We start from the raw sequence: 72,089 nt of genomic DNA on the forward strand, positions 1-72,089 counted from the left end.
CACCGGAGTGTGGCGAATTTCGTCTTAACGACAGAGTATCCAGTACTCGACTCGATCTATACTTAGTTACTTTAATCTTATTATTTCTTTGGTTGTCGTGATTCGGGTCAACATCAGTTGCATAGAAGAAAATATTCAACAAATAATTCCATCATTTTGTGCAAAACCATCAAGCTCTACAAGAAACTGATTCAAGGTCATGTTGGCGGTTTTATAATCACTGGGGTTACGGCTCCTTCCAATTACATCTATCTCATCAATGAAAATAATACATGGAGACCGCTTCTTTGCTGCAGCAAATAGTTCCCTCACTCTCTTTGCTCCCACACCAACTAGCATCTCGTCAAACTCACTCCCGCTTTTGGTAAAGAATGGTACTTGGGCTTCTTAATGGCTCTTGCTAACATGGTTTTACCTGTTAGCAAAATCCCCTTACCAACAAGCAAAATCCCCTTAGGGAGCTTATCTCTTAGATCATCTCCAATGCTAGGGGTGAAGGTAATCATAGGTGGAGGTCCTATTAATACCTTTTTGTTGTGGGTTATTCCTATGTGGCTAAAAGAAAGTTAAAGTTATACTTTCTACCTAAAATTTCATCTTCAATGACAAGATATTATTACCATAGAACTTAGAGTAAAATTAATTTTGGAATAAAGAATTGATGAATATGTGTCAAAAGACCTTGGGTCATGGAGAAAGTAAAGATATGACTTTCTCCTTTACCCTTTCCTATGAGATGGCAGCCATGTCATGCTTTTATCTTTACCTTGACCTTGGCATTGGAGATAAATTTTTGGTTACAAAAGTGTTAAATCCTAGGTGTCATGTCATTTTAAGACCTTCATCTTGATACCATAGGAATCATCTTGATACTCCTCTTCTTTAACTGGTACAAAGAATGTCCGTCGGCAACGACAAGACTCTATTTACCACTGGAGAATACTCGTAACTGCATTAGCCTTGAGGCAAACAACCATCAGAAACTAAACACCAAACTCAGAGAACAAATCCAAAGAAAGGGTCACAAGACCAAAAGAAAAGATTTAGCTTAGACTTAAAACTAGTTCTATCAACCTAAATACAAATTGATCTAGTTGAAAATAGATCTGAAAGAAACCCTAATTGAAAAACCAGGGGATATCCAAAGCTGATGAAGTACGCCGATGTAACCAAAGCCTCCGGAGTTGATGTTGAAACTACACTTTTCCTGTAGATCGGTGTTTAAATGGATGCTAATTGACGGTCCCTTTTTTTCATCAAAACCCCAATCATAGATGCACAAACAACCCATAACCCAAAGGAACAAAATCAAAATAGTAATACAGCAAAAACAAAACTATGAATAGAAATTAAAACAATACATAACTGAAAAATAAAACTATTATCAACCTATAAACAAGACAGGCGACTAACAGGGAAGGAAGGCTTCTTAGATCTGCTCCAAAGAAGCCGATCTGAGCAGGCAACGACAAGAACGGTAGGGTTTTCGTTTCGAGGAGAAAGGGAAGAGAGGAAAGAGAGGAAGGGTTTTCGTTTAGGAAAGATAAACACTAAATTTGGAGATAAACACTAAATTTCACTTGCATTCATTGTTGTCATAGTATTGAGATAAACACTAAATTTGGTTCGCCCTTTTCCTTGAGTTTGGAGTGCTTCTACTCGAGGAAGAAAGATCGTTGTATCATGGGAGACGTTTCGCAAGTAAGATCCATTAGCACCGGAGTGTGGCGAATTTCGTCTTAACGACAGAGTATCCAGTACTCGACTCGATCTATACTTAGTTACTTTAATCTTATTATTTCTTTGGTTGTCGTGATTCGGGTCAACATCAGTTGCATAGAAGAAAATATGCAACAAATAATTCCATCATTTTGTGCAAAACCATCAATCTCTACAAGAAACTGATTCAAGGTCATGTTGGCGGTTTTATAATCACTGGGGTTACGGCTCCTTCCAATTATATCTATCTCATCAATGAAAATAATACATGGAGACCGCTTCTTTGCTGCAGCAAATAGTTCCCTCACTCTCTTTGCTCCCACACCAACTAGCATCTCGTCAAACTCACTCCCGCTTTTGGTAAAGAATGGTACTTGGGCTTCTTAATGGCTCTTGCTAACATGGTTTTACCTGTTAGCAAAATCCCCTTACCAACAAGCAAAATCCCCTTAGGGAGCTTATCTCTTAGATCATCTCCAATGCTAGGGGTGAAGGTAATCCTAGGTGGAGGTCCTATTAATACCTTTTTGTTGTGGGTTATTCCTATGTGGCTAAAAGAAAGTTAAAGTTATACTTTCTACCTAAAATTTCATCTTCAATGACAAGATATTATTACCATAGAACTTAGAGTAAAATTAATTTTGGAATAAAGAATTGATGAATATGTGTCAAAAGACCTTGGGTCATGGAGAAAGTAAAGATATGACTTTCTCCTTTACCCTTTCCTATGAGATGGCAGCCATGTCATGCTTTTATCTTTACCTTGACCTTGGCATTGGAGATAAATTTTTGGTTACAAAAGTGTTAAATCCTAGGTGTCATGTCATTTTAAGACCTTCATCTTGATACCATAGGAATCATCTTGATACTCCTCTTCTTTAACTGGTACAAAGAATGTCCGTCGGCAACGACAAGACTCTATTTACCACTGGAGAATACTCGTAACTGCATTAGCCTTGAGGCAAACAACCATCAGAAACTAAACACCAAACTCAGAGAACAAATCCAAAGAAAGGGTCACAAGACCAAAAGAAAAGATTTAGCTTAGACTTAAAACTAGTTCTAACAACCTAAATACAAATTGATCTAGTTGAAAATAGATCTGAAAGAAACCCTAATTGAAAAACCAGGGGATATCCAAAGCTGATGAAGTACGCCGATGTAACCAAATCCTACGGAGTTGATGTTGAAACTACACTTTTCCTGTAGATCGGTGTTTGAATGGATGCTAATTGACGGTCACTTTTTTTCATCAAAACCCCAATCATAGATGCACAAACAACCCATAACCCAAAGGAACAAAATCAAAATAGTAATACAGCAAAAACAAAACTATGAATAGAAATTAAAACAATACATAACTGAAAAATAAAACTATTATCAACCTATAAACAAGACAGGCGACTAACAGGGAAGGAAGGCTTCTTAGATCTGCTCCAAAGAAGCCGATCTGAGCAGGCAACGACAAGAACGGTAGGGTTTTCGTTTCGAGGAGAAAGGGAAGAGAGGAAAGAGAGGAAGGGTTTTCGTTTAGGAAAGATAAACACTAAATTTGAAGATAAACACTAAATTTCACTTGCATTCATTGTTGTCATAGTATTGAGATAAACACTAAATTTGGTTCGCCCTTTTCCTTGAGTTTGGAGTGCTTCTACTCGAGGAAGAAAGATCGTTGTATCATGGGAGACGTTTCGCAAGTAAGATCCATTAGCACCGGAGTGTGGCGAATTTCGTCTTAACGACAGAGTATCCAGTACTCGACTCGATCTATACTTAGTTACTTTAATCTTATTATTTCTTTGGTTGTCGTGATTCGGGTCAACATCAGTTGCATAGAAGAAAATATGCAACAAATAATTCCATCATTTTGTGCAAAACCATCAATCTCTACAAGAAACTGATTCAAGGTCATGTTGGCGGTTTTATAATCACTGGGGTTACGGCTCCTTCCAATTATATCTATCTCATCAATGAAAATAATACATGGATACCGCTTCTTTGCTGCAGCAAATAGTTCCCTCACTCTCTTTGCTCCCACACCAACTAGCATCTCGTCAAACTCACTCCCGCTTTTGGTAAAGAATGGTACTTGGGCTTCTTAATGGCTCTTGCTAACATGGTTTTACCTGTTAGCAAAATCCCCTTACCAACAAGCAAAATCCCCTTAGGGAGCTTACCTCTTAGAGCATCTCCAATGCTAGGGGTGAAGGTAATCCTAGGTGGAGGTCCTATTAATACCTTTTTGTTGTGGGTTATTCCTATGTGGCTAAAAGAAAGTTAATGTTATACTTTCTACCTAAAATTTCATCTTCAATGACAAGATATTATTACCCTAGAACTTAGAGTAAAATTAATTTTGGAATAAAGAATTGATGAATATGTGTCAAAATACCTTAGGTCATGGAGAAAGTAAAGATATGACTTTCTCCTTTACCCTTTCCTATGAGATGGCAGCCATGTCATGCTTTTATCTTTACCTTGACCTTGCCATTGGAGATAAATTTTTGGTTACAAAAGTGTTAAATCCTAGGTGTCATGTCATTTTAAGACCTTCATCACTAGCATTGGAGATGCTCTTAGACTTGTAAACCGCTGATCTATAAAAAGATTACTACTGTTAAAGACTGGACATATAAGATTCAATGGGGTAAGTTTCAATTAATATAGTTCAGTGCATGCAAGAAAAATTCAAAAATATAATCTATCATACAATAAAAGTTAGGCGAAGTTTCCAAATTTTTTTTACTGCGAACGAAGTGTGAACACGTAAATCACAAAGGCATCTATATGTTCACAAACAATGTTCGTACTCTAGGTACAGACTCGCACTGATGATACATTTGCATTGATTCCTTGGCTCAAAACCCTCGGGTTTATCACAGCCTCGTCTAATAACATCGCGAGAGGCGTTTACGCAGGGGAAGATAAAGAAAACGAAGTATAAAAGTAAGACTCATGGAGCGTTAAGAGAATATAAAGTGATGAAATGTAAATAATACTGGGATTTACATGGTTCAGCACTAAGGCCTACATCCACAGGGTTGTTGTTTCACTATGTACTTGGTGATTACAGAGATAGTCGAGTGACTTTGGAGTTTACATAGGTCTGTATATTGTAAAGGACAAACTTACACTCACAATCTTTCTCTCTCCCCTTCTCTCCCTGGTTTTTCCGATCCCCTCACTCTTGGTGGAGAGGGGGTATTTATAGGGTTAGAGTGTGGGACCCATTTCTGAGGGCCGTTGGAACCTTATCATCTTGTGTTTTGTGTCCATCACGCGGAGGTCTTCGTTCTTTACTTGATCACGCAGAGCCATCCTCGTTCGTTCCACGGGTTGATCGACACGTATACTGCTCGGAGTGTTTAATGCGGGTAGTTGAGGCGTATGCTCGTGTCAGACAAGTGTCTTCTGCCCCTGTCACGTCCATGTCAGTTAACCTTCTCTTCACCGTTTGATCCTGGCTTCTTTTGGGGATGAGGTAAAGTAACTCTTCGGGAGTTATTTGGTGCTCCGCGGTACATCGTGTTTTCGGTACATCTTTTAACTTCTGCCCTTAGATTGGTTCGGGCAAAGATCCGACGTCGCCGGGATAGGCTTCTTGGCTATGGGTGTGTGTCATCGTGTTTTAATGACTTTGTCTGCATGCTCTCCACGTATCTTCCTATATACACGTGTTTGATGATGAAATATGTACACACAATTTGACCCTTTTCTTCGGGCTTGAGTGTCTAGTGGGAGCATTAAAGAAAACAGACGTCACATATTCTTCCTCTCTCCTAATAACTTCTCCTAGATACTTGGGCATGTTTCTTATTCGTGCATTAACTGCTCATTTAATGGGCACATTTCCCATTCCTCCATTAACTTCCTTCTCTTTCTTTCGAGTATATTAAGGAGAGAAGAAGAATTAATTTCATTCTCCTTAAAAATTAATTTCATTCTCCCTGTCAGTCTTCATTCTTTGTTCTTCAACCATTAAATTCTCTCTGCCTTAGCATTAATCACGCTCGCTTCTTCCTTGTTTCTGGTTTGTTGTCTTCTTTATGCTGCTGTTTGTGGTGGTAAAGTTTCTTTTCTTTGTTTCTGTTGTTTTAAGCTGTGTTGATTGTAAATTTTCTGCCGTTGATCGTATCGGAGCCTCCCATTTCTGCTGCTGTCGTCCCTTGTTTGTGATGAAGAACATCTTTAATGCATGTATGCTAGTTTGCCCCTGTTCTTCGTCTCAAGTCGAGGAGGCCACTGTTTTACTTGTATTGATTGAACTTTTAAGTTTAGGGTTTTAGGGTTTAGGGGAATTCAAGCATGTATGCTAGGTTTAGGGTTTCTGTGCTGTGTTGAGATGGACTGCTAATTTTTTGGTTTTTTGATCTTTGGTGATGTCCTCGTGTTTGGTTCTAACTTGTTTATGTTGTACCTCTTCGCAGCCATGTCTGACCGTCCGCGGCTTCCTTATCAAACTCCGGTTTCCAGTCTACCGATATCCCCTCCGCGCAGAGAGTCTGATACATATACACCTGGGGGAGATCTCTCTAGACCGTCTCAAATGGATCCCCGTGGTATTAAAGTTTCTTCTTCTGGGACGAAGGCCTCTCCTCCTAGGAGAGGGGATCCCTCGAAAAATCCTTCCGGGTCTCGATACGCTGCCGATCGTGTGGTTTCTCGTCCTCGTGATGACTCTAGGTGTACGCAGACACCTCCTCGTGGTGACGCCTTCGATGTTCCTCCTCTTCGTTATGTGGTGCCCGTGCAACATCCTCTGCCGCCGCCTCCAGTACTTTCTTTCAAAGAGAAGAACTCCAAAGGTGGTGTCCCAAGAGCTGAATCGTCTAAGAATCCTTCTTTGAAAAGAAGAGTTTCCGAGGCTTTTGTTGGTTCGTACGATCCCACGGAAGAGGATGAGGCTTCCCCGGTGATACGCAACGTTTCGGTCAGCAAGAAGAAAGTTACGTTCAAGCATATTGACCTTGAAGTTTTCAAGGAAAAGCATGAACTTCAAGCCTTCGATGTTCGTTTCTATGCCCCTAAGGATGATATTACTTACGAGCTCATCTCGAAGTATCATTTTGATGAGTTTCACCTGTTGACTACGGTTGGAGCCTTCGAGGCGGGTCTTATGCTGCCGTTGTACAAGTCTGGTGATTCCTTCTATTATGATGTGCTGGCTGGTCGTGAAGGCTCTTCCACCAATACTCACAGTCGTTCCGTGTCGCAATTATCGGGGAATTATCTCCGTGCACTGAGGTAATGTTATCTGCGGAGTAAGGGGGAGACGACGATGACGTGTTACGTTCCAAATCCCGCTGAGAGGGAATGGTATACTCCTGAAAACTTCAACAACTCCTTTGGTGATTATGTTAATAGTAGGAACCGTAAACTGTGGAGTGTTAGCCTTCGGAACCTCGCTGCTCCTCGCGGTGAAATTCGTCTGTTAAGTGAGGTGAGCGATGCCAAACTGAAGTATGTTCCAGGCACCGAGGGGTCTAGTCAGCGGAAACTTTTTCCCGCGCGTGAAAGGATCAAGCGTGACCATGATTATGAGTGGCACGCCACTGTTATTGTAATTGTTGGTCCTTGGGCTTACGGTTGGATTCCCGGTCCGCGCGGTTGGCGTCCTTCCGAGAGTAGCAGGCCACGTGAATCTCCTCCTGCTCGTTATGGAGATTTCTGTCCCTGACGTTTAAATTTTGAAGGCATGAACTTTCCTTATGCCCTCGACGTCGTTGAAGGAGACGAGGAGAAAGGTTCTGGTGCTATACTTCCACCGAAGGGTGTCACTACTGCCAAGTGGTTATTGCATATTTTGGACGCGCCCCTCCTTGTTTGAAAATCAAACTTATGCAAAAATAACTCTTTTTGTGGAACATGTGTTGGTTTGCAGGTGTCGAAGAAGAAAAAGATTGGGCCGAAGCAGTCTTCTACCATTGTGACGGGTGAGGCTGAGATTCATGAAGAAGTTACCAGTCCGGTGAACGAAGAGTTTGCCGAGGATGAGGAAATGTCTGATGGGGAAGAACGCACTGATACTTCCCCTCCTAATGTCGAGGAAGAGATTGGTGCGGGTTGTGATGGTGTTGAAGGGATAAATAATATCGCGGTGGCTGAAGGCAGTGTTATCGCTGATATGTCTGCTCCTGCTGGTGAGGCTTCGGAAACTCTCCCCACCATTTCTCAAGAGTTCTCCTTTAACAGGATTTATTCCGCAGGGGAACTCTTTGACGATGCTCTCGATTTTCCTGAAGACTTCTCTTTGCCTTTCCCCCAATGATTATTGGGATGTGCTCGGGGGTTCTGGTAAGGAAGACGCTGTTGTTCAGGATGAGGGCGCGGACGACCGCCATGCGCATGTTGATGCCGAAACTTGTTCCGATGGGGCAATATCAGCAAAGGGGAAGTCTGTGGTTGACTCGCCTTCCAAAGATTTCCCTCATTCGCTGACGTTTGAGGGTGAGGATGCCATAATGGATTGGCTCAAGAAAAAGGGTTTGCTGTTTGTCCCCCATCCTGCCCCGGTGGTTGCTGGTGAGAAGGATTCCGATGCTTATACCCGTCAGATGATGGAACTATCTTCAGAGGCGCGCGTTTCTGAGATGTGGGGGAAAATCTTGAGTGTTCCCGAAGCCACCCTCGTATCGGAGCCTCCCACTTCTGTTGCGGACATGATGGCCATAGCCGATGGGTACCAATATGGTTTTCCCCAGCAGTGTGTCTTGGAGGTAAGTCTTTGTATATATCTCTTCGTGACAATTGAATCCTTCGGTGTAATAATTTTTGTCGTTTGATGTGTAGATGATGAGGAGTGAGCATTGTAACCATGTGTTGTATCAATTATTTAAAGCGAAATCTTTGAAGCTGGAGGCTAAGCTTCGTCACAGAGAAAAGGAATTATCTGCGGCTGAGGTGGAAATAGAAGAACTGAAGAAAAGCCTTAAAGAGAAAGAAAGTATGGGTGAAGCGGAGGCTGGTCTTCGTTCAGAGCTTGCTGCCGTTCGCGCTGAGTTAGAGCAAACTCGCGGCCAAGTTTCAGCTTACACAGGTTTGGTTCTTTTTCCTCTTTTACCCTCGCAGTTCGTCGTAATTCCTATATACTACTTAGTTGTTCTGTCTGAGTCTCCCCACCCTATCTCCAGTGGGTGGCGTCCCCGAGCTGATATGGCTTCGAAATGAAAGGGCACGGCAAAAATCTCGTATCAAAGAGCTGGTCGAGAAAATTAAGAGTGAAGCCAAAAAATGGGACGCTCGGGCTAGGGGATGGCGCGCAAGGCATGTTCAAATGGTTGATATGCAGAATCTGTATAACCATGACCGTACTTTGTTCAATGGTACGCAGCTGTGGACACGTGAGAATCTGCGGGAATCCCGTGAGCGTACTTCATTGTTGGAGTCTAGAGTACATCTTCTAGAAGAGGAATTACGAAAGGCTCGCTCCCTACCTTTTCCGGGAGTTAAGGAGAGCATGTTGTGTCTTACCAGAGAAAGGGACGATGCCAGAGACGAAGTTGGGGCTCTCATCAAATCCCTTGCTGCGTCTCGCGCCGAAATAGCCCATCAGGCTGAGTCTGAGAGGAATCTCGAAGTATGTATGTACAGACTTAGCAAAGGGGTAACAGAGATAAACAACAAAGTCAACCACCTTCATCACATGGATTCGATGAAGCAGGTAGAATTAGATGCAAGTCAATTTACTCTCACCAACCTTCAACTAGATTATAAGAAATTATCCGAGGAATATGACCATCTTGATGAAGCGCGAGACGTGGTTGTTAATGAGTATGAAGAGGCTTTGGCTTGTGTCGAAGGTATAACTTCATTTCGTCGAGTGTGCTTGTGTCTTTTCTGAGCTCCCTTGTGTTGTCTTTTTCAGAGCTCGAGGGACAACTCCGCGCTGCAAATGAAAAGTTTTAAAAGGCTCAATCTTCCTTAGCGGAGCAGGAAGGACAGACTAATTATTTTAAGAGTCTGGAGGCATCCCGCGAGGAGGCCGTAGGCGCTGCTTCTAAAGAAGTGAATCGTCTATCCTCGTTGTTATCTCAAGCTCACCAGCGAACAGCGGTTATTATGCATAAGGCTCGTTGTCAATTGGCAGAGGAGACAAACAAGATGCTGGAGAAGATTGAGCTTGGCCTTAAGACCGAGCATGGCCTCGTCAAGAGCTATCCGCGTCGTCCTGTACCTACCTCTTTTCCTGGCTCTTCGGGACCTTCTTCTGGTGGGAGTGTCCCTTCAACTCTTCGGAACAACCCTGCTGATGGGGCGGCATCTTCCAAGTAGACACCACGGCATTAGCCTTTAGTTAAATTTTGGTAGTATTTTGTAAAAAGAATATTTTTGATGTGTATTCTTCCTTGAATTGGCCTTGCCACTTTTTGTAATCAACCTTTTATGAAATGGATCCTTCTCTTGATATATCTTCAATGTTAGTTTGTTTTTATTTTAAACATTGTGAGGAAGGACATTAAAAACAAAAGAAGTGTTTTAAGTGTTTGGGTTCGATACTGAAGGGAGGTACCTTCGTGATCGTTTTGAGATCTGTCACCCCGCTGGCGAACCCTGGGCCAGAGGATTCCCAGACTGTGGGGGCCGAGGCAACGTTCTAGGATATGGGGTTAAAATATTTACATACACCCATTCCGTCGACCCGTTGCCTTAAGATTGGTTGGGTATATCTTTCTGCTGGGTGCCTTCCCCCTGGTCTTACACTTATAGAAACTGATGGGGGAGCCCTGAGAGATTGTAGATTAACTACTTTCCCCAATATTGTTGATAGGTTTTGTTTACTTGATTTTTAGAAAGCTTGTTTGATTGATAGGTTGAGGCCTGCAATTCCTCGTCCAGAGATAGAAACATGTAGACCGGTCACGCTGCCTTCTTCTTCTGGTACTCTTCACGCAGATGCAAAGTTGCGTTGCTCCTATGGGAAGTATGGTTTAAGCCACTTAGCATTCCAAGGATGCCGGAGGACCTCGCCTTTCAGATTGCGAAGGTAGTAGGAACCGCTTCCCGCAATGTCGTGTATTATAAAAGGTCCACCCCACGTAGGTCCTAACTTTCCCCATCTTTTTTCTCGTTGATACTGTGGGATTGTTCTCAACACATACTGCCCCTCTACAAAATTTCGAAGCTTTACCTTTTTGTTGTACTCCCTTGCTAGTCTTCGTTGATAATTTTCCATCTTCTGTAATGTTGCTTCCCTTCTTCCTTCTAAGTTGTCCAATCTCTCTAACATCATGTCTGTTGTGATATTTTTTCCCAAGCTTCGGTCTTTGTGGTTGGCATGAGGATCTCTGTTGGGATGACTGCTTCAGCTCCATAAGTGATGAGAAACGGGGATTCCCCAGTGGCAGATCTTCGTGTTGTCCTGTATGCCCATAACACATTGTGCAACTGTTCACACCATCGCCCCTTATGTTCGTCTAGTTGTTTTTTGAGGATAAGGGCGAGGGTCTTGTTAGTGGCTTCCGCTTGTCCATTGCTTTGAGGGTATATGGGGGTGGATTTGTTCTTCCTTATTTTGAAAGTATCGAAAAGAATGTCTATGTTTTTCCCCTGTAATTGCTTACCATTATCAGACACAATTTCCGCTGGTATGCCGAACCTGCAAATGATGTTCTGGAATATGAAAGTAAACACATCCACGTCTCTGATCCTGGCTAAGGCTTTAGCCTCCACCCATTTACTGAAGTAGTCCGTGGCTACTATCAAAAATCGTCTTTTCCCTGATCCTTCGACGAAAGGCCCGACGATATCTATGCCCCATTTTGCGAATGGCCACGGACTATCTACAGAATTTAACATTGTTGCCGGCGCGTGTATCTTTTTGGCGAAGCGCTGACATTCTTCACACCGTCGGGACATTCTTGCGGCATCCTGTATCATTGTGGGCCAGTAATATCCTTGCGTTTTTTCTTTGTCGGCTAGTGATCTCATGCCGCTATGATTCCCTGCGTCGCCATAATGGATGTCGTTTAGAATTTGATGCCCCTCTTTCCGGGATAAGCAACGTAGTAACGGTCCGAGGAAGGATTTATTGTACAGTACCCCATCCCGAAGATCATATATTCCTACTTTGGAGAGTATTTTCCTAGCTTGTTTATGGTCCGCAGGTAAGCTTCCCTTTTCGAGAAACGCATGGATCACCATTCTCCAATCATCTTCGTTGCTGAAGTCTTCGTCTTGATTTGCTCTTGACAGGATATCTTCTTCGTCAAAATCGTTATGGATATCTTCTCCTACCTAGTCTTCGATATTTTCTTCCACTGTATCTTGATTGGTAGCGAAGGAGAATTGAGATGCAATCGAAGGCTCGTATACCCTTGTTATTTTAATAGCTGCGACGCTTTTGTCCTTCAGCATGGATGATATATATGCTAGGGCATCCGCGTGCCTGAGATCCCTTCTGCATAAGTGTCGGAACTTGATGTTCGGAATTTGTGATGCCAATGTTTGGACCAAGGCCATATAAGCTGAGAGGGTGTCATCGTATACATTGTACTCGAGCCCTATTTGCCGTATGACAAGCTGTGAATCACTTGTCAGTATTACATCGGTTACCCACATCTCTATTATTACACGGAGGGCATGTACAACTGCCTCGTATTCGACGATGTTGTTGGTATGCTCTTTGAATTCTAACCTGAGTGCCTGTACAATCCTTTCTCCGGTTGGGGTGGTGATGACAATGCTTATTCCTGCTCCTTCCTTATTTTTGGAACCATCAACGAAGACTTCCCATTTTCTTTGACTCGCGGGTTCGAGGATATTCATTGGATCCTTGCTTTCTTCCTCGGCTTCTGGTATTCCCTTAATCTCTTCGTCGTTGTCCAGGGGGAGGTCTGCTAAGAAATCCGCCAAAACTTGGGATTTTCGAGAATGTTGAATTTCATGAATGATGTTGAATTGGTCCAGGTGGGTGTTCCACTTGGCTATTCTGCCCACTTTTCCCGCGCTTTTGAGGACTGCTTCCAGTGGTGCTTTGTATGGGACCCGGACGAAGTGAGTTAGGAAGTAGGTTCTCAGCTTTTGAGTAGCCCATACCAATTCTAGGATAAGTTGTTCGATCTTTGTGTAGTTCCTTTCCGCAGAATTGAGGGTCTTACTGACGTAATAGATAGGCTGTTCTATCTTCGTATTGGTTTTGACCAACACTGCGCTAACTGCGTCTTCTGTTGTTGCTATGTATAATTCCAAAACCTCATCAGGATCCGGCTTCTGCAGGATCGGAATTGAAGCTAGGTGTTCTTTGATTTTTTGGAAGGCTTCTTCGCATTCTGCGGTCCATTCAAACTTACTCCCTTTTTTGAGAATATTGAAGAAATGCTTGCATTTATCCGAGGATCGGGCAATAAATCTGCCCAAGGCTGCTATGGACCCATTGAGCTTCTGCACTTCTTTTAAATTCTTCGGGGATGGCATTTCTACTATGTCCTGAATCTTCACTAGGTCTACCTCAATGCCCCTTTTTTTTACCAGATATCCGAGGAATTTCCCCGAGGTGACACCGAAAGTACATTTCTCTGGATTCACTTTCATGCGATGTTTCCTCATTGCTTCGAAGATGTCTCTCAGATCCTGGTGGTGATCTTTGCGCAGCTTACTTTTGACGAGCATATCGTCAACGTAGACTTCTAAGGTACTACCAATCCATGGCCTGAAGATAGCATCGACCATTTTATGGTATGTTGCCCCTGCGTTTCGAAGTCCGAAGGGAATTCTAGTGTAGCAATAAAGGCCATGTGGGGTGTAGAACGCTGTGTGCGGCTGATCTTCTTCTGCCAGGGCTACTTGGTTGTAGCCAGAATGTCCATGCATGAATGACAGTTCTTCATATCCTTCTACTGCTTCTACCAGCTGATCTATGCTTGGCAGAGGATAGCTGTCCTTTGGACATGCCTTGTTGAGGTTAGTAAAATCGATGCATATTCTAACCCCTCCATTTTTCTTAGGAACGACGACCATGTTGGAGATCCATGTAGGGTACTTGACTTCCTTGATGAAACCTGCGTCTAGTAGTTTCCGAAGTTCTTTTTCCACTGCCTTATGATACTCCGGTGCAACTTTTCTAATTTTCCTCCTGAACGGGGGCGTGCCTGGTTTGATGCGTAGCTCGTGTTGGATTACTTTCGGGTCAATCCCCGGCATATCTCCTAGTTTCCAGGAGAATACATCCGCGTATTCTTTAAGTAATTTGGTCAGGGAATCTTCTCTTCTTTCGTCCATTATGGTCCCTACTTTGATCATCTTCGGGTTTTCTTCCGTTCCTTTGTTGATTTCTTTTACGGGATCTACTGGCGTGAACACCGGCTTCGGGTCCCCGAGGATTGGGACGTTCTTTGATTGCCATTTGGTATGTTTCTGTCCTTCGTTGGCTGCTGAAGTACTTGTCTCTGTGCTTAGGACATTATCATCTTTTGCCAAACCCCTTCCTGCAGTTTCCTTGAGGAACAGGTCTATGGCCTTTTCTTTCGCGGCTTCTTTATTTTTAATTCTTCGGGTTTTTTGATGTTCTTCTTGTTCGTTGTTGATACGATCCTGAGTGGCTTGGCACTCTCTTGCAGAGACCCGATCCCCCTTGATTTCCATTACTCCCTCAGGTGTATGGAATCTGAGATATTGGTAGTACGTTGCCGCCACTCCCTTAATTTATGTAACCATTTTCGTCCAATAATGGCGTTGTAGGGGGATGGGGCGTCTACCACGCTGAATCGTGTTTCTAATTTCATGGGTCAGGCGTCAACCTGCAACACGATGTCTCCCAATGGCTTCTTGGGTGCTCCATTGAATCCGTAGATGGTGTAATAAGAGGTCATTAGCTGTTCTTCATGGAGCTTCATTCGTTTGAATGCGTCGTATAATAGAACGTTCACTGAGCTTCCCCCGTCTATGAGGATCTTTTTAAGGTTACATCCATCCACTGGTAGTGTGAGGACCAGGGGGTCGTTATGGTCTTCCATATCTTCTTCGATATCTTCAGCATCAAAGATAATAGGTGAGTCCATCCACTCTTCGTGCTCTTCCACCTCTATCTCATCGATCTTATACAATTCGCAGCGGTCCTCGAACTGCTTCTGTAACCTCTTTCCTATCTGTGCTGTAAGTGAGGGCCCTGCGGTTTCAGAACACGAGATGGTGTTAATTGTGCGGTTCCCTTCTGGAAGTTGGACTGGCTTGGTTCGTTTGGATCTATCCTCGGTGACATCCTTTCGTATGTAATGTTTGAGCTCGCCAGCATCAATCAATTTTTGGATCATTATTTTGAGGTTTTTACATTTTTCGGTCTGGTGTCCGTTGAAGCAGTGATATTCACAGTAATCTTTAGACTTCTCGGTTCTTGGGGGCTGTTTTCCCTTAGACCATGGCCACTCCATATTTTCCCTTCCTTTGATCTCTCGCAGGATCCGAGCATAGCTAGCATTGAGCTTCGTGTAAACTTGATCTTCGAATTTTCGATCGTCTTTTTGTCGTTCGTCCCTTCGTTCCTTCCTGTCTTCGTGAGGCCGTTCCACTGAGCAATTCCTCTTGGCCCCATTGGTTTGTTCTACAGAATTGGTACGCTGAGACCTCTGCTGGTACGCCCTCGGGTTTTCACGCTGGATTTCTTCAAGACGAGCGTGCTTTTCAATAATTATTCGAAGATCTCCCTCTGTCTTAGGCACGCTTCCATGAATCTCAACAAATAATGGACTCATTCGGTCTAATCCCCACTTGTAGCACTTGATACTTACCACTGGGTCCACACTTCCTATGGCTTGGCAGATCTTGTGCCATCTGTTAGTGTATTCCCTTGTGGTTTCCTTGTAGCCAATTTCCAGTGAAAATAGCTTATCCATTCCGGTGTTAACAGCCTTGTTGTACATGTAAGTTCTTAAGAACTTTTCTGCGAGTTGGTCGTAGGAGTGGATGGAGTCTTGATAGACGCATTTATGTGTCTATTTTGTTCTCAATATTCTGTATTGTTAGACTCGATTAAGTACTTATTGTGTTATTTTGTGTTTTTGTAGATGTTTTTAGAGAAATAAGCCTTTGCGGCGAAATGAGCTCAAAAAAGTGATGATTTACACCCCGGAGAAAAGTACTAAAGGCACCCCAGAAATGCACCGGAAGCGTCCCAGAAATGTACCGGAGGAACCCAGAAAAATTACTATTTCCACCCCAATTGCTAAAGGGACACCCGTACAGGATTAGGGGGAGGACACTTTTCTTCTCATAATTCAAATTTCATTTTTGGCGGGAAAATATATTCTCTCTCTGGCAGATTTTCAATCAACAAAATGAAGGTGTTGTGGTGCGATTCAATGGCTAAAAATTGGTAGGAAGATGTGATATAGCTTAAGGAATACAGTATGGGTGTCAGAATCGATCGAATTTGGCTAGAATCGGCTAAACAAGTCATCATCAGAGAACATGGCAGTCACGGGTTTGAGAGGATTTTTTGAGGGATTCGGACGTGTTATGATGATGCATGGAGGACTCTAGCACACTTTTGGACCGTGTAGAAGCTAAATAAGGGAGTATCAGAGGCTGTTTACGCGTGGAGAATCATTTCAGGGAAGAAAATATTCGGAAAATATTTTCTTTAAACACCGAGTAATGAAGATTATATGGAGTAATTGAGGGAGATTCAACGAGCTGTAGGTGTATAAATATGTTCCCTGGGAGTACTAGAGAGGCTGTCGAGAGTTGGGAGAAGAGAGGAGAGCCACAGACGCAGAAATCAAGAGTTGATCAAACTCTGCTGCTTCTGCTGCTGCTGCTGCTGCTGCTGATGAAGAACACCAAGAACACGAAGAACGGACTCGCAGAAGCAGTCGTTTATCAACAGTGAAAATGACTCACATCGTGGGTCGTACGTGTGGGTCGTAGCAGTTCAGCGACAACAACACCTCAGCTTTGTCGTTCTAGTTGGACGCCTTCTGTTGGTCGCAGAATCCTGTTTTAGAACATTTACTCATCTTTCTCTTTATTGTAAACATCAATTGAGCTTAATAAAATATTTTGAGAGGTTTTCCAACATGATGAGTTAATTCCCTCGTAACCAAGGCAATGGAGGAATCTATTCACGCAACATAAATGGGTAACTATTTCATTTAATTATATAATTCACCTAATCGCTGCTTTTGCAGAGTTTTAAATTGTTTGAATGATTGTCTTATTTATTTGTTATTCAGTTTGATAGGTTATGCTTGGTTTAATCTCTTGATAATCTATGCTTAAGGTTTACAAATAATGTTTGAGAATTTGTATGATTGATAGTGAATTAAAGATAAAAGAGGACTTAAGAATTGAATAGAGTTTTGAAATATTTATCATTCAATCTTGCGTAGTAGTGGAATCTAGTGTCTTGGTTACCTCTCGCCCAAAATTGTTAATATTTTGTATATATATTTTTATAAGTCTAAAAAAATCCTTTACCTTCACAAGTCTTAGAGTTCGAACCTTTATTACTACAACCCCCATTAAATCATTAATCAAGTCTGACGGCAGATTATCAAACCAAGACAATGTCGATCCCTTCAGGCTTGACGGGAAGTATCTACAGAGTACGACGTCGTTCTGACTCCATCTATCTAAGACACAGTTATAATACCGAATCTGTGCAGCAGGATCACTGGATCCGTCATAGCATTCGATCGTCGGGACAGGGCACTTCAGCAGAATAGGGGTGTTGGCCAGGCGATGAGTTAGGGGCGTGGAGTTAGCCTCTCTCATGACCTCTTCTAACCTTCCCCCGCCTTGTCTACTTTTTAATTGCCTGATCTCGGCCATCATCTCATCACGTAGCTCTTCCATTGCACGGTGATGCCCTACGCTCTTCTGCTCGTGATAGTCTGACTCTCCGTCATTATAATATGGGTCGGATGCTCTACTTCCCCTAGCCGCGTCTCCATTGGATGATATGATGACTCTTTGGTCTCGATTTGGTTCTGGTGCCTTTGAATTTGCCTCATCAAGTTGCTGGCTGGTCTTCGTGCTTAGGGCAATTCGGTCTTTTAAATCTTTTTTTCTCTGGCCAGCATAGCTACATCATCTGCGTAAACCTGCTGGCTCTTCTTCAATTCTTCAAGCTCAGCCATCAGTCGATGTGATTGGTTTGACCCCTGATTGGGAGTCCCAGCTCGTGCTACTACGGCCATGGTGCCGCCTTCCTCTATGGTTTGTACTAAAGGTGGTGGAGGTTCAGCTTCGACTGTTGCCATATCCAAATCGGGCGGAGTGCCCACCGGCACAGTTTTATTTTGTTCGTTTGTTGATGGCATTCAGAGGGTTGGCGGGTGCGCGGGTTGATGTTTTCTGGATTCATCCACCCTTTCTTTTGGTTGGTGAAATTGATTTGTAGCAAAAGTTTTGCTGGCTTCCGCAGGCTTTGGGGCTGCCGCTGTCGTACTGTACTTTGTTACCGCTGCTCTGAGGGCCGCGGCTGCTACGGAGTTAGCGTTCATAGGCGAAGTGATTTCCGCAGTATCCTGCCTCTGACTAGTCATTTTGGCTTTGTCTCCTTTCTGCTTGCTCCGTGTGATGACCGGGGTTGTCCTTGGTGCTTCCTTTGACGAGGCTTTTGGATTTTCCCGCTTCCTACATCTTTTCCATCGTGCGGTCCTTTTCTTGCTTCCTTTGACAGGTCCTTTTATCGTTCTCTTTCTGCACAAGGGAATTTCAAACAGCGAGAAACAGAAACGTCCGTGCGGATCGGGTTAGTTCACTAAATTCCTTACACCAAGACAGGGAAAAACTGCCCGAGGGCCACAGAGAACTTTTTTTTTAAATGCGGGTTTATTGAATGTACGTGGAAATATGAAAGGATCCCTTTGAAAATGCACGTAGATTTTTTTTTGAAAATTTTCGAAAAGCAATATAAATCCATGGATCTAAAAAATATACATCCATGGATCTTAAGCAATAAATCTTTTAACCAGTTTAAATTGCTTCGATAGATACTGCCAGAGCTAATGAAGTAGAGCAATCATATGCCAATTTAATATGAAATCACAGGATAAGATAAATCTTTTACCGGGACAAAGTCCCTGTTTCTAGCGCCAAATTGTGAACATGTAAATCACGAAGGCATCTATATGTTCACAAACAATGTTCGTACTCTAGGTACAGACTCGCATTGATAATACATTTGCATTGATTCCTTGGCTCAAAACCCTCGGGTTTATCACAGCCTCGTCTAATAACATCGCGAGAGGCGTTTACGCAGGGGAAGATAAAGAAAACGAAGTATAAAAGTAAGACTCATGGAGCGTTAAGCGAATATAAAGTGCTGAAATGTAAATAAGACTGGGATTTACGTGGTTCAGCACTAAGGCCTACATCCACGGGGTTGTTGTTTCACTATGTACTTGGTGATTATAGAGATAGTCGAGTGACTTTGGAGTTTACATAGGTGTGTATATTGTAAAGGACAAACTTACACTCACAATCTTTCTCTCTCCCCTTCTCTCCCTGGTTTTTCCGATCCCCTCACTCTTGGTGGAGAGGGGGTATTTATAGGGTTAGAGTGTGGGACCCATTTCTGAGGGTCGTTGGAACCTTATCTTCTTGTGTTTTGTGTCCATCACGCGGAGGTCTTCGTTCCTTAATTGATCACGCAGAGCCATCCTCGTTCGTTCCACGGGTTGATCGACACGTATACTGCTCAGAGTGTTTAATGCGGGTAGTTGAGGCGTCTGCTCGTGTCAGACAAGTGTCTTCTGCCCCTGTCACGTCCATGTCAGTTAACCTTCTCTTCACCGTTGATCCTGGCTTCTTTTGGGAATGAGGTAAAGTAACTCTTCGGGAGTTATTTGGTGCTCCGCGGTACATCGTGTTTCCGGTACATCTTTTAACTTCTGCCCTTAAATTGGTTCGGGCAAAGATCCGACGTCGCCGGGATAGGCTTCTTGGCTATGGATGTGTGTCATCGTGTTTTGATGACTTTGTCTGCATGCTCTCCACGTATCTTCCTATATACACGTGTTTGATGATGAAATATATACACACAAGAAGGATCAGACAATCATGTTGTCCGTAACATTTTTGGAAATTTAGGTGTAACATGTGCAACTCTCTCAGCATGCATGCCGAGATGAGAAACATGATCCATGTTCCAATATCATAACTGGAGCAACAGTTGACAATGGAACCTATAATGAGAATTCACGCTTTATAATGTTATATGTATTGCGTTTAGGACCTTAGGATCACAAAGATAATGGACAATTTCCTCTAGCTCAGCTTTGGCCTCATCAACTCCCTTCATCACTAAATTTTCACTACAACAAAAAGTGCTATAGATCACATGCTAAAGATCGAAATTTATGAACACTTATGGTCTTTTTAGGGCCAAAACTTAAAGATCATTCGTATTATAGTGTTTGTGATCTTAGATATAGAGACCTTACAATGCATCTCTTACATTTTAAAAAGTGTGATCTTCTATTTAGACCACTATTAACATTTTTTTGTGATAAAAAATCTGTCTATTTAAAAAATTATGCGCCCAGCGTGGGTCGAACACGCGACCTTCGGGTGTTTACATTTTCCATCAGGGGAAATAAAGTCTTTTGACCAGGTCCACTAATTCGAATAGTCAACAGGATAAATCAAAAAATTTGGTTCATTCTCTTTTTTCGTTCTCACTCCTATCTTCTCTCAGCCGAAACTCCCATGAGCGAAATGAAGCCCTAGGTTATAATTTCGCAATTTTGATCCAAACCAAGAAAAGTTTCTCCCTAAACTTTCGATTTTGGTCTTCAATACTGTGATTCATCCGTTTTAACAGTAGTAATCGTGTTTATACTTTCAGATTTCATGGAGAAATCTGATTTTTGGAGTTCATTTAGAATGTCGAAGGGTTAGGGTTTCGAAATTAGATCATCATCGAAGGTGAAGTTTCTTAGGAATATTCTTAAATACATCTCATAATCCTCCAATTTCATTGTGATTGCTTAACATAACGATCAAAATTTAAGGTTTTGATTTTCTGTGTAGGTCGGCAATTTGTGAAAATGTGTTTACAAAGACGGAGGAAGTACCAAAATTGTTGTATATTGTTGTATTCAAAGAATTTGACAAAGAAGAAGAATCAGAAAGCGGGGAAAACAACTGATAATCTGTTTCGATATACAAGGGTTGTGTTACAGAGTACTCTATAACTCATGGGTTGCGAAGCTGGACATGCTTCTAAGGTAATTAAAATACTACTCGTGGATTTTTTTAGTTTCATAGTTTCAGTTGATTGAATTTCAGTTAATTACTTTTGATTGAAGAAGAAAGATTGAATGAATTTCATCGTGTTCAATTTGTTTCCAAGTGCTTTTTTGTTTTCAAATTTGTGAAGACTGAAGTATGTTTAAGACTCCTAATTGTCTAGTTCTCAGTGTTGCACTTATCCTTGTGAAGCAAAGATGTTATTTGGTCTCTAGGAATAACAAATTGTTCCTCCTGAAACATATGAGATTTGGTAATTTTAGGAGTACCTTAGTCTCTAGGAAAATTCATCACAGAGACGCGTTCAGTTGTGCACTGACCTAGCTAACCAAGTGACAGTGTTGCTTGAATATTTTCAAAATAACATTTCTGGACAGGTATTTGTTGTCCATGTGACTTTGAGTAATGTTGAGCTGTCTTCTATTATGTTTCCAGGAAGACACACATATTTTGACAATCATATGGATTTTAAAAATTATATAGTGCTTATACTCGTAAATTATAAGAAACCTTTACTTTCTTTCTGCCTCTCTCACTTTTTTCTTTTCCAAGTTGCAGACTTGTCAAACTCCGATTCGTCCAATTACACCTAGCAGTCTTTTAATTCAATCTGCTGGTCAATATCTGAGCCAACTTCATCTGCTTATATCTTCACAGACTCTTCTGGAACGAAAGATTTTAATGAACAACACACCTCCATGTTCTTTGATGCAAGAGCATAAGGAAAGGAATCAGAAACTACATTTGAGCATTTCTCTCCTCCTCTAAGAGAAAGGTACCATCTTTGGTAATTCTAGAGGTGAGCTTCTCGAACTTTTACACTTGATACATTATGTTTGTGTCTTCAGAAGGAAAAAATAGCTTTCTGGAGTTTCTTCCATATCAATTCATATATACATTAGTAATTGAACAATATTTTCTTTTCCAGAAAATAATAGCAGCTTTGAAGAACCAATCTGGACCTCGAGGTTTATCCAAAAATACATTCTTTAAGGTAGTGGGAGATCATGGTCAAACCTTAAATGGCGATCATGAAGGAGGGACCATAGAAGAGGTTTAATACTTTATTTGGTTTCTCTAAAAGCTTTACTAGTTAGTAGTTACACTCCACCTTTGGCATGAATTTTCTTTGAATCTAGTCCCCTCCTCGTGCTCCTTAATTTTAAATATATATGGCACGATGAAACCATACTATGTTTTATTATGTTAACTTATCCTTACACAAAATGGCTAGGTTTTATGGGATCTTTTGTATGCAGGGGTAAAACAGAGAACTTCACATTGGTGTTTGTCGTTCAATCACAGAATGCTTCATGTATTATATCTTGTCATAGCATGCAACTTGGTGTACTTGCCACTTACATCTCTCGTTATATCTACTGGGATCATGTCCAACACGTATTAGCGGCCCAGGTCAGAAGTACTAAATACTCATTTATTCTTGTTGGAATTTGACTTTGGTTGGTGATACTTGTTGTTGCGACATGGTTTTACAGACTGGATTAGGAATGGATGAGGTGTTTGCAACAAGTCACATTGCTTCTTCAGACCAAGGTCAGATACTGATTTGATTTATTTGCCTGGCTGTTTTATGAATTTAACTGTGGTTCATACCTGAATAACTATAAACTATCATACTCAGATGGCAGTCATATTTGTGTGTACGTCTTCATGATTTATGTTCAGATAACAAACTTTGAATTGATTATTTATGATGTCTGTGCAAAAATTGCTCAAAGTGTCTTACCTTTTCTCCTAATCTTTACCAGGAAGCAACGACGCATCTAAAAAGATGGGATGCAAAAAACCTTGGTACTCCTGGTTTGAGTGAGCTTTGCCCATCTCCTTCTGATGTAAATGATCAGTATTGGTACTCCTGGTACGCGTAGACTTTGCCCATCTTGTTCTGATGTAAAGGATGGAAATCTAGGAATTGGTCTTTCTCCAAAAAAGGTGAGGGTCCTAACTGAAGGGTATAAAATGTTTTCCAAATAAGCTCGATATGACCTATGCTATTCTAAACTTACAGGAACATTGTAGCTTATACGTAGCTTGAGGGACATGATTTTCTGTTCACTTTGTATGGTCTTATTTGTGGCATTATCTATGCTATATTATTATCCTAATTATATCACTTATGGTTTTTCAAGGTGTTCTTATTTCAAAAGGTAGCTGTTTGCAGAGTGTAACATGGTCAGTAAGCCTGCAGTAGTAACTCGTGTTGTCGACAGCATGAAAGAAAACCTCAGACCAACATGCCAAAGCAACTAATGTGGCTTATGCTGTATTGGATGATATGGTTTTTAGCACAAGATACCAGCTCATCAGATATTGAGTTTTTCAAAGTTCTGATATAATCTGCAATGCTTGACAGCAGTTGAACCTAATTTTGTTTCTCTCTTTTGAATTGGCTTAGGTACCAACTCAATTCTTCTAGGTGCTGAGACTCCTAATCAGTTCTATTAGGTCCATCTCCATAGAGGAATCACCCCTCAAACAGTTTGTCTCTGTTTCCTCTTGTTCTCATGTCCAGCTTTAACTTTAAATTAGGCACTTCAAAATTGTGATGTGGTACGTAAACTCTGATAAAAGGCCACTTTTGTACTAGGAATGGGATAACATAGTCGATTGTGTTAATGGATGAACAAAGCTTAGGGAGTGGGTTGCGCACGTCGAGCTTGGTCTTCTCATTACCTTTGTTTCTATGCCCGAGGGTGAGAACAATCTCAAGCAAATACATTTCAGGTACTTCTTTCTCTAAAATATAAAACTGTATTCATTTACCTTTGATACTAGCTCATACAATCATTGTGGAGGCATGCACATATATACGTTAGGAAATGTATGCCTATGTCCTGTATTCAATTTACTTATGCCTAATTACTGGTGACCTGGGATTGGGACTCTGTTAAGCTAAGATGATTCCTTGAGCATTCATTTCACAGCTAAAGCTTATGTTGGGTGTAGAAAATATGGGAATTCCTGAATATGTTGAGTGAATTATTTGCAGGTTGTTCGGTACACACAGAATTGATTTCCCCCCTGAAGCTGGACTAAGTTTCCTTTCCTGTTCTTTTGGTTGATGACTGTTATTGCCCCTTTTGGAACATAATTTGCAACTTGAAATTGCATTTACAGTAGAACTATTATTCATGTAATGAGATTTAAATCAGTATGTTTGGTATTTAAATTGATAGACTCAGCAGACTCAGTACAGGTTTAGTGTATACTTTGATCTGATGTCGTGAGACTTAGAAATGTGTAATTTTTCTATTGGTTTGTGATTCAGAAATGAATATGGTTCAGACATTAAATGAATTTGATTATGATATTGTTTCCTTTATTATATCAGTTTTTGAATTGGAGTTACAGGTGCAGAAATGGTATGGGTATACTGTTTGTATAGGGTAGATTTGGGTTGAAAACTTAGAGGAAAGATAACAACTTTTAGAACCTTGTCTTTTAAAAACATGTCTTTAGATCACTACTGTTTAAAACTTTATGTTCTTTGTATAGGGTAAGATCACACGTTTCATTGTAGGAGAGTTGTTATCAATATATCACCCCTTAGATTATACTGGCAAAGATGACAGACAACCAGTACTTAGATCACACTTTTTAAGAATGATCCATGTATGTTTTTGGTGTAGTGTTTGTACTGGATTCCTTTTCACTAAATCCCAGACCTGAAAGAGAAACAAATCAAAAGAATAAGCTTTAGACTTTGACGAAACTAAAAAACTTAAAGAGAAAACTCGTATTCACTGTAAAGCGTTATAATACACCAAGAGGAATTACCACTAAACGTTTCCATTTTATCTCCATCATAATCATCAGGAATTAGTGACAGGGCAACGAAAACAATGGTGGTTATCGCCATCACCCTCTTAATGTGCTTGCTGAGCCCCTTCTTCATTGTTATGTTCTCTTCCTTGAGATGAAGTAATACAGCAAACCAGATCAATGTCTAAAACCTAAAAACACAAAGATAATTAATACCAAACTAAAAGTTGATTTATAATTCAGAAAAGATGTTTAAATACTGAGCAGCTAGCTAAAGAAAATAAGTCGATGAATGTGTGTTCTTTACGATAATATTAGGCGTCCTTATCTAGCCAAATTCCTATCTCTCTTTTGTTGTGAACAAACAGAATCTACGGCAAGATTTAGTTATCAAGGATTTGGAGAAGAATTAAGGGAATTAACCGTGTTGAAATTACAAGACAATGCCGGTCGACTGTGACTGACTGGACCGATGTTGGGGGTAAAAAAATGGTGGCCATTATATGTGACATATACTGTGTCGAATTTACCTTTTGTTTACCCAACAATATTTTCCTTTTGCAATTCATGGACTGTTGTCATTAAGATGCTACTTCCTTAAACCAACCTACCTTGGGGTTTTTTTAATCAAACTCTATGAGACATGATCTAAATGACAAATAAATAAATAAATAAATAATATTTTTCAGTCACTTTATCTTTAGGCTTTTTGGTTGCTGCTTTCACAAGTGAAAACACAGTGTCGATTCTCATTACGGACATATCTTCCTGCGTGATTTGTGCTACAAGACATTCAGTTTCTTATCATTAAAATAACAGGAACAAATTAAAGGTGGTTGGTAATTAGTTCCAAACTGCAATTTACTTGTCTTAACATCACTTTGAATTACTTGTCTCTATACAGAACAGGAAAAGGGAAAAGTAAATGAAAATGAAAAGAAGAGATTGTATTTATATGCCACTGTAAAAAAAACAGTAGGGGAAATCCCAAAAAGTGCAAAGAAAAAGTAATTTAGAAGAATAGATGAAAAGTTTTTAAGAGGATCTTGCAGACAATTAAATTTGTTCAAAATATTCAAGATCTTCAGATAGCGACGTCAACGGAAAGTTAACCAAATTTTCCGAACTATAACTTCGTCCGTGTTGTGTATGGTCCTCTACTTCCCAGGAGTTTATCTTCATTTCTTCTTCTTCTACTTCTTCAGATTTTACCCCATTGAACTGAAACTCTTGAAATGTAGATTCTAACTTATTAGTCTCCTCAGTTATGTCCCAAGAAAAAGCTGATTTCTCCATCATATTGTTATCCATCATGTGTAGTTCATTGTCTTGAATGTTCAAGACATTGCAACTACTACTACCAGAACATTCTTTAGTTTCGTTCAAGAACAAGTTGCTCATTCTCGAACTCGAACTCTCAGAAATGTCTGTCGCCATCGAGTCTGTCATGTCATTACTATGATCACAGTCATAAGTCAAATTCGGCATTGGCGAAAACCCAAACTCATAGTTATCTCTATAACTTTGTTCACTATGATATTGAGATAAAATGCTAGATTTACTGCTACTCCCTGTTTGATCAGAACCCATTTGTGATTCAAAGCTAGAAAATGGATCGAAAACTTGTTTATTCATGAAATCTTCATCTGGATAATGAGCTTGATCAGTGCTTATTAGTCGATTGCGGAACACGCTCGAATTGTTGATCACCATTGCTTGGCCCATTTCGGTTGATGATGTTTGAAGATTTTCATTACCACACTCTTTGGTTTCACTTAATGGCATATGTGTATTCGGATCGATTCCTTGTTGTTTGAGTTTTTTCTTTATACATGAATTCCAAAAGTTTTTTATCTCATTATCAGTTCTTCCAGGTAGCTTTGTTGCAATTTGAGCCCACCTGAAAAAAAAAAATATATCAATCAAAAAAACAATTTTGCAGCATATATACTGCCGATTTCCCATTGATTAAAATGTATAAACATTTACCTGTTTCCTAAGAGTTGATGGAGATTAACAATCAAATCTTCTTCTTCTTGTGAAAACATTCCTCTCTTAACATCTGGTCTTAAGTAATTGATCCATCTCAATCTACAACTCTTTCCACACCTTTGTAAGCCTAAATAAATGGAACAAAAATCAGTATATACGTACTTGTATAGCTCGGCGTAAATGAACAAACAAAAAAAAAACTCGAAATAAAATAACAAACGCAATTCGTGTAACAAGTACCTGCTTGCTTAGGAACGGAACTCCAACATCCAACACCAAATGTAGTAATGTAATTGAAAAGCTTTTCATCTTCTTCAGGTGACCATAAACCTTTCCTTAACTTTTGTGTCAAACAACAAGAATGTCTACCCATTAATCGTTAATGGTTACGATTCTAGTGTATCGATAATTCTAGTGTATATTCTAGTCCGAATTAGTTTCTATAAGAAGAAGATGATGAAATGAGTTCCAAGTACGTACTAGTACAAGCTAGTATAGTAGTACCAGGTACTGTAAAAAGAGAGAGTGTTGAAGAATCAAGAAACTTGCTTCTGTTGGTTTTAATGTAAGAAAGTTGAGAGAGAGTGTTAAAAACAACTATGCTTAGATTTCAAGTTAAGGGGAGAAGAATGTAGAAAGAGAGTGAAACAATCAGTGTGGGTTTTACGCAAAACAGGAAACACTTTATTTTTGCATTGAATTGGATTGAGTTTTAAGACATCTCCATCTTTAGATGCATCTACACATCTATCTATCTCTATAAGCTAGATAGTAGCTTTTAGAGAACAAACTTTGTAAGGGTAATGTACTTAAACATGTTAACTGAGAAAGAGAACGTAAGTAAAGCCAAGTGTAGGTCAATTTTAGCAAAATTCTGCTTAAAAAAGAAAGAAGAAAAAAGTGGTTTTTTTTTTTAGAAAAAGATGAAAAATAAAATAATATATATCAGCCGACACTTATCATGTAATATATTGTAGGGTCCTCCAATCGAAGAATTGCTTGAAGATAAAATTGGGGTATCATTTAAGCTACGAACAAGAGCATCGAACAAACAACCTAAATTATGCGAGATAATAATGAGTTTGGTTAACAAAAACAATTAATTTAGACGTAATTATAATGTATTTTTCTCATAAAAGGGTCTCTTTTTCCATGAGAGTAAACAGGTTACCCTTCAAATTTACATCTTAATCATGAGTAACCAAGAAGATTGACCAACAATAATACTCTAGTTAAATTTACGGCATGCAGATTGATTAGGCTTTATTTTAGCTTTATTTCATGGAGCATGGTAGCTTTAAGGGTTATTTCCTAATTGGAAAAGGCAGTTAGAGTTGCCTGCCTCTATTTGAGATGGTTCATGTTGTGTATCTATGTATGCTGTTAATCCATTGTCTGAAAGTGTATGTAACCTTGCCTGGTGGAGTCTTGTAAGATTCCTGTATCCTGTAACTGTTCCGACTCAAAATCGGCTTATTATTAATATGTGAGACTTGCCCTCTTTCAGAAAAAAAAAAAAAAAATCTCAAGAAAAATCAGATGCAATTTGTTAACATATTCTGAATACTCCCGTTTCTGCAAAATTCTACACTAAATTACAGCATTGCTAGCATTAAACATTACTACACTCCCAGTTCACTTATGAATATATGGAAAACATGACAACATAAACGAATCCTCATCCGGGAAGCAGGAAAACTAAAAATATATGCACATCGAACCTGACAAATAACTAACTGACGTGAGTCAGAGCCTTACCTAACTCTAAGATCCCACTGGAGCAATTCCTTTGGACTTCGCTGCTGCTGCCGCTGCTGCAGCTGCCGCCGCGGCCGCAGCAGCAGCAGATGCAGCCGGATTTGGTGCAGATGGAGGCACTGATGGCGATTGTGAAGTATTACTCTGTGATGTAACAGTATGTTGTTTTGGTTGACTCATTTGGTTTGATTGCGCAAGTAAAGCGGTGATTTGAGTTCCTGTGAGTGTTTCTTTCTCCAGCAGAGCATTAGCTAGTGTATGGAGTTCTTTGTTGTGGGTAGTTAGAATTGCCTTTGCATTATTGTAAGCCCTGTCCAAGAATCCCTTCACCTCTTCCTCAATAAGAAGTCTAGTTTCAGTGCTCATACTCTTCCCATTATCATCGTAATTGTGAGCTACAAGCCCAACTGCTTTGCTCATTCCATATTTTGTGACCATTGCTCTTGCTAAAGATGTTGCCTGTTGGAGATCTGAAGATGCACCAGAAGTAACTTCACTTTCTCCAAATATAAGTTCCTCCGCTACTCGACCACCCATACAAACATCTAACCTAGCAAGCATTTGCTTGCGAGAAACGCTAGTCTCATCTTTGTCAGGCAACTGCGCTACCATCCCAAGAGACATTCCTCGTGGAACAATTGTTGCTTTGTGAACTGGATGAGCTCCATCTGTATGGATGGCTACTAAAGCATGGCCACCTTCATGGAAAGCTGTTAGTTTTCGTGATTCAGCAGAAATCACAGCTGATTTGCGTTCACTTCCCATCATAATCTTATCCTTTGCATACTCTAAGTCAGTCATGCTCACTGCTTTAGCACCATCCATGGCGGCTTTGAGAGCTGCAACGTTCACCAAATTTGCAAGATCTGCACCTGAGAAACCAGGTGTTCCTCTGGCAATAACACTTAAATCAACATCTTCTCCTTTGAGAACCTGTCGAATGGAATAGTTGGTGAGTGAGAACCCCATAAGACAGGCATATAGTTGTCATGCATTTAAAACATTGCAGAACAGAGCTGAATACTGATAACAATATGGATGATTCACTGTAGGGTTCATTATTACCCTTGGAATTCGTAAGTCACCAAAGCAGTATCAGATATTCAGAGACGAGCTAACCTTTAATATCCCAATTTATACAGAAAAAAATTTAATTACCTTCGACATGTGAGCTTCCATTATCTGTCTCCGTCCTTCAACATCTGGATTAGGAACAACAATGTTACGATCAAAACGTCCAGGTCTAATAAGCGCTTTATCCAAAGACTCAGGGAAGTTGGTCGCAGCAATAACAATAATTCCATCATTTTGTTTAAAGCCATCAAGCTCGACAAGCAACTGATTCAAAGTCATCTTCATGTACTGTTGATCCTTAGGATTACGGCTTCCTCCAATTGCATCAATCTCATCAATAAAAATTATACATGGAGACCGCTTCTTTGCTGCAGCAAATAGATCCCTCACTCTCCTAGCTCCCACACCAACAAACATTTCCTCGAACTCACTTCCACTGCAAGAGAAGAATGGTACTCCTGCTTCTCCTGCAATGGCTCTTGCTAACATGGTTTTACCAGTCCCAGGAGGACCCACAAGTAAAACACCTTTAGGGAGCTTCCCTCCTAGACGTGTGAAACGCTTCAACAAACAAAAAAGGTATTATTAAAAAAGCTGATCCTCATGACATGCAAAACGCTTTGCATATATGTGGAAAGTTTCTCGGGGCAACAAAAATATAATGGTAACCACATTGTGTTTATCGTGTTTATCTTACACTAACAGTTAACAAACAGTATCAGCATGTTAAGAAATCCAAATAACAAAAAAAAAAAAAAAAAAAAAAAAAAAAAAAAAAACAGAAGTGGACTAAGAAATGAAAGAAATTATCATGTTATGCTTACTAAGCGTGTTGGTAAAAGTGAAACCATGAGCTTAAAGGTAAAATGGAAGCAACAAGGAAATATGTAAGGAAACAAAAGGAACAGATTTTGAGGACAAGCTTTACATAAACGTTCTGTGGAAACTAACAAGAAAATACATAATACGAATTCGAAAGAGCTACACTTTAAAACTAGCATATAAAATGAGCGACTACCTTAGGATCACGAAGATAATGAACAATTTCTTCCAGCTCAGCTTTAGCTTCATCAACACCCTTGACATCACTAAATTTTGTACTAGACTCCATGCTAGGCTGTACCTCTTCATTTAACCCCAGACCTGGAAGAAAAGAAGGAATGTTCTAATATTGTCGACAATCAATAAAAATTCATTATTTGTATGTAATGCATAAAAACATCCCAAAAGGGGTTACCTTTACTTATTCCTCTATCCTCGATTAGTGCTCCAACACCTGAAATGAGGAGAAATGCTAGTGCAATAGCACGGAAAGTACGCCATAATTGCTCTTTGAATTGCCCACCTTCTGCTGTCACCATGTGAATAGGAGCCGCAGCAGTTCCAAGAACACCATCTTTCATGGACTTTCCGACATTCTTCAAAGCTGAAAATCCACCAGTACTTTCTTCAGCCATTGAGACACCGGACATACCTGAAAACATCAATTGTTTAAGAATCAAAACAATCTATTACAAGTTCCAAAATAGTACTTACAATTTACGAGTATAACAAAGCATACACGTTGTCCCGTCAACATGTGAGACTCAACCAACAACAGCAGTTGATACACAAACCGATGCATAAAAAGAGGCAGTTACCAAAAACTTGAAGATCAAAGTGACCACTGACTACAATAAACAATAAATGTTGGGTGTGTTTACTTCTGTACAAAAGAATATTTCTCTTCTGCAATTGCAACTGATAAAACTGAAAAAAAAAATATACTAGATAGCGACGTATTATGATTAAACTTTGATTCAAACTACCAAATATTCTATATGTCAGCAACCTAAAACCTCGTCAAAACACGAAATTCTTAGGAGTTCCTTTAGAACTACAATAATGCACATAACATTAGAAGATCCACCTCAAAAAGTTTCGAAACTTGTGCGAGACAATGAACTAATGCACAACAAGAACCGTAAAGATATCCCATCTGCCAACCTTTGAATGATTAATTACAGGATTACAGTTGCTTATCAACCCTCTATTGAAAACAATAGGCCTATAAATAAATTGAGCTAGTAAGGAAATGACTGAAAGATTACTGAATTGAGCATTTGGTTAGTGCACCAGCATGAAGTTCCTAAGGATTTGATGCAATATAGAACTAATCCAATATAGCACATGGTTAAAAACCAGCACCAACAAATAATAATTACCTCGTTGCAATGTCTTGAGCAATTCACTTTCATCAAGCCTATCAACCTTGACTAAGGCTTTCACATAATCAGCAAGTGCTGATGGGCTAGAATGCAGTGCAGGCTGACCCTCAAATAGTCTTATGACTCCTTCGGGATCATTTCGGCGGGAGAGCTCTCTAAGCATTGCGGCATCACTCAAACCTTCTGATTCACGTACTCGGCGAGCAAAATTACCAACATAACTCGACTGAAACCTTTGCTGAAGATATTGAAAGCTTTTCACTACACCAGGGAAAAAAAAAGGTCACCGTCGCTGTATAATGCTTATTGACCTTGTTCACTCAAAGTTGAGAAAACTTGAATTGTAATTCATAGAAGAGGTGTTTGATGTAGGTTACATACTCCTTATATATGTTATTACAACATAGCAAAAGCGTATAATTTGGAGTAAATGCATCTATAACCAACTAAGGGTTATTCAATAAATTCATAAAAGCCGGAGCAAAACCAGTAAGTACTAGCTAAGAAAACAGTTGCGCATTTTACCTTCGCTGCCTAAGAGCTTCTGCAATGGGACGGAATCTCTAACGAGCAAATTTTTAGAATGCTGCAACTGCTGTTGATGTCTTGACACCTGTTCCAGTAAGCACAATTAACAATTGTGATAAAACAACATGACTCGCCCAACATATGCAGCATACGATTCAAATGGGCAGAAAGGAACATCAGAAACATACACACGGAATGAAAACATATACGCTTTCGTTACTAAACACATTGAATTGGTTTAAAGCAAGCTTATTAATGTTGAGAAAACCACATGACCACAAAAGATGGACACAATCTGAATATATATGTTCGAACCAATCACCCTATTATCTGACATGATTTCATTTATTGATATTTTGATACTTATCGCTGTAATGGGCAACAAGATGTTATAAATCTCTATACAAAATGCAACTTTGGACCCTTACACCATAACATTTTTACCCTCTTCCCTGCACCACAAATCCCCATATTGATTCCAAGAAGAAATCAAAGTAAAATAAAAAAACCCGTCAACCTTTTCTACATCAGAGAACGAATTCAAACAAATCTACAGCTCTAAAATCAAGATTTCAATTCAGTTTTCGGGAAACCAAATTAGGGTTCTGTATAAAATTTGGGGGCAAATTAAAAACAAGGGATTTTATGAGATACCCAATACTATATGAACATCTAAATCAAAACCCAGTATGATAGATCTATAAAAATCCAATCTTGTTTAAAGATTAATATACTCACTTGTGTGAGAAGACGCCTCCAAGCCATTCCCCCTTTATAAAAATTATTACACAGATTTTACAACACTCTGTTTTCGCTTATGTGATGATAATCAGAAGATCAAAAACAAAACTGGATAAATTAGGGTTATAAATAGTGGGAGGAGAGGTGATGAAGAAGAAAGGTTAACAGAAAAAATCTCATGACTTCGTTTGTTTGCTTTAAAAAAATCGGGGGTGACGTTACTAACATAAACATGGTGTGTGCCTACGCACCTCTCAATATTAATGGGCCTCCATTTGGTAAATTTTTTTTATTTTGTTTTTTTTTGATCCATTTTAAATTGGAGGATTTTAGTCCATACCAAAGGTAAGGGTTGAGGTAGAAATTTCGAAAGCGTCAAAGAACACGTTTGTGTTTTTTTTTATTACGACTATTAAAACACCTGGGTTTCAAGCCTCGAATCATTAGGTGCTTCACAAGAGATTGTCGATTGATCTAAAAAGTTTATATGAGGAGTGTATAGGACAGTCTTCTTTTGATATCTCAGTGATCTTGGAATTCGTTTATTTCTCTTAGGGGTTGTTTGCTTTGGAAAGATAAACTTTAGAAGTATTTTTCTTTTGGAAGTACTTGGTTATCCCTCTTACAGCTTCTATCAAATGAAATAACATATTACTAGAATGTTTTAACCGAAGAAACAAGTTTAATTGGAAAAATGGGCAACTGTATATCTATATTATATAAAGAAGTGGTGTCCGTCTAGCCTGTTGAATCCGACCATCGATTTCGTCATCCCAAGACGCGGATCGCTCGGTTATATATTTATATAAAAGTATATTGTCGTCCGTTAGATCCTTAGTTTCCTAATCCTAATCTAGCTAGGCTTTTATAATGTCAAAATTCAGCGAAAAAAGGTTCGGCCTTTGGTTTCCCGTATTTGGCTAGGCTCCCATAATTTTGAAGTTTTCCTATTATAACTGTGTTTCCAAATCTAACTACAAACGTCTATTTAAGAAACCTCGCCATGTTTACAACAGAAGCAAGGCTTTGCTTTTTAACAAACCGTTTTCTCCTGCGAAGAATAGGAAAATCACAGGTAATTGAAGTCATTGCCTCCCATGTCATTGTTATTGTTATTTTTTTAAGATCTATCACGTCATCGTTATTATTCCAGTTCAGTTTTCGTACACTAATTAGGTATCCTCGAATTGATCGCGGTGAATTTTTTTTCGATTTTAGGGCATCAGCGGATGCTTAAAATTTACCGATATTGTTTTTTTTATGACTTTGCTATTTTTTATCAATTTCTTGAAGGTGTTAGACCAGCAATGCATCATACAACTAAACCCTTGTTTCTATTGGTATGAATTCGTGCGCAGTTGAATTACTTTTTCATAAATACTGTCAATCGGTTCAGAAGAAGATTGTATACAACCTCACGTTGGTGGTATTTTGCACAGTTCATAGAGGAAGGCACCTGCTGTAAACTGGATATTTATGTAGATCTAATCTACGTTTTCTTGATAATGGTTTAAAATTTTGTGCTTCCATAGATAAAACTTGATTGGAATTAAGCCTTTATTATAGGGGATTCATATGAATTTCTGATACATTGGTTATTTGATGTTTTACATTCTTGATCTTTTATCGCAGGAAAATAACAACCTACTTTTACTTTCAGAAATAGAGCTAGCCTGATCGTCTGCATGTACGTATAATCCATGCAGATCTTACGAAACAAAACATAAAAGAGTACATAAGATTTTAAGTAGGTATAAACCTGTATCTCTCTTCACATGTAACTTTTAAGTATGGAGGGTATAGGCATCTCTTCAGAAATAGTCTTAACCGGATCGAGTTAGTGTATGTGCATCTAATCTACACTGCTTTTGGCAGCGTTGATATTGTTGGGTGCAATAATCAAAATCAAGAAAAAATCAAATAAGCAAAAGTTATTGATACTTAGCTCCTTTATAATGGAAGTGATCGATTTGATGAAACGAATGAGCTCCCTATATCTCCGCAACATCAACAAGGCAAAACTTTGGAAAACAGAGTGAGTCGTGTTCAACACGTTGCGCTTAAGACATTAGCACCCGGCTACACTCAAGAGTGATGCTATAGCCCTCACAGGACGGATATCTCCAGGATAAAACACCCTAATACACCTACTACTAGCATATGTAGTAGATGCTCAACTTGAGCTTGGCAACTCCGAAAAAACCATAAAGGAAAATCTCGAACGCTTGAGACAACAATATAAAATATTTTTTCCCTTGGGGGTCCCTCTAAATATAGAGCAACCCCTTTCCCATAGATTTTACAAAAATAGTGAATTTGTTTATATAATTGACAAATACAACTTAAGAAGAAAAACTCCCCGATGTGGGACTAAAAGGTTTATATAGTTTCTTAAAACTACTAAAAATTGGAAACTCCACGATGTGGGACTAAAAAGTTTCATTCGCAAAATAAAAAAATAAATTATAATTTTTATTAAAACTTTAAAAAATTATTTTTTTATTAATCGTTTTCCAACAATCCCCCACATGAATGAAAACTCAATAAAACATGAAAACACAGATAGATCTTGGTAAATCAACATCCCAACCTCACGATCCAAACAGACTGATCGTGCAAGTGTTGAAATCATACTAGTCATTTCTACGTCCTCTCCTTCACACAAAAGTGTGTTGACCCCAGGGTCATACTATGGATTGCATAAATCATAATAGTATTGAGAGCTTTCATTTTTAGTTCTTACATGGTGAGACTATAGGTATCTTTCACCAAAGTGAAAAAGCATGAATTAGTGAACCCATAGTGACCTTTAGGTCCTAAGTTCCAATAATACCAAAACCATCAAAACGAAAATCACATAAAAAGCGCAGGAAATACCATTTTAGGCAGAGGTGTCCATGAGGTCTTGAACCTTTGCTTAGTGAGATATTACTGGAATTACTTGCTAGCGACAGTGAACTATTTCTTGAACTGCTAGCATTTGATGTAATTTGTGATAACAACCACGAGTGATATCTCCAAGATTGTTGCCAAGCTCGTGCCGTTTTGTCCAATTTGGCCCTGGACATATCATGTTTCTCATAATGCTCTAGAGAATCAAAGCTCATATTCTCATAGGAAGCGGCCCACTTCCTCATTCAGATAGATGAGTTTCCATAAAGAGTGTTACTGCTACACCCCACTTCAATCTTAAATTGAAACTATAAAACGCATTAAGATTTCTTAAAAGTCATCCTTCACATGCAGTCACACTATCACGTCTACACCATAGGGAAGGGACAGAGAATAAAATTCTCTGATAGGGTTTACCTTTACCCACCACAAATTAGTTGTCTCATTCGAAACCTTGATCTTGGGATCTCCAGTCAGCAAGGTTGAGTATCCTTCATGGCAAGTTTAATTTATGAGCTTAAGCCCCTTCCCGCTCGATGCATTTCTAACTATCTCTTGGGATAAAACTTTCGTCAAAGATTGCGCGATATTCTCCTTGGACTTTATCCAATCAATGGAAATAACGCCGATTGAGATTAGCTATTTTCAGCTTTAGCTATTATATCTTGGCTAACACAATGTATAGATATAGCTGGCACAGGCCTATGCCAGAGAGGAATGTCTTCTAAAAAACATCTTAGGCACTCGGCCCCCTCTCGTGATTTATCTAACTCAATACTCTCAGATTCCATAATGAATTGAGCAATATATGTTTGTTTGTAAATCTTCCAAAACAAACCCTGATGCTAGAGTGAAACATATCCACTCGTAGACTTAGACTCCTCTGAGTCAACTATCCAGTTTACATCACAAAGTCCCTCAAGGACAGCAAGATACCTTTGATAAATCAAATAAAAGGTAATAGAGTATTTTAGGTACCATAATACTACTCAGTGCATCTGAATGCTATTGCTCTGGACTACAATTATATCTACTTAACTTACTCACAATATAGGCAATGTCTGGACTCTTACAGTTCATTAAATTCATCAGACATCCTATAACTCTTGAGTATTCAAGTTAAGATACTCCATTACCCTTTTTTCTTGAGTCTACAAGAATAATCGTACGGAGTACAAGCAGGCTTACAATCACACTGATTGTATCTCTTAAGCACAAATTCAAATAATGAGAATGACTAAGACTACATATGTTAGATATTTTCTAATCCTCATCCCTAAGATTACATCAACAGGGCCTAAGTCTTTCAAGTCAACGTTCTCATTCAGCGCATGTTTTTAGTGGAATTAATCACATCTATGTTTGTATCAAGTATAAGCATATCATCAACATACAAGCATACAATCACACAGGCATCCTTAACAAGTTACTTGTAAATATACTTGTCAGATTCATTAACTTAAATCCACTACACATTATCACATGATCAAATTTTCCATGTCACTGTTTACGTGCTTATTTTATAAACCATACAAAATTTTGTTCAACTTACAAACTTTGTCATCATAACCTTTCACTACAAAGTCCTCAGGTTGGTCTATGTAAATTTCTTTATCTAATTCACGATTTTAGAAAAGCTGTCTTAACATCCATCTGATGTATCTCTAATTTGTTTATGACAGCAATAACAATTAGCATCTCAACGTAAGTAAATCTCGTCACATGTGAATAAGAATCAAGGAAATATACACCTTCTTTTAGTTTATAGCCTTTAGCTACCAACTTAGCCTAATATTTTTCTACAGTTCCATATACCTAATGTTTCCTCTTAAAGACTCATTTACATCTCATGGTCTTACTCTCTGGAGGTAAACTATAAACCTCCCAAGTCAGGTTCCGACGGACTGAGTCCATTTCACTAAATGAAGCTTCTTACCAGAATGGGGTTTCAGTAGATATCAAGGCTTCTTTACAAGTCCAGGGCTTAGACTAGCTAGGCATGTTATGAAGTCGGCTTCATAAGAAGTCTCAAGTCTAATTTTTTACTTCTCTTAGGCTCAACCTTAACTTCATCTTCCTTTAAGATAAGTTCTGACTATTTGAAAATAAATCTAGGGGATCAACAACACATCTCTAATGAGGTACAGGTTTAAGAATAAACATGTTCAAAGAACTCAGCATCCCTAGATGTAATAGTATTCACAACAAAGTCAGAAAAATCACACCAAAGTATGAAAAATCAGAACACACAACCAAAAATATATAGAAGTATACTCAGCATACCTTATATGAAGACACAATCACATTTTTGGTTTCTATCTAGTTTTCTAGGAAGAGGAATGACAATCTTAGTCAAACACCCCCACACTTTGACATTCATAAGAAGGTCATCTACCTTTCCATAAATCATATGGAGTTTCATCTGATCCTTAAGGGTACTATATTCAGGATATACTAGTTAAGAGGACTCCTCCTCCCACAAGACCGCAGGTAATCCTGAACTAATCAACATGGTAATTAATCTCCTTAAGGATACAATTATATCAAGGCTTCTAATTGGTTATCAACTTCAAGTTTATACATCTTAAGGCTTCTAAGGCATCATCCTTATCCCTAAGCAAGTATACAAGATAGTACCTCGTACAATCATCTACGGAAGTTATAAACCATCTTTTACCATAGTGGTTTTGGGTTGAACTCATGTCAACTAGGCCTAACTGAATTAATTCTAAGGGATTAGAATTACTATGAACATTTGTGCTAAAAGATTTTATAGCATATTCATTTCACTTTTGTGTTCAAGATCCAAACTAAATTTGGGTACGAAGCCTATGCTAGGCAGTTTATACATTGACTTATAATTTTACGGTTCCAAGTCTACCATGCAAAACATTCAAAGACACACAAAGAAAGCACAAGAATCAACTATGTTCACTTCATCAGATTTTCCTTAAACTTATATAGACCCTAAGTCCTATAACTGTTGCCTAAAAATCAATACCCTTAGTTATAACAAGTTTTCCACATTTAATTAAGATCTTCAATCTTTTACCATCTTCAAGAGAACAAGATACAATATTTTTCATATGCTCGGAACATGAAAACTTCATTCAGTGTGAGAATATTACAGATATGAGCTTATGCTCGACCTTTCCCTTTTATGCAACCTCTGTCGCAGATGAGTTACTCATATAGAGTTTCTCGACATCCCTTATCCTCTGATAAGAGGTGAACAGGTCTCTGTTTCAACAAACATACTTAGTGGCTCCAGAGTCCACCCACCAGTCTCTCACATTGGTTATTAAAATAACTTCCGACATCATGGTTCTTTTGTTTCAACTAAATTAGCATTAACTTTCTACTTATTAAGGTTTTATGTTGTCTACACTTTACTGCCGTATGGCCAGGAATTTTACAAACATAACAATCACCCTTAATTAAAGTAATGCCGGATTCAATTTTACGAAACATACCTTTATTATGAAGACTATGCTTAGAGTTGTGTTTGATGTTCTCGCTTTTTTCATCTTTGGAAGACTTGTGTTCATCCACATGCGCCTGGTAGCCATGTTCCTTTTCAATTTCATGTCACAAACTTCGTTTATACTCTGACCACGGACACGGTAATTTCTCAATCACCTAATACACCATATCTCACAAACCTTAGTTCAGATAAAATATGAGTTTTGAAGATAATATCTAGATTTATAAACTTCGTTTAAACCATCATATCAAAAAACTCATGGTTACCCCATAAAAACTACTTTAGTTAACAACAAAATTCTGCCCGTCAGAAGTTTTCAGGAACGTTTCTCAGTTTTATAAAATATCAAAAAAATACTTTTACAACTCCAAAATTTCTGAAATTTTACGTGGGTAACTATCAGGATGTCTACTACTTTGTTTCAAAAGTGTTCATCGAAATTCCTTCTAGGTTAAGAGATAAAATCGAAAATCTACAGCTGACCAAAAATTCGTTTTTGTTTTTCACTCCACAATTAACATCCATGATTCACAAACCAACCAACCATTTTTTTATTATTACAAATATTAATGTCTTAAGATTGTTCGGTGCAATAATCAAAAACAAGGAAAAATCAAATAAGCAAAAGTTATTGATACTTAGCTCCTTTATAATGGAAGTGATCGATTTGATGAAACGAATGAGCTCCCTATATCTCCTCAACAACAACAAGGCAAAATTTTGGAAAAACAGAGTGAGTCACGTGTTCAACACGTTGCCCTTAAGACATTAGCACCCGGCTACACTCAAGAGTGATGCTATAGCTCTCACAGGACGGATATCTCCAGGATAAAACACCCTAATACACCTACTACTAGCATATGTAGTAGATGCTCAACTTGAGCTTGGAAACTCCGGAAAAACCATAAAGGAAAATCTCGAACGCTTGAGACAACAATATAAAATATTTTTTTAAATATAGAGCAACCCCTTTCCCATAGATTTTACAAAAATAATGAATTTCTTTATATAATTGACAAATACAACTTAAGAAGAAAAACTCCCGATGTGGGACTAAAAGGTTTATATAGTTTCTTAAAACTACTAAAAATTGGAAACTCCACGATGTGGGACTAAAAAGTTTCATTCACAAAATAAAACAATAAATTATAATTTTTTATTAAAACTTTAAAAAATTATTTTTTATTAAAACTTTAAAAAATTATTTTTTTATTAATCGATTTCCAACAATACTAGATGTATAAATATTAACCCAGTGTCAGTTAAAAGCCGTAATCTGATGAACAAAAAGGGTATGGCTTTGTTCAAAAGAGAGGGGGATTGTGGTTGAGTATACAAAGTAAGTACGTTGATTTAAGATGAACACAATGCTAATCAATATATGAACATTCTTTATACATTTAAAACAGGGGAACTGACATTAAGGTGACTTTATCGGATGAATGGTGTGGATCAGTAGAAGAGGGTGCCACGAGTGATCATGAAGGTACTCCAATAATTGTTATTATCACTCGAACGGTTGTAAGAAAATTTTGAGGTTAGCGGTTTGTTTCCAATCAAACATGGCATGCGCTAATATTAAAATTTTGGTATTTATAATATCAAGGTAGTAAAGATTCAAGTTAAGGGAAACTTACATTGTTTTCTTATAATGAGTTTATGATTTGATGATAAATTATCGCCTGAATGATTAATTATTATTTTTTTCGATTTGCGTCAATCAAACTATTAATTGTGGTGGGAGACTAATTGAGCTTATAACTATCACGGATAGGTACAACTAGATTAAGCCTATTCTGAAGCTTCCTTTCGTCTCATCTTACTTTTGTTGAATGATGTTAATGCCTATTTTTTTAAGTGGCTTTCTGGACGGTCCGTGATAGTGTCTATTTTTGTTAAGGACCGATTTCTTAAATCAATTAGATTTCATAATATATCCTATCTGCTGAGATTCTCCATGGAAGTTGTAGCGCCCCCAAAGCTAGTGATAAGTGCATAATTTATACGATTTTAGTGTTCATTCCATACTTGTTTTATCTATTATTCTTGCCTGTATTCGTATTATTACCATTGTTTTATCTTATTTGTCTCTATTAGATGAATCATCCAAAAAAGAGATACAAAGTGCTGAAAATAGCTAGGAAGAGAAGTATCCCAAGTATCCAAGCGCCCAAGTCCAAGAGAAGTGGAAGAAATGCGACGAAAAGGAGCAAAACGCTCAAAATCAAGAGAAGGGACAAAGACCGATCTTAACTCATTCAAATTAAGGATTTCTCATCATCATCTTGAAGATAATTGAAAGATAAAAAAGAATGCAAAAATAATGAGGTCATTCCGAGTTTGGATGAAGAAGTTGTAGCCAAAACAATTTTCACTGAATACCGAAGACAGTGAAGTCCGCGAACTGGGTTTGCGAACCGAGTTCGCAGACTTGTTTCGGAAAATATCTACTGGAATTCGAAGTTTGCGGACTGGGTACGCGAACTTATCAAATGGGAAACGTGTATTCACACCTTGGAAGGCCTAAGGGCACGTTTGGAGTCGTTATGTCATATTTTCGGGTCGGGTTCCTAAAACTAACTAAATACTTGGAGACCAAGCAATGTAAACTTATAAAAAGGTATTAGGTTATGTAAAAATATCATCGAATCTCATATCACAAGTTCTATATCAAAACCTAGGGTTTACCTCTTTAGGGGGAAACCACCATTATTCATCTTCTTTGTAATATGAGTAGCTAAATCCTTTGTTGATTAAGGATGAATTCAATGTTCTAAGCGTGAAGCTTTATTAATAATACAAATATATTGGATTTTTTATCATCATCATTTGTCTTTACTATATCTAGGGTTAATGAGTGATTCTTAGATTGATTTGGAGTGCACGCTAGATTAGTCTATTGATTGTTCCTGTTGCTAGTAGAAGTTATGAGATAAGTAATTGTCGATTAACTCTCTACACAAGTAGAAATCACGAGACCTTGCAGAGGGATTCTGTGGAGCAATCGTGTGTGAAGACAACACCATCAAGTAAACCTTGATCTAAGAGTTTAACTACTGAGATCAACCTAAATTCACAAAGCTTAAGGCGTTCAATTGGATTACACCTTGAGTGATTTACTACTTGGTGGTTCGTTGGACGGAAGCTGGTAGTCGAGAACTTCCGTATCCAGTGATTGAAGGAGTTTGGGGGATAACACTGATCTAGTTGTTATTTTACAGTTGATGATGAATGGTTCTTACGAAAGATAGATAAGTATATTAATCCAGTTATCGCTTGGTAACGGCGAAGGATTCCTTGATCATCCCTTTCATCTTATTGTCTTTATATTTATCTTAAAACCAAAACCCCCATTTTTTATTTACTTTATTTTGCTGATCAAATAACCCATCAATTACACAGCTCTCTGTGGGAACGATCTCTTACTACCGCTATATTACGAGTTAATTAGTGAGAAATATATATTAATTTGTTGCATTAACGACACACATCAACTAGCACCTGACTAATCCAAGATATTAACGAATAAAGAGGCACTAAGGATCTAAAATATTTACTTAAACATTCAATTAAGAAATCTGCTACCAAACTTAATCCAGAAACTAGCCCCGCTCTGGAATATATATATATATATATATATATATATATATATATATATATATATATATATATATATATATATATATATATATATATATACAAAACTCCTCTCAAATGATACTAATACAATATTCATTTGGTTTACAAATATAATATACAATATAGTAAATATAGCAGAAGTTAACCAACTAACGAAACCAACCCTTGAAGCTTTCGCTGCGCAACTGATGAGTGCCAAATATTGTATATATTTATCCCTTTTTGTTGGCAATTTAACTCATCTTTTATGCATTAATTCTACATTTTATCCCATATTCTGTATTTTCATTGTTTTCAAGAATAAATATTTTTATTAATTAATTTTGCATTTTTAGGTAATAAATAAAGTTCGGATGAGTCGCGGAGCGAAAAGAGCAGAAAAGTAGTGAAAAGCCGGGAGAAATTACGCAAGGAAGCCGCGAAGAATGGTGCGCACAACCTCATTTTCTACACACAAAAGCGCCTCCGTTCTCAGCCATCAGATCATTTCTCAGAAGCATCCGACGGTCGCTCCTTCATAGAGCATCAAAATCTGATGTCTCTGCCGAGCACCATAGCGCTGAAATTCCAAGCCTTCAGATTAGATGGTAGTTGAATCCAACGGTCGCTCCCTTGCTGTTCATCAACGTTTGATATCTCCGCCTTACACTACAACACCTAACTCCATCTGGCATCGTTGATTTTGTTGTATCATATAATCCAACGGTCGCTCATCGCTTACCTCCGCATCACCGTCCGATCTACCTACCATCTTCGCATCTCGCAGCTCAGAGTCACAGAACATCAAGACTCGATGAAGCCGCCTCACACCCTATCACCCGAGCCCATCCACCTAACCAGACACACCCCCCTTCTCTCCAAACCATCGAGCCATACCCTCTCCACCATCTTCTCCACAGCAGAACCACCGTACACCACCACCTTCTCCACCTCTGCCACCAACTCACTGCCACCACCACACCTCCCCATCATCACCCTATCACCCAACAACCAATACCCTCTACTCCCATCTCCCTAGTCCATCTAATTCTCAATTTTGCACGTTCTCTTTCAGAAACCCTAGGCGTGCAAAATTGATAAATTGGGTTGAGCTAGAGTGAAATTGAAGGCATGGAGTGATACATGGGAGTCAGAGAAGGGATGGGTCGGCGTCAATTTGACGTTTAGGTGAGCTAATTTCACTGTTGAAATTTGGGGATTTTCTATAAACCCTAATTTTATAATTTTGAGAAATTTGGGTCTGTGACTATAAATAGCACTATGGGTTGTGTTAGAAGGGTGTTGGAGTAGCCAACATCCAGAGCTCTCAAAGTTCTGTTAACTGTTAATTTTCATGTTACAGCTCAATTTCAGTAGTTTTAACTTTCAATTTCATGTCCTGTTTAATTTCAATTCTGTTCATTGTTTGTGTTCATTGTTGATGTTTATGTTCACTGTTATGTTAAACTTGCTAAACTTGCTGTTAAACTTGCTGTTAGTTAAATGTTCATTGTTAATACTTGTGTCCTGTTAATGCATTTCATTCCTGTTGATGCTTGTTACATGCACTGTTGTGTTTACTGTGCTGTTACATTTGAGGGAATGCTAGGCTAGATACATCTTTGAAGCTTTGTGCTAATTGTGTAATGGAAGAAATCAGTGCTTAAAGCAAGCTGATTTTCTTGCCATTCCTGTGTATGCTTAGGTTGTAGTGTGATTGTGCATTGGGAGAAACTAGTGCTTATAGCAAGCTAGTTCTCTTCCATTCTTTTAGTATACCTCATGTTTGCCTGTATGCTGCCTTAGTATTGCCTCATTTCAGTTTCTTCACCATAACCCTGCCCTTGGCCTTAGGCCTTGGTTCATCTTGTCTTGTTCTCTTGTTTGCCTTGTGTGCATTTTCTACTGGTGCCTGCTGCTGTGTTGCCTCTGCCACTTCTGCTGCAGCTGCTGCTGCAACTCTGTTGCTGCTGCACTGCTGTGCAGCTCTTCCTCTGCTGCCCTGCAGCACTGCTGCTGCTTCTCCTGTGCAGTGCTGCTGTTTTCCCTCCCCTCTTGCTTCTGCTGCATCACTACTTCCACGCTGCATGCCTGCATTGCTCACTTCTCCTGCCAAGGTTGCTGCCAGGCTGTTGCTGCTGCCACTTCTTCTCCTGCCAAGCCAAGCTCAGTTCTTGCTACTCCTGCAGCCAAGCAAAGGCCTAGTTCAACAACTGAGTCCAAAGCCCAAAAAGGCCTAGTTCAATAGCTAAATCCCATAATCTCAAGCCCAAGGCTCACTTTAAACTGAAGCCCATTCAGTCATCTGTGGGCTTAACCAAAGCTCATTTGTTTAAGACCAAAGCCAAATTCACTAAGGCCCAATCCAATTCAACTGTGGGCTTAATCAAAAGCCTAAGTTTAAGGCCTAAGCCCATTTGCACTCCAAAGACCAAACTGAGCCCAAGCTCAGTTCCTTTTATTGTGAACAAACTCATTAGCACTCAAAGCCCAATTTAAGCCAAAAGGCTTCTAAGCCCAAAGCAAATCTAGGAACCCAATTAGCTAAACACTTCCCGAAACACACCCGATCTCTGTGGATCGACCCGTACTTGCACGAGCTACAACCGACGACCGTGCACTTGCGGTATTACTGTAGGCCCGTTTTCATCGCATTATTTCTATACACCTTTCCGGACCCACCAAGTTTTTGGCGCCGCTGCCGGGGACCCAACATCTTCGGACCCAACAAGTTTTTGGCGCCGTTGCCGGGGATTGGTGATGTGTTTTATCTGTGTTTCTTAGCTATTTTGTATTTCATTGCATAGCATTTGCATCTGCATCTGCTTCATTTCATTTGCTGTTGGACCTGCTGATTCTGAACCTGTTTTTCCTCTGCTGGGACGCCACCAAGGAAAAGAACCAAAACCCAACTGGGTTTTTGCAACAATATCAGAGCAGCTGGGCTGTGCTAAAAAGGTAAGCCTAAACCCATTCAATTGAGAGAACCCAACCTGTGGGCTTCCAAAATTATTTAATTGTGGGCTTGTAATAATTAACCCAATTTTTTGGGCTTTTTATTTTCCTATTTTGGGTTTGTAATAATTTATTTTTGGGCTTGTTGTTTAATTTGTGGGCTTGTATTTATTTTGTGTGGGCTTGTTTAAATTCTTCCATTGGACTTGTATTTTGGACTCTGGGTTTAAACCCAGTTGAGCTTATAACTGATTGTGGACTTGTAAGTGGACCTCGAAACCAAAGTTTTAAAACAAACGTCGGGCCTTAACCAACTGGGCCAAATTAAACTTTCAAAATTAAAACTTGGATTTTCGTAAGCCGCAGCCTTCCGTCCATTTCATTAGAGGCTTGCACAGTGGGCTTGCTCCCATTTCAAAAACCAAATTTTATTTCTTCTTTTTTATATAAAAAAAAAAAAAAAAAAATTTCTTTTGCTCCCATTTTAAACCAAATTTTTTACTCCCATTTTAAACAAATTTTCTTTTTCAAAATTTTCCCATCAAACCAAAATTTTCCCATAAACCAAATTTTTAAAATTTTCCCATTTAAAAACCAAATTTTGGGCTTGGTAACAAGTTGCTTAGCTTTTTGAGCCAATCATGTCTGGATTTTGGTCTGCTCCTGGAGATGGAAATAAAACTCTAGAGAACTTGCTTATGGACAAACTTCACGTTATGAACCTCCCATAGACCATGATGTCAATAGTCATAGGAATTATGGAACATTTCAATCCCGAGCCACAATACAGAACCCTAATGACTATTCATACATGCATCATTCATCGCAACGTGAAAATGAACATTTTGCTAGTGCCTCACTCACCCAATCATCACTTATGGATCAACTAGAACTCGAATCACAGCTTTAGAAATGCAATCACATGAGGAATCTGTCACATCTAATTTTCTTAGGCAACCTGAAATCTATGCATGTCCCGCATGTGGTAGTTTAGACCACCCTGTTGAGCATTGTCATATTTTGCATAATTTTAGGCCATCTAGAGAAAATCCAATTATGAAATGCCCATGAATTGTGAGAATGGTAGTCATTGGGACCATAATCAATCCTTTGAGGGTTGCGATCAATATTTTGAAACCCTAATGACCATGCATACATGTACCATTCACCACAATTTGAACACGAAGAATTTTGTACTCCCATGAATTTAGACTCCACCACAAAGCTTTAAGACTCTGTAAGCAAGACTATGATAGATCTACACACACACGTTCATGCCCATTTAGATCAGATTTTGCTTCACAGACAAAAGGAGGAAATTCATGAGGAAATGTATGTTGTCTCTAATGAAGTTGTCTAGTCCCATTCATGTAAATAATGTTGAATATGAACCTAATTTAGAGGAACATGAATCGACTAATGACACCACCACTGTTAATGAGGACCAATATGCATGCCTACCATGATGATGATTATGATGATATGTTAGAAGAACATGAAATATTGTGGAACCTGTTGGTTCAATAACATATGGCTTTCGCCCTCGACCTTCATGAATGTTGTTCTTTCTAATACTCATTGTAATGATTTTGATATTGACATGGGATTCGTACAATTATTCTGTGAAGATGAGCATGACATAGGAATAGTTGAATCTTCTGTAGACACTAATATGCATGAAAATATATTTGATGTGTCTGATTCTCTACCTAGGTCACATTGTGATATTTCTCCTGATTTGCGATGCTGAGAATAAATTGTTGATGATGTTGATGATTCTGAATGTGAACTTTCTAACTGATTGATGATTGGAGCATGATGTGACAGTGTAGAATGATTTAGAGATTTTGATTTGATTGATGATATGCCTATTCTCCTACATGAGTCACAATCTGTTGCCTTCCACCCAACCTAGATTTGGTTTGTACCAACATTGTAAAACCAATTTTTCTGAAAATGCCTAACCTAGGTTTGGAACTGTGTGCTTCCCAAGTCCTCTTGGACTATTTTGCTTCCAAATATAATACATTTGAGGAACCACAGTTGGAAATTAGCATGTTTGCCCGTCCCTAGCACAGTTCATTTCGAGCTAGACCTTTTGCATGATGAACCCCCGAAACTGCGCGATTTTGTTTTCAAAACTATATCTTCTGTAAAATCCAGGTTTGGGGGTAGCTCATTTTGTTTCACAGTTTCACTTGCGTTTCTTTCCTGTATTGTGTGAAGCTGTTGAATGAAATCTACACTTCGTCTTTTGGGTTGATCCTCAACTCTTTAGATTGTTAGTGTATGGTGAATTTGTATATAATCCAGTAGATAAAATTTCTTAAAAAACCCTTTTGTTCCTTTTGTATATATTTTCTAATCCAATATGATCTCGGCTGAAATATGTTGGATTTTTGCCTTGAATAACGGAGTTTTAATTCTGCTTTCGCCGAAATCGGGTATTCTCTCTCCTTTTACTCTACTCAGCATGTCCCTTTCCATATGTTGCATTTTAATTCTTTCCATATTTTGAAACATTGAGGACAATGTTTAGTTTAGGTTTGGGGGTATAGAGTAGACCACGATAATATGCATAATTGAAAACAAAACTCCTTCTTCTTTTTGAAAAAATTGAAAAATTCCAAAAAAAAAAAAATTAAAAAATCAAAATTCAAAAAAAAAATTAAAAATTGAAAAAAAAATCATAAAAATGGAGCTCATTTACCTTGAAATGTTGACTCTTGTGCAAATATGTATTTTTATTAGGAGTCTTAGTCTAGATATTTAGGCACCCTGATTCTAGCACAATTCACATAGTGATAAGAAATTTGCACGCGCACGATCTACCAATACATGTATGGCCTCGATCTTCAAGGTGTTGGATAGGAAGTTACGATTGCCAATCACTTTAGAATACTGAACGAAACTTGACTAGCTTGTTCTTTGGTTGGTTGGGATAGAAGATGGAGGTTACATTAAGAAAGACAACCATCGAATTTAACTGGGTGCATCAAAAAGGGCTACCTCTTGCAAAGTGTCATGTAATCTTTTGTTTCTTTATTGTTATGTATCAAAAGTGTTTCCTTAAAAAAAAAAAAACGATGTATATATTCAGAAAAAAAATATATCAGAAAAATACCAAAAAAAAAAAATCAAGTATTTATCAATTCCATCATCTCTTGTTCCAAAAAAATAAAAAGAGATTTGTCAATGTAAATAAGAGTCATGTAAATAGTCATCTTTTGTTGTTTCGTTGTAATAAGCAAGGAGGGTGTATGCCATTGATGTACAACGCGAGAAATTGTGAAATACCTCCAACTCATTCACAATTCTCGTAAAGTCCGGACAGCTAGCTAGATTTCGACCTCAGTTCTTAGCCTGAGAAACTATCTCTTGGTGATTAGTAGTCATGACTTCAGATCTTTCTTTACACATGTGTAGATACACTTTACACTCTTATCACATGTCTTTTTTTGTTATCAGTGCTAGGATTGTGCCTTCGATAGCTAGATTGACATCTCCATTTTGCTGTGAGCTTAAACTGTTTTGCACATGTCACGTTTGATGGAATCTGAGCTTATACTTTGTCCTTAGGTTTTGTAGGCACACCTCTGGTAAACCTTCACGAGACTTCAACTCGTCCACTAGGGACACTTAGTGGTTTAAAAGGCTTAGTGCATACGCTAAATGCATTCGAGAGACCAGCGACAGTGGTATAGTTAGGATTTCCTTAGTTTTGTTTTACTTGAGGACAAGTAAAATTCAGGTTTGGGGGTATTTGATGAGTGCCAAATATTGTATATATTTATCCCTTTTTGTTGGCATTTTAACTCATCTTTTGTGCATTAATTCTACATTTTATCCCATATTCTTTATTTTCATTGTTTTCAAGAATAAATATTTTTATTAATTAATTTTGCATTTTTAGGTAATAAATAAAGTTCGGATGAGTCGCGGAGCGAAAAGAGCAGAAAAGTAGTGAAAAGCCGGGAGAAATTACGCAAGGAAGCCGCGAAGAATGGTGCGCACAACCTCATTTTCTACACACAAAAGCGCCTCCGTTCTCAGCCATCAGATCATTTCTCAGAAGCATCCGACGGTCGCTCCTTCATAGAGCATCAAAATCTGATGTCTCTGCCGAGCACCATAGCGCTGAAATTCCAAGCCTTCAGATTAGATGGTAGTTGAATCCAACGGTCGCTCCCTTGCTGTTCATCAACGTTTGATATCTCCGCCTTACACTACAACACCTAACTCCATCTGGCATCGTTGATTTTGTTGTATCATATAATCCAACGGTCGCTCATCGCTTACCTCCGCATCACCGTCCGATCTACCTACCATCTTCGCATCTCGCAGCTCAGAGTCACAGAACATCAAGACTCGATGAAGCCGCCTCACACCCTATCACCCGAGCCCATCCACCTAACCAGACACACCCCCCTTCTCTCCCAAACCATCGAGCCATACCCTCTCCACCATCTTCTCCACAGCAGAACCACCGTACACCACCACCTTCTCCACCTCTGCCACCAACTCACTGCCACCACCACACCTCCACCATCATCACCCTATCACCCAACAACCAATACCCTCTACTCCCATCTCCCTAGTCCATATAATTTCTCAATTTTTGCACGTTCTCTTTCAGAAACCCTAGGCGTGCAAAATTGATAAATTGGGTTGAGCTAGAGTGAAATTGAAGGCATGGAGTGATACAGGGGAGTCAGAGAAGGGATGGGTCGGCGTCAATTTGACGTTTAGGTGAGCTAATTTCACTGTTGAAATTTGGGGATTTTTCTATAAACCCTAATTTTATAATTTTGAGAAATTTGGGTCTGTGACTATAAATAGCACTATGGGTTGTGTTAGAAAAGGATGTTTGGAGTAGCCAACATCCAGAGCTCTCAAAGTTCTGTTAAACTGTTAATTTTCATGTTACAGCTCAATTTCAGTAGTTTTAACTTTTCAATTTCATGTCCTGTTTAATTTCAATTCTGTTCATTGTTTGTGTTCATTGTTGATGTTTATGTTCACTGTTATGTTAAACTTGCTAAACTTGCTGTTAAACTTGCTGTTAGTTAAATGTTCATTGTTAATACTTGTGTCCTGTTAATGCATTTCATTCCTGTTGATGCTTGTTACATGTTCACTGTTGTGTTTACTGTGCTGTTACATTTGAGGGAATGCTAGGCTAGATACATCTTTGAAGCTTTGTGCTAATTGTGTAATGGAAGAAATCAGTGCTTAAAGCAAGCTGATTTTCTTGCCATTCCCTGTGTATGCTTAGGTTGTAGTGTTGATTGTGCATTGGGAGAAACTAGTGCTTATAGCAAGCTAGTTCTCTTCCATTCTTTTAGTATACCTCCTGTTTGCCTGTATGCTGCCTTAGTATTGCCTCATTTCAGTTTCTTCACCATAACCCTGCCCTTGGCCTTAGGCCTTGGTTCATCTTGTCTTGTTCTCTTGTTTGCCTTGTGTGCATTTTCTACTGGTGCCTGCTGCTGTGTTGCCTCTGCCACTTCTGCTGCAGCTGCTGCTGCAACTCTGTTGCTGCTGCACTGCTGTGCAGCTCTTCCTCTGCTGCCCTGCAGCACTGCTGCTGCTTCTCCTGTGCAGTGCTGCTGTTTTCCCTCCCCTCTTGCTTCTGCTGCATCACTATCTTCCACTGCTGCATGCCTGCATTGCTCACTTCTCCTGCCAAGGTTGCTGCCAGGCTGTTGCTGCTGCCACTTCTTCTCCTGCCAAGCCAAGCTCAGTTCTTGCTACTCCTGCAGCCAAGCAAAGGCCTAGTTCAACAACTGAGTCCAAAGCCCAAAAAGGCCTAGTTCAATAGCTAAAGCCCAATACATCTCAATCCCAAGGCTCACTTTAAACTGAAGCCCAATTCAGTCATCTGTGGGCTTAACCAAAGCTCATTTGTTTAAGACCAAAGCCCAAATTCACTAAGGCCCAATCCAATTCAACTGTGGGCTTAATCAAAAGCCTAAGTTTAAGGCCTAAGCCCATTTGCACTCCAAAGACCAAACTGAGCCCAAGCTCAGTTCCTTTTATTGTGAACAAACCCATTAGCACTCAAAGCCCAATTTAAGCCAAAAGGCTTCTAAGCCCAAAGCAAATCTAGGAACCCAATTAGCTAAACACTTCCCGAAACACACCCGATCTCTGTGGATCGACCCGTACTTGCACGAGCTACAACCGACGACCGTGCACTTGCGGTATTACTGTAGGCCCGTTTTCATCGCATCATTTCTATACACCTTTCCGGACCCACCAAGTTTTTGGCGCCGCTGCCGGGGACCCAACATCTTCGGACCCAACAGCAACTCTGATCTGTCTCTGGAACCGAAAGTGGGAATGGGTGAGCACATCATCCCTAAAAGGGGTGCCCAGTAGGAATATAATATTTAACTTTCAAGAAATCATGGCAAGACATGGAAAACAGTCATGTTTTCCCAAAAAATTAAAAAGTGACCAAGTCACTGTAATAAACAAACATGTATATGGACAAACTCCTTCTTCAAATAATGTATAATATGGTTGTGCAATTCCGAACTCGCAAATCCGCACGTAATCATACATATGGATGTCGACAATTCCGAACTCGCAAACTGCCGACCAATATATCATAAAAGCTCTAGGTATAAATGTGAGGGAGCTTATCCTATATATCACAGGTGGAAATTCTTATTTCCTATAAAAATTCATATTGACATTCAAACATTACAAGTCCTTTCCAAACCATGGAAAGATCACAAAGATCAACAAAACACTCATAAAACAAACTGAACAATACATGGAATGCACAAATATAAGATGCATGAGTTTATAAACATAAATCTTTGTAAAAGAAACAACAATGGTTTCAAAAGAGTTAAATGTAAATTCCCACCTCTTTTGATGACAAGCCACGCCTACCTCGAGATCCACGATCCACTGGTTCATCCTTTGAATCGATCGTTGTTAATAAAGACTAACTGTTAATCACAAAAGAGCCTTAAGAATCTAGCCAAAAGGCTCACACAAGGCTCATAACATAATTTCATATAAGTTACAGTTATAAGCTAAAGTGAACTATCTAATGGTTCTAATCCCATTATGGTATCTCATTCTCTATCTTTAACATATCTAAAGATTACTAATCCAATTAGGTTGATTCTATTGTCCACTAGATATGTCCTATGAATATCCACAACTTTGTAGAATGAACCAATCGCTATTTCATACCACAAGGGTCCAATACATACTCATTAGAAAAACTGGCTATAAGCACAAGTTTACGAAACATGCCCACTAAGCTAAGGTCCAGTCCATCTGAGTCAACTGACGGTGAAACTGACACTCACAGGTCAACTAACAGTCAATGTCTAAGTCCAGGTCAAGTCCAAGGTCAACCCAAAGGGTTAACTCGGTCAACGAGTCAAAGATAAATCGGTTCGGGTCAACTCAGTCAATAAGACTGATTCAGGTAAGTCAGGTTCACATTAGACCCAGTCAGATTAACTGAGTCAGCTAGGCAACTAGTCAACATCTGACTAGGATGACTAACAGATCTAATACATAAGAACAAAAGTTTATACAACTACTAAACATTTCATTTATTCAAATAGAATTTCAGCAATTCAATTACAAACAAAACTATAGCCTACCTGCATTTCAGCAGTTCCAAGCTTTCACAACAATCACTATCTACAACTTTAAATCATCCTTCTAACCTTTTTCTTGACCCGAGTCGCTAACAATTTCTGCATCCACATCTTAGTACCACCACCACCTCTAACTTCACATTCTCGCAATTTCATTTCTTCAGACCCAATCTAAACTCAACCAGCTCTATCTAACATAAGAGCCAGCACTAAATTCTACAACATTAGCACCAATATCATGAACTGCAATTCCATAGTCACCACAAGCACAATCAATCAATTACATAAACCTTATCTCAAGTTTCATACATACTACTATCATTTCAAATACACACACACCTCAATAACTCTGCACCTCCACCATTCATTGATGTCACATGCATCATCAGCATCACAAACAACACCAACACCACTAAGAGTTCAACTTAACTTCACACTAAAATAATCTGCATCCACACCAACAACTTCTACAATTCACCAACACCATTCTCTTGTTCAGTTAATCACCATCAATACAATTCTCTGTAAATCAACATAAACCTAAACCATCACTACACAGTTTCATCCACAAACATACAAAATCAACAATCAGTAACAATTCAACTTCAAACAAAGAAATTAAGCAACAGAGAGACTTACCCAACCATTAGCCTCATCTGAATTGTTAATTCACCAAACTAATTCTTCTGAAACCTTAAATCCACTTTGGGGAAGAATATGAACCCTAATTCTTTGAATCTTCTCTGAAGCTTGAAAATCAAACTCTAATTCATCTTCTTTGCTTCCAACACACAGAACCCCCCATTACTCACTCGTAATATTTAATTGATTCCAAAACTCAAAAACCCTAACTATCAAAGCTTAACTTTAATTCTTCAAATCGAACGCCCGTATTAACACAACAAACTTCATCTTCATGACCTGTTCCTAAAACCCATCCTTAATTTCATCTTCGAACTCATATCTATATCAAATTCAAAAACCCTAATATCATATCCAATCCTCAAACCACCCTATAGCTTCAATCAATCATCAGTTAAGAACAAACCCATCTTAATTCAATCCACGAAACCATCATCTCCATCATCTAATTCTTATCTGAACCTCAAATGAAACCTTAACTCATTTATTTCTCAAACTTTAACTTTCTTCCTCCTTCACAACTCAATCGACTGCAACAACATCAACCTTCATTAACCGCACACGAGTAAACAACTAATTCACTCGATTAGCTCTCACATATTCTCAGCAGAAGAACGAGCAGAGAAGAAGAAGAAAGAAGAAGAAGAAGAAGAAGAAGAAGAAGAAGAAGAAGATATAAGAAGAATGAATTCTTCGAACGAGTTTTGGTGAAGATAAGGCCGACCAAATATTAAAGGCACCCGAGAACGGATAAGGGTAGCCAGGCGGTTATGATAAGAATTGATAACATTACCCTTCGTAGTAATCTGTTCATATCTGCTTCGTTCGGTATCCGAATGATACGTTCGAGTAGCCCATTCTACGTAACTTTTCGAGACCTATCTAACGATTCTAGTTTCGTATCCAGATCATTGTTAGATTAATTCTTATTAATTAACGTTCATGATAAACTAATCGAGTCATTATCGGTTAACTCGTCTCTTGACTGGTCTAATTGCGTTGACGAGCTTCAGGGTCTTTACATTCTCCCCACCTCATACATTTTCGTCCTCGAAAATCAAACCATCCTTCTAATGTTCAAAAACTCCCCACCTTAAAGAAAAATCCTATCTCTTGTATAAGCGCAAACAACAAGAAACAAAGCACAAACCTATAAGGCTTTCTATAACTAAAATTTGTGGCTCTAGGTTCGACTATACTGATTTAAGTTCTGTCCAAGAGGGAAGTCTAAGTTTCTTACATGAATCTCTATATTGGAAACTATGAATTTCAGATTTAAATTCTCTACACTAATTTCTATTTCGATAACTTACTGGTGCTAAGTACATTAGAAGATACTCTATAACAAAGTTTCTATATGATATTCAAGATCTATCAAATATACCAATCTCACTATTTTGTAGTATTGGATTGTCTATGCGATCATAATAATTCTTTTTTTTAGACTAATTATTCTTTAATCTCTATCAACTTTTAGATTATAATACAATTGGTTCAATAAATAAATATGTCCAAGCTCTTTGCGCTAGCATTTATAGTCTAATATTTAGTAATAAGATATAGTTCCATATTTGTTATATATCCATCCATATAACTAATTCAAATTTGATTTCACTTCAATTTATAACATCTAATATTTTAAATTTACTGTTATACCATATATAAGTTTTCTAAATATTATCTATTACAGGTTTGTTATCAATTTAATTACTCAAAATACTATTATCAGTTGTGTTATTATTCTCACTATTATTACTACCATTGATATTGGTTTGTTGATTGATCAGTTGGTACACTAATTCTTAATCTTTAAATATGGTTCTACATTCAGGTAAAGACTACTATAGTTGACTTTATTTATTCCTATTGAATCTGTTTACTATATCTTACAAAATATTGGCGTTGGTAATTAATATGATTTAAATTTGAGTCTGCATAAAAATATAATGTATCATAGTAATCTTTAGACTTTTCTATTAATGTAAAGTATCTTATTATTATACTAATTTATTTTTCTTTCAAATTTTTTTGTACTAAATATCCAAATACTACTATTATTTCCTCATGTGTGTTTCTTTAATTTTAATAATTTATTGAATCAGTTATTGAACTAAAGATAATTTAGATATAAAATTACTAACAAATTTAGCTTTTCTATTTTTACACAGTACCTCCTCACCCTCTTAAGTCTAACCTAATAGGTCTTACATTAATTATCTGGTAGTTACTTTAAATGCAAAAGAATGTATTTCTAATTTTTAATTTGTTTACAAAATCTAACCGCAGATAATCACTAATAATTTTGCGTAGCTACTTGATCCTAATTACTAATTTTATCATTATTAATAAGATTTTAGTGAGATAAAATTCAACACATACTATTTGATAAGTGTTAATATTACTTTCATTATGATTATTAGTGATCTTATCATCATTTATTATTATTAACAATAATGATCGAACTATTATCTTAACTACTCTTACAATTTAACTTCATTTTCTAATTTAATAAATTAATGGTTCCAATTTACGAGAAAAGGTACTCTATTAATTTCTAAATAAAATTTGGGATCTATTAGTTTACTTATTCTAATATGAATGGTAATCCATGCTTGTAGTTGGCCTGTCCAGGTTAGCAAGATCCGACGATGGTTTCCTACGAACAAAGACAACACAAACACACCAGAATTTCAAACCTCACTATTCCCCAGTGCTGGATTATCTAAGTGTCATTCAATTAACAATAATTAATCTCTACACCCCTATTGAAATTTCTAAATTATAATGTAATTGGTTTCATCCTACCATTTTTACTTTATTACATATACAAACAACCAAACAAGCAATTCATTCGACCAATTAATCAAATAAATCTTTTAATAATTGAAAAACTTTTAGTGATTAAGATTTATCTCACTACCCAACCCAAATCTAAACTTATCTAGTAATACATTTGGCACTGGCTATTCCTATCTTTTCCCATTTAAGATCTAATAGTGAGCTCTGATACCAACACTGTAGCGCCCCCAAAGCTAGCACCCGACTAATCCAAGAGATTAACGAAGAAAGAGGCACTAAGGATCTAAAACATTTACTTAAACATTCAATTAAGTAATCTTCTACCAAACTTAATCCAGAAACTAGCCCCGCTCTGGAATATATATATATATATATATATATATACAAAACTCCTCTCAAATGATACTTATACAATAGCCATTTGGTTTACAAATAGAATATACAATATAATAAATAGAGCAGAAGTTAACCAACTAACCAAATCAACCCTTGAAGTTTTCTCTGCGCAACGACTCTGATCTGTTTCTGAAACTGAAAGTGGGAATGGGTGAGCACATCATCCCTAAAAGGGGTGCCCAGTAGGAATATAACATTTAACTTTCAAGAAATCATGGCAAGACATGGACTGTTTTCCCAAACATTAAAAAGTGACCAAGTCACTATAATAAACAAACATGTGTATGGAAAAAATACTTCTTCAAACAATGTATAATATAGTTGTGCAATTCCGAACTCGCAAATCCACACCTAATTGTACATATGGATGTCGAAAATTCCGAACTCGCAAACTGCTGACCAATATATCATAAAATCTGTAGGTATAAATGTGAAGGAGCGTATCATATATACCACAGATGGAAATTCTTATTTCCCATAAAAATTCATATTGACATTCAAACATTACAAGTCCTTTCCAAACCATGGAAAGATCACAAAGAATCAACAGAACACTCATAAAACAAACTGAACAATACATGGAATGCACAAATATACGATGCATGAGTTTATAAACATAAATCTTTGTAAAATAAACAACAATGGTTTCAAAAGAGTTAAATGTAAATTCCCACCTCTTTTGATGACAAGCCACACCTACCTCGAGATCCACGATCCACTGGTTCATCCTTTGAATCGATCGTTGTTAATAAAGACTAACTGTTAATCATACAAGAACTTTAAGAATCTAGCCAAAAGGCTCACACAAGACTCATAACATAATTTCATATAAGTTACAGTTATAAGATAAAGTGAACTATCTAATGGTTCTAAGCCCATTATGATATCTCATTCTCTATCTTTAACATATCTAAAGTTTACTAATCCAATTAGGTTGATTCTATTGTCCACTAGATATGTCTTATGAATATCCACAACGTAGAATGAACCAATCGCTAATTCAGACCACAAGGGTCCAATACATACTCATTAGAAAAACTGGCTATAAGCCCAAGTTTACTAAACAGGCCCACTAAGTTAAGGTCCAGTCCATCCGAGTCAACTAACGGTCACTAACGGTCAAACTGACAGTCACAGGTCAACTAACAGTCAATGTCTAAGTCCAGGTCAAGTCCAAGGTCAACTCAAAGTGTTAACTCGGTCAACGAGTCAAACAGAAATCGGTTCGGGTCAACTCAGTCAATAAGACTGATTCAGGTAAGTCAGGTTCACATTAGACTCAGTAAGATTAACTGAGTCAGTTAGGCAACTAGTCAACATCTGACTGGGATGACTAACGGGTCTAATACATAAGAACAGAAGTTTATACAACTACTAAACATTTCATTTATTTAAATAGAATTTCAACAATTCAATTACAAACAAAATTATAGCCTACCAGCAATTCAGCAGTTCCAAGCTTTCACAGCAATCACTATCTACAACTGTAAATCATCCTTCTAACCTTTTTCTTGACCCGAGTCGCTAACAATTTCTGCATCCACATCTTAGTACCACCACCACCTCTAACTTCACATTCTCGCAATTTCAGTTCTTCAGACCCAATCCAAACTCAACCATCTCTATCTAGCATAAGATCCAAAACTAAATTCTACAACATTAGCACCAATATCATGAACTACAATATCCAGAGTCTCCACAAGCACAATCAATCCATTACATAAACCTTATCTCCAACTCCAGTTCCATACACAATACTATCATTTCAAGCAAAGGAGAGACTTACCCAACCATTAGCCTCCTCTGAATTGTTAATTCACCAAACCAATTCTTCTGAAATCTTAAATACACTTTGGGGAAGAACATGAACCCTAATTCTTTGAATCTTCTCTGAAGTTTGAGAATCAAACTCTAATTCATCTTCTTTGCTTCCAACACACAGAACCCCCCATTACTCACTTAATTTCATCCTTAATTGTTCGTAATCTTTAATTGATTCCAAATCTCAAAAACCCTAACTATCAAAGCTTAACTTTAATTCTTCAAATCGAACGCCCAGATTAACACAACAAACTTCATCTTCATGACATGTTCCTAAAACCCATCCTTAATTTCATCTTCGAACTCATCTCTGTATCAAATTCAGAAACCCTAATATCATATCCAATCGTCAAACCACCCTATAGTTTCAATCAATCATCAGTTAAGAACAAAACCATCTTAATTCAATCCATGAAACCATCATCTCCATCTTCTAATTCTTCTCTGAACCTCAAATGAAACCTTAACTCATTTATTTCTCAAACCTCACTTTCTGCCTCCTTCACAACTTAATGGACTGCAGCAACATCAACCCGCACACGAGTAAACAACTGATTCACTCGATTAGCTCTCACAGATTCTCAGCCGAAGAACGAGCAGAGGAGAAAGAAGATGAAGAAATAAGAAGATATAAGGAGAATGAATTCTTCGAACGGGTTTTGGTGAAGATAAGGCCGACCAAATGTTAAAGGCACCCGAGAACGGATAAGGGCAGCCAGGCGGTTATGATAAGAATTGATAACATTACCCTTCGTAGTAATATGTTCATATATGCAAATGATACGTTCGAGTATCCATTCTGCGTAACTTTTCGAGACCTATCTAGCGATACTAGTTTCGTATCCAGATCGTTGTTAGATCAATTCCTATTAATTAACGTTCATGATAAACTAATCGAGTCATTATCGGTTAACTCGTCTCTTGACTAGTCTAATTACGTTGACGAGCTTCAGGGTCTTTACAAAAGTGTTCGGAATTAGTGGAAGTTCTTAGCTACTGAATCCGTCACCCCAGCACTGCTGGGTATATGGTTCGTGTTCTAAATCTTAATTTCGAAGATTAATTTACATGTGTTCTTAGGTTCGGTTAGACTGTCTCAATTCGTATTTTTATCATATATGCTCAACTATAATTTTGTATTTAGGTTCGGTTAGACACATTGACTGTCTCTATGTATGTTTTTATCATACATGCATGTATCAAGAAGAGGTCAATAAGGTGAAAACAATAAGAGGATCAACAAGTACATAAATATAATTTGATGGATAGGAGCCCTTAATAGATGCAACAAAATAACTGAACTGGAGAAAAGCTTATAGCTGTAGATGATATAAGAAGAGAAATTTATGAACTATTTGATATGAGAAGCTTTTTGTCAGCATACGGTAGGATCTGGCGATCGGCAACACACTAATCTTATATAGTTGTGTTTTCCTGTGAATAATTTAGAAAGATGTGAAATTTCAAGGTAATTTTCATATATATGAATGTGCTGACAGAACTTCTTTTCTTTTACAGACTGGTGATAAACTGGGAGCAACGATACCAAGGTTATCCTGCTCGCTGCAGCCAAACACCTGAATCAATGTGTCCATCAGCTGTCCAACCCACTATTGGTTTTGGTTATTCTTGGTGGTTTTTGTTATATGTATAAAGTATAAACAATCTACGTTGGTCTTTGCATGTTATAGATGGGAGTCTTTTGAACATAATAGAAGTCGGTATTTTAGATTTCCATAAAAGACAATTGAAATTTTAAAAAAAAATGTTTGCATGGATTCTCATATACAGAACTTTTGGCACTTAATCAGTTGACTACGGTCCCAGATATCATGAGCTAACTAAACACGATACCATAACCTGGATATAAACCCCGACTAACTTACATGATGACGAGAATATTACGAAGGAATACAAAAACTTAGCATTTTTCAAGACAGTGCCGGAGTACTTTCTTTGAGGGTCATAAATAGTTTGTTTTGCTTTTATTACTCTTCCTTTTCCAAATTCAAAGGTCTAAATAGTCTTGCCACTCTGCCAGAAGTACAGAGAGATGGGAAGCAAAAAAAATCAATGCATTTTGTAATTGTAAGTATACACGAACATAACTCTTAACATGGCAAAGGCCAGTTACACGATACACAAGCCAATAGGTTACTGTAGAACCTCTATGGGTTAGCCATTAATTCTAAGCTTGGCTAATTTTAGGTGTGCTTTAACTAAGTATCATAATATAATTAGATTTTTAGATTTCCTAATTATAAACGGTTAATCCTAACGCTAAATGTTAATTTCAAAAATAATTTAGGTGATCCCGACTAATTTGATCTGACCAACAAAACACTGGGAACTGTTTAAGTGGTCCCCGACTAATTTGACCCGACAAACAAAACATTGGGAACTGCTTAAGTGGTTACGGCCGGGGCTGTAAGTCTCGGCTAATTTGACCCGACCGACAAAACATTGGGAATTGATAAAGTGGTAATGGCCGGGGCTGTAAGTCCCAGCTAATTTCACATGACCAAAACAAACACTAGGACTACAGGTTCTGGCCAACTTATAGGTTCAGACTAATCACAACCAATGTTAATTTGGCGACTACGATCGACGGTAGATTTTTAATCGAATACCGAACCGTAAACTTGGACTAATTTGACGCGACCAACAAATCACTGGGGACGCAAGCTCCAACAAACCTCTGACCCAACTTTTGTTAATTAAATTGTTCAACTATTGTTATCAGTAAACCAGTCGTTTTAATTAAATAATATTCACTAAACAACCTTTCATATTAAAAGATAGTTAAAAACAAATCAAGTAACAAAAAGGAGACCGGAGAGGTTGAGCCCCGGCCTTAGGTATGTGTACATACCTAGTATATATATGTACACATATTCTAAGCAATAGGAGATTACTTGGAATGAAAGTGATTTGTATACATGGAAACTAGTTCACGAACTTACGTTGAAAGCTTCATCACTATTAAAAAAAAATAAAAAATTATAGCTAAGATTCTCCATCATCTCGTTGTTGCAAAAGTCATCCTTCATAAACCTAGCAGGTTTCCTCGAGAAACATAATTAGGTTATTACTTTTGAAGTCTTCACTTGGAATGCGTGAAGTCCAGCCAAAGTATCTTTTACCTGATAGATCTTTGCTATCAGGAATCTTATCTTGATCATCGTAGTTCTTGTCAATTATAAAGGTTTGTATCTTCTGTTATAGGAAAATTCAAGAATTATTGATCGCGGAATAAGAATGATGAAAACTACAAGGTGTACTTCGTCTCTGACGTTGATAGTTCTGCAATATTATGATCTAATCTTGACTTAGATAAATATTGTGAGGTAGAATCAATTAGGTATATATAAGTATTCCATAAAGTAAACTTTAATTGTTTAAGGTTTTCTTTGATTTTTAACCTGAAGATCCCTCGAGGCACATATTTTTTTCAGTACCTTGATTTAATAATATGTGAAGGGAGGTGCGATGTTGAAGGAAGAGTAGCACTAGTCTTCACGAAAGACTGTGAAAAAACTGTTAGGCCTGTAAAGGAAATCATGTGTGTAACGTCTTATGAAATCCGAGATACATAGGGCACAACTGCATCTGAATAGATTATATTCAATCTAAAATTCATTCCAATACGAAGTATGATAATATTAGGAAAGTGTATGTGTATGTGCATCCAAACTAGATATACGAGGTCACTGGTTTTTCTGCTACATTTCAGTCCTCATTAACAACATTTCTGTTATCTTGTGTGTTACTTCATTTTGCATAATATAATCTATTTAGATCATTGCTCGGTTGAATCCACCAAGCATTGATATGTCAAGGTTGGTTGTCATATTTTAGTATCAAAACTCAATTATAGTCGCTTGATTAAATATACTAGAGTCAACTTCGTTTAAGTTAGACTAGACAGTCTACGAATGTTGAGACATACAAGTATTACCTTGAAGACCTAAAGATTGTGAAAACGTATCAATAACAACGAAGACATCATCCTTCCACTTGAGGTATTGTGATACTGACTTGACTTGCTCCTATCGTTACTTTCAGGTCATTTAAGATTAAAAACTTAACATGCGAGGTTATATTTAATTCTCTAGTATTAGACTTGGTCATTTTATTATGATCAAAGTGTCAAAGAAGAATATTTGGTTACGAACTATAACATTTATCTTTTGAACTTCGTAAATATGACATTGGCGTAATCTATATACGTAACTCGTTACTTAATTGTATATTGGATATAGGTGTGATTTCATCGTAGGAAACTATGTTTGATTGCATATGTTTAAAGGAAGTACATATACTGAAAAAGCGGGGTACAACATCCACACCCAATATTTCATTTGGCAATCTGAATAGACAAACTCCAATATACTTTCAAGAGAATCAACAAGACAGCCAGACTCAATCTAGAGAAAATTATATCAAAGAGTTTTGTATCTCTATCTGTCAATTCAATCTGCAATCAACAAATACGAATTTGTGAGCCCAATTGAACATAAGAGAATTAACTTGAACGGTACCAAAGACCAATATTCAAGGATCAATTAATTTCAATCAACAACCAAAGGTTGGATTTCCCAATTGATCAACTCAACGCACAACCTGTGATAATTAAATTATATAACAAAATATAATGCGGAAAAGAAATAGCACAGGCACCAGAAGTTTTGTTAACGAGGAAACCGCATATGCAGATAACCCAGGGACCTAGTCCAGATTTGAACACCACACTGTATTAAGCCGCTACAGAAACTAGCCTACTACCAATGAACTTCAGACTGGACTGTAGTTGAACCCTAATAATTCTCACACTGATTCAACACACTGATTCAAGGTACAGATGCGTTCGTTACGTCTCTGATCCCAGCAGGATACTACGCACTTGATTTCCTTAGTTATTCTCACCCACAACCAAGAGTTGTTACGACCCAAACTCGAAGACTTGATAAACAAATCTGTCTCACACAGAAAAGTCTATTGGCATAGATAAATTTGTACTCTCCCACAAAAATACCTATGATTTTTGTTTCGTCTTTTGATAAATCAAGGTGAACATGAACCAACTGATATACTGGACTTATATTCCCGAAGAACAGCCTAGAAATATCAATCGCCTCACAATAATCTTAATTGTATGGTAGAGAAACAAGATATTGAGAATCTACTCTAGCTTATGCAACTAGTATCACACAGAAGGTGTGGGGATTAGGTTTCCTAGTTGCTAGAGTTCTCCTTTAGTCCTTTATATGGTTTTCAGATCAGGGTTTGCAATCTAAGTTACCTTGGTAACAAAGCATTCAATATTCGCCGTTAGATGAAAACCTGATTAGATTCAATCTAATATCTTTCAACCGTTAGATCGAACTTAGCTTGTTATACACAAATGAAATGTACCCTCATCTAGGTTTATGTAACCGTACCTAAACGTGCACACCATGTTGGCTCAATCGTAGCTAACCGAGGTTAGCTATGTGAATACACTCATATCAACCTTATTCATCTTAACCATAACTAGTTCAAATGACTGAAATGAAACTAGTTAAAGACTTGTTCAATTGATATATTCTCATAGCAGTATACAAGAACACAATTGAAGCAAAATCGATTTGATTCACTCGAATCAATTCATGAACATTATAGCCACAGTTTGCAAAGAATTCATTCCTTAATATATAAATGTATTAGTCCATGAAGAAACCGATTTTAGAACTTTAACCACTCAACTATGCAAACGGGTACGCATACTTAAGTACTCGGTCTGAGTTTGGGTTCGCCAGTATGCAAAAGGGTACGCATACCTAAGTACACTTCCAAAACCCAACAGAAATTCCCGGCTTACGCAAGTATGCGTACTGGTATATGTACTTGGTACATGGAATTTCACAACTACAAGTACGCATACGGGTATGCATACTTTAGTTTAGGTCATGGATCATATACATGCAAGAATGCACACTATGTTTATAATCCAATGATGGTTAAGTATTCTAAACTCTATTTTAATCATTGAAACTTACTTAGAGGATAACAATAGCCGTTTTCACACTATTAGCATCAAAGCAATTTTCAAGTTATTGAAATAATCATAACGAAACATTCCAAGTCTACACAAAATGATTGTATCACACAAACCATGTAAGATGTTACTCGGAAATTTTCACATGATCGTCTTTTGACTTTCATCAAGAATATAAGATGAATTTGGTTGAAGTGAAAGCTTACCAACACATAATTCGAGAAATATGTAAGTGATAGGATCCGGGGATGCCTATATGTAATAACCGCAATCCCACGGTGTCTAACTAGTAGACAGAGGCAAGTACAGGTCGTTCCCACAAGGAGCGGTGGAAATACGTAATCAATATCTCTAATGGACTGACAATAAAGATGTTTTTGGATTTTTTGAAAGAATAAAGACAATGAGAAAAATAAAGTAAAGTAACAAAATGAATTCAATGGAAGCGTCGGTAACCAGGGTTCTATGGTATCCACTACTATCTCTATTTAATTCCTGAAATGAAACATGATCCATGAATTATTTATTGTTCGTTCTATTGACATCACCTATTATATATATTAGAGTCGCAAATATCACTGGGACGCCCTAAGCATGGCACATCAAAAGACTAAACCAAAGCATGCACCATCAAATTGCATTAGCGAGAAATTTATACGAAACTAAATTCAGGTTCTCAAATAATACCTGGTTATTCTAAGCATACCCCATCAAAGAATTTAACCCAAGCATGAAATATCAAATAAGTAGACAAATATACTTTCGATCCTAACAATTATGCACAAAGGTTATACGAAACCGGTGAAGCAACAACTCATATTATTATTAAATTAATATATAAAATCATGGAAGTAATCTATTCAAATCATAGTGGTCTTTTCTCAATAAAAATCAAATCAATACCCATGCAGTTTCAAACCATAAAACCCCTAATTACAAAGATTTAGCTAGACATGGCTTTCTCAAAAGCCATAAACATATCAAGGAGAATCACTAGCAAATCAAGATGGAAATGAAAACATAAAAATCGCAAACCCTTGTCTTCCGCCTCCTTTTTGGTTCTCGGCTCTGTAGCCGCAACCTCCCAAGATAAAACTCCAGCCCGTCTCCCCTCACTTTCAGTTCGTTTTCCTTCATATAGGTGCTTCCTCCGGTCTAAAATAAAACCTAGCATCATATGCCAAGGCCCAGTCCATTCAGGTCCATTGACGATTGCCGAATCCAAACACTCGTCACCAGCGAGGCATATTTCAGTCCCTGACTAATTCAACTACTTCAACTGCAGCATCTACCTTCCATACTCAGCCCGTTAACCCACCAGCTGCAACTTCTCTGACCAGCTGCAACTTCAAATCCATCAGTGCCAGCTACGATCACAGCAACAACTTCCATTTCTTTTCGCCTTCAGGCCACGAGCTGCAACAATACCAATTTCAATTTGTCCGTCCCTGACCAGCACCTGTCTAAGCACCTAGATTTGCTGCTGCCAATTACTTCATTTCTTCATTCACGTTCGTTGCTTCTTGCTCAGAACCTCTACTTATGTCTACGGACAAAGCCAGCTTAATACCGGCAGTACAATTCTCCATTCTGTGAACTTGTAACATCCACCATCGATTACAACATCTCAGCCAACTATTCCTTGACACCAGCAGTCACCCATCCACATCAAGTCTGGGTAAAAATCCACAACCGCCAGGCCATCTTCACTTACATCTCAAGACTGCTCGACTGCAAACGAGCAGCACCTTTCCAAACTCCAGTCGACACACATCTCCAGCACTCTGACCCTATTAGCACCTTCCTCCACCAGTTCGACCAATTTCCATACATGCCAAGAACACTCGATTTCAGTCCATATACACTGCCACCATTTCTATTGCTCGACTTCTCCACTGTCCGACTAAGTCTCGGCATACACTGGCTTGCTCACAGCCATCAGATGGACCTTTGCCTCTACGTTCTCAAACAACTCCAACTGAACCAGATTCCCAACTCCATTTGCATCGCATTTGCAACATATTAGCTCGCTTGCTGTTATCACTACCAGTTTGAGCTCAAAACAACAAAGCAGCGATTCTTCTCAATCTCAGACTACATCACCTATTCTTTCTTCAGTTCACTTCAAGCTGAGATTGGGCAGCAACCCATCATTTACCAGCAGTTGTTCCAACCAACCTTCCCAGACATGCCATAATCACCATAGTTCGATACGAACCCGAGACTCCAAATCGTTGCATTATTGAGAACCCATTCTTCCTTCAGTTTGAGTGGAAGCTCGATTCCATATCCATTCAGACCAAGAACCGTAGCCATCCAAACAGCCTCATGATACTTCCACCATCAGCAGCAGCACCATCGTTCTCCATCGGTCCAATGCTTCCTTGCCACCGGCTACAGCATCAGCTTCTACTCCCTGACCAGCTGAAAACCGGCGACCAATAACTGATCATCTAACTTCATCTAATCGAATCACCATCTCGCACCTTCGTCTGAACCAGCTCCATTACAAATTGTTGCAGTTCCGACCAGCTTCTCTATCTCCATTTGCATCTTCGATTCAGTTACCATCTCCGTCTCGTCAGTTCCTTGATTTATCGGCAGAATCTCCCAACTCCGGCTACAGTACTTTCTCTAAATCCGCCACGACTCCATTCCTTTTATGCTTAAATAGAGGGATGAGAATTTCTCTCTTGTTTTGATATGAAATGAGACTTTGACTTAACATAGGCCTGGCACGGTTAACATGCCAAGACTTTGCTTTGCTTCTTGACTTCCAGGCACGTGCTTTGGAAACTAATGTCTTTCTCATGCCATGGGTTGCCTTGACCATTCATGTCGTAAAGGACCTTCGTTTTCAATTGATGATCGCCGTGAAGTCTAATGTTCAATTACATAATATATCCTAGTCCGAGAGATCACTATAAGTAGATTAGAAATCAACACTTATAGTTTTGATCACTAAAATTGACAAACAAGCTTGAGATAGCAACGCTTACGAGTTCGACCGAGCAATGCTCTAACAATATCCCATTTGTCAATTTTAGTGACAAAACTATCAATACATATGGATTACAAAATAAATAAACTTTGTAGCTTCTCATCCAAATGCTTGATCTCCTTGAATCTTCAACATTACTCGAAATCTTCATCACTTTCAAGTATTCCAATGATTCCAAATGTGTTCAATTCCGCGTCATCGTTGTTGAAGATCCATACCAATAACAATGAGAAAACAATTGCTCTCAATTATTGTTATACAGTGTCATAGTATCATTATACAACATCAAAGTATAATTGCATCACAACTTTGACAACAATACTATGACGATATGTATCACTCCCCCTTGGTCAATACTTCATCTCACAATGAAAACCACTCCCCCTTACATAATGACCCGTAAACCATATGTATTTGTAGCGTGAACTACACATTAATTCTCCCCCTTTTTGTCAATATAAATTGGCAAAGGTACGAAAACTAGTGGGATCCTCATGAAATTTCCATAGAGATACTTCATGACCAAAAGAGAACAACATATCAACTTGTTTAGATGCAATCATATAGCCGAAACTAAATGCATTAATCAAGGAGTTTATAAAGACACGAGATAACCCCTGCAATATTCCATAGCCGCACTCCCCACAAAGATATGGCAATTAAGCACAAGTTCAAATAAGAACTCTCTCCCATAAAATGTCATTCCCGAAAGAACAACAAGAGCGACCTTACTTTTACAAGAAAAAAAGGATTTCTTTGGACATTAACAAATCACATGAAACATGAATTTGTATCCAAAAATCTCAACTGTGCTGTAGGGCTTTAGCCCATGGATGTGCGTCCCAATACAGTAGCCAGGGCCTTATTCCTATTGTGTAAAAAGGATGTAACACATACTAACTCTAATGGATGGAATCTTCTTCTCTCTGCGTCTTTTTATCTTTCCCATCCACTGCAATACGTTATCATGCACGATGCTATACCGCAGAGCTAAATTGGATTAGTAGATTTTTTTTCTTCTACATGGACGATCTACATCAACACAATTTTGTAATTAACATCAAGCTAATGCTGAAATCGTTGGAATCAAATCAGATAATTTGGATCTATTTTGTCCCATATATATTTTTTTCTCCTTTTTCTTATTTTTTGATTTCATTTTTGAAATCTGCTCTATTTTGTGATTTCAATTTTGGGTATATTGAATCTGCCTTGAAAATTGATTTGATCCTATCGCATATAACTACAAAATGTATACAAATCCCTCACATATACTGATTAATATGTGGTGAAAATCCCTCACATTTACTGATTTTGATTTGTCCTATATAAGCTACTATAGGTATACAAATTACTATCTAATTTGTGGTGAAAATCCCTCGTACATACTGATTTTGATTTGTCTTATATAATATGTATACAAATCCTCGCATGATCATTACATTTTATAATATTTTTTTTATTGTGATTGATCGGGTAGGCTATTCGTCTTCTAGAAAAGAGGAGGAAGAGAAATTAGGGGATTCTCGAAAATCTCTGAAAATACGAGAATGAAAAGCCTATACTGTTCAATTCCGATCCGGAAAAAGAGGAGAAAGAAAAGTCCCGATCCGGCTCCCGTCCTATTATGTGAGCCAACTCAGTCCGATCCGTTCAACTCGGTCCGATCCAGTCCGTCCTATCCGACTCGGTCCGATCCATCCGACCCGGTTCAGCTTGTTTTCTGTCCTCTCCTGTTCAGTTTTCTGGTTTTGGGTCGTGCACGAGTAAGTCTATACCAGTTCTGCCTATATACGATGGGAACCAGAAATGTGAGGCATGTAATTAAAGACCGAATATTCGTTGAGTTTCGTTTATTTTTGTCTTAAGATAAGTCCATATCATATAAACGGTCAATTTAAATTATGATTGGTCTTATTGTTATATTGTTCTCTTGAATATGAGATTGGCTATAGTTGAATGGTGTCTTTTGTTCAATTGGTTGTACCAACTCGATTCCAATATATTTATTTGGGGTTTAGAAGTACTTGAACCATTATTGCGTATATATATTGTCTCCACAAATTTGAATGTTTCGTGGAATGTAATCCACGTGCTCGACTATTAAAGAATCAATAGTTTCAAACGGGTTGCAATTAAAATCACATGTATTCCAATTTTTGTGAAAGAACTCACAAAAGATGATATGAGTTAGAAAATTTCAATTTCTCTACTTCATCCATGATACGAACGAACCAATATGTGTTGAAGTATGAAAACAAGAGAACTATCTTTAATAATATATTCAACCCAATGTAGTTAATATCGGATATCGGTTCATTTCGGCCGGGACCGATACACTGGTACGATTTTATATCGAGATATTATCGTTGAAATATCGGTCATAGATTTAGAGACTATAATTTTATATTAAACATTTCTCCACACATTTTCAGATAAGATATAATAGATAACATCAATTTTATCAAAAAAACAAAAGAGTAACTTTAGTAGACTTGCTTCGAGAGCTACATGCACCTCTACTACCACCCGGAAGACTTTCTTCGCCAAAATTACCCTTAAACTTTATAGAAAACGACCAATACCGTCTCATATCAGGAAATGTAGGAAAATTTCTTATCGACCGATACGGCCGATATTTGACCGATACGGCCGATATTATCGGTAGAATATCGTATCCCCGATATCCTTCTTATCGTATCGTTTTGGGCCGATATCCGAAATATCCCCGATATATAGGCCGATACGGCCGATATTGACTACATTGATTCAACCTAAAGTAAGTGGTTGACATATCTAGTGAGATTCTCTTGGCCATTGAGATAAAGAAATTTCTCAAATTAATCTAAATGTAGCAAAATTGAAAATGGAAAGAACCCCGAAGTAATGAGGGTTAGACGTAATGACTCATATAAAGCATGTGAAAGGGGACATATATCTGATGAGACAAAGATGTATTTTTCCCAGTAGTAATGACACCAAAGTACAGGTATCAATTGAACATGGGATCAACTACAATGTAATTCTAGCTCCCATCATAAATGACAGAGTTGGAAATGCACCTGGTCATAGGTGTTGATATATACAATGTAATGTGTGTATCATAGTAGCAACCAATATTTAGAGGAGATCATATTTTAGACTTCAACTTTAATGACAAGAAGAAATTTTCTTGTCCAATATTGGTTATTGAATTGAACTAGATCAGATGTCTGTGCTTATGGAATGAAAAGTACATCACTCCCACGAGACATAAATTTTCTAAAGCACTTGAAATATATCTGGATGAAACGTAACATATATTCATTCTAAAGTAATTGAGTTGAATCTGACTTTTGTTACGTAATAAGGACACACCACTTATTGAATCTCTCAAGACTCAATGTCTAAGCTCTGTATGGTCAAGGGATAATCACATCTTGTTAAGTACAAAGAGTGTTCATGCGTGAACTATTACCTATTTTTTTGTAAACTTACAGTGAGACCAAACAACTAAACCTATAATTCACCTAGTTCTGTCTGTATTCCCACGCCTCCGACCTTAGTCACGTACTTGGAACATTCATTTGGTTCGTATTCCAAACAGTAAAGGAACAACAAATATGTTTGGTATCAACTCTATTCAACCAAGTGATATGAGTCGGAAAAAGGCTCTTCCATTTATCTTAACATAAACTCGTTCGTCAGGTTCTTAGATCTATCTTATGTTCAATTACCGAAGTAATCGTTTAAGATTAAGCCAACAACACTATTAATCCAAAGAATTGTGTTGATGCCGGTTTACTCAATTAATTAATCCAATCTATCACAAAGATAAATCGAT

At 38.1% G+C, this 72,089-nt stretch overlaps 2 protein-coding genes and 1 long non-coding RNA gene across 11 annotated transcripts; 1 reads left to right on the forward strand and 2 right to left on the reverse strand.

The window, feature by feature from the left end:
• Window positions 1-20,343: 20,343 nt before the first annotated feature.
• LOC113350572 lies at window positions 20,344-24,225 on the forward strand. 8 transcript variants are annotated; one of them, XR_003360977.1, is made up of 9 exons: window positions 20,344-20,385; window positions 20,504-20,583; window positions 20,689-20,885; window positions 21,466-21,706; window positions 21,836-21,961; window positions 22,167-22,461; window positions 22,677-23,406; window positions 23,516-23,652; window positions 23,918-24,225. It is a non-coding gene; the product is annotated as an uncharacterized LOC113350572 (long non-coding RNA). The 8 variants fall into 8 exon arrangements; XR_003360979.1 differs by having other exon boundaries at window positions 20,346-20,583; window positions 22,677-23,206; window positions 23,324-23,406; XR_003360980.1 differs by having other exon boundaries at window positions 20,346-20,583; window positions 22,677-23,100; window positions 23,324-23,406.
• A 1,371-nt stretch (window positions 24,226-25,596) lies between these two features.
• Window positions 25,597-27,215, reverse strand: LOC113354572 (transcription factor MYB86-like). Its single transcript, XM_026597867.1, has 3 exons — window positions 26,923-27,215; window positions 26,680-26,809; window positions 25,597-26,590 (listed from the first exon to the last, which is right to left on the reverse strand). Exons 1-3 carry the CDS (start codon window positions 27,053-27,055, stop codon window positions 25,747-25,749), a joined length of 1,107 nt encoding a protein of 368 aa, XP_026453652.1. The 5' UTR covers window positions 27,056-27,215; the 3' UTR covers window positions 25,597-25,746.
• Window positions 27,216-28,207: 992 nt separating this feature from the next.
• Window positions 28,208-33,190, reverse strand: LOC113350573 (ATP-dependent zinc metalloprotease FTSH 4, mitochondrial-like). 2 transcript variants are annotated; one of them, XM_026594720.1, is made up of 8 exons: window positions 32,988-33,190; window positions 32,247-32,334; window positions 31,719-31,982; window positions 30,752-30,988; window positions 30,533-30,657; window positions 29,599-30,075; window positions 28,539-29,373; window positions 28,208-28,493 (listed from the first exon to the last, which is right to left on the reverse strand). In XM_026594720.1, the coding sequence occupies exons 1-8, from the start codon at window positions 33,012-33,014 to the stop codon at window positions 28,447-28,449; spliced, it is 2,100 nt and encodes a 699-aa protein (XP_026450505.1). In that variant the 5' UTR covers window positions 33,015-33,190; the 3' UTR covers window positions 28,208-28,446. The 2 variants fall into 2 exon arrangements, with proteins under 2 accessions (XP_026450505.1, XP_026450504.1); XM_026594719.1 differs by having other exon boundaries at window positions 28,208-29,373.
• Between the last annotated feature and the right edge of the window lie 38,899 nt (window positions 33,191-72,089).

Source organism: Papaver somniferum, chromosome 2 (genome assembly GCF_003573695.1).
Source record: "Papaver somniferum cultivar HN1 chromosome 2, ASM357369v1, whole genome shotgun sequence".
Lineage (NCBI taxonomy): Eukaryota > Viridiplantae > Streptophyta > Magnoliopsida > Ranunculales > Papaveraceae > Papaver > Papaver somniferum.

Bases quoted from the DNA above. Each gene is read 5' to 3' on its own strand.
- LOC113354572 (XM_026597867.1), bottom strand. From the start codon at position 27,055: ATGGGTAGACATTCTTGTTGTTTGACACAAAAGTTAAGGAAAGGTTTA. The intron at 26,810-26,922 runs GTACTTGTTACA...CCATTTATTTAG, and splicing joins TTCCGTTCCTAAGCAAGCAG to GCTTACAAAGGTGTGGAAAG. The intron at 26,591-26,679 runs GTAAATGTTTAT...TTTTTTTTTCAG, and splicing joins CATCAACTCTTAGGAAACAG to GTGGGCTCAAATTGCAACAA.
- LOC113350573 (XM_026594719.1), bottom strand. From the start codon at position 33,014: ATGGCTTGGAGGCGTCTTCTCACACAA. The intron at 32,335-32,987 runs GTGAGTATATTA...TTACTGGAACAG, and splicing joins GGAGGCGTCTTCTCACACAA to GTGTCAAGACATCAACAGCA. The intron at 30,658-30,751 runs GTAACCCCTTTT...CTTTTCTTCCAG, and splicing joins GGATAGAGGAATAAGTAAAG to GTCTGGGGTTAAATGAAGAG.